The sequence below is a fragment of the Crotalus tigris genome, unplaced genomic scaffold (genome assembly GCF_016545835.1).
Source record: "Crotalus tigris isolate CLP2741 ecotype Arizona unplaced genomic scaffold, ASM1654583v1 scf7180000018048.2368360, whole genome shotgun sequence".
NCBI classification, from domain to species: domain Eukaryota; kingdom Metazoa; phylum Chordata; class Lepidosauria; order Squamata; family Viperidae; genus Crotalus; species Crotalus tigris.
This window is the reverse complement of record NW_024096794.1, coordinates 656226-712522: the sequence shown is the minus strand read 5'-3', so window position 1 is coordinate 712522 and position 56297 is coordinate 656226. Positions and strand designations below refer to the sequence as shown.

The window sequence follows — 56297 nt, the reverse complement described above, 5'->3', positions numbered from 1 at the left end:
CTTCATCTCTTCTAACAATCTGATAATTTACACTTTATGTTCAGTTATGCTTTACACTTTAGTATATTTGTGATACTACCAAATTGTGGGTTTTGTGCTGTGTTAACTATGGTTAACAACCCACAATATATGATATGTGAGTCCCATCAGTGCAATATACATAGTAACTGTATTATGAAGGGTACTACATTTCTCAAGTTCTCTGCTTCAACAAGGTCTGACATTTATTTTACAATAGCAATAGCAATAGCAATAGCAACAACAATAGTACTTTGACTTATATACTGCTCCATAGTATTTTACAGCACTTTCTGGGCAGTTTACAATGTCAGCGTATTGCCCCCAATAATCTGGGTTCTCATTTTATTGAACTTGGAAGGATGAAAAACTGAATCAACCGTTGAGCCAGTCAGGTTCAAATTGCTGGCAGTAGGCAGTATTAGCCTGCAATACTGCATTCTAACCACTGTGCCATCATGGCTCTTATTTAAGTTTTACAATACTTATATATTGCCCAGCTCACATAACCCCAAATGATAAGAATATAGAATATTGCATTTAGCAGATCTACAAATTCTTTGTGAAAAACAAATGTTGGGAACCACCTAAGATCAAAACTTGCCAAGCTATTTTCCCTCTTGTTTTGAAAAGATAAATGTCTTTTGGAGAGGAGATCTTCAAAACTTCTTAATAATTATTTTAGCAATGATTTCATGCAGCTTCACCTAATCGGTTAAAAAGCAAGTTAGGTAAGGTGATGAGAAACTAACTTTAGGAGAATAAACGATTGGGTAATAATTTTATTTGTAACAAAGAATAAAGCCTAGAAGATTCTTCTAGATTCTTTCAGCCTATGTGCCATTCTAAATCTTTCAGCATCAAAATATATCTGAGTTACAGGGTTGGTTATATTTAAGATTACACATATCTCATATACATGGATTATTTCCACCAGGTTTGAAAAATGCTTTCCACTAAATGTGTTGCCTCAATTGCCCATTTCCTTATATTTCAAATGGCCTTTTCTCCCCCCCCTTTTTTTTTTCTCAGCCCGTTCACTTGGGATTCCAACAGCTAACTCATTAACTCAAATATCATTGGGTCTTACCAAAAATGGGGGGGGACTGGGGAGCTCCTTGAACTTTAGAAGAGGCAAGCACTCAGATTCCCTTCCTTGGCTTGAGGATACTTTCTCCCTCACCTTACTTTGTAACCCTTCTCTCTGTCCCTGAGTTTATTTATACACTTCATCAATAATTGAGAGACTGCCTGCATGTGCATCTCTTGATGTGGTCCCTGACATTTCCCCCTCTTAAGATGCTTACTTGGGTTAGCAAAGCGTTTAATTTTCTCCCTTTGACTTGTAAGGAACATTGGAATCAACAGCCTGGAATAAATCAAGAAGTCATCCATAATTGTACTGGAAAGCAACTTATTCTCTGTGGCTCACTGACCCACCTTCCTCTGAACATTGAACAAACAGGTTAAAAGTTCAGCATTGTTTCCAGATCCTTGCTGCAGAAAAATATATTGTTATACTTTATTCCTCTCTGACTTAGCTGAGTACTTCCGATTCTATAAAATGAATCTAATACCAGCATATACCTGGCATGAAATCCATTTTATGGAATAACAGGTAAAGCTTTGAAATGGTTGACTGCAAGAAATGCTCCTGTATTCACTCCTTAGTAGCCATTCACAGGACATTTTCAGAAAACACTTGTAACAAATCTGTCTATCTCTTGATCTACTGGATACCATCTTTCTGCCAAAACACCCAAGGAAGTTTATTGGCCTAAAAGAAGCAACTGTTACAACGAAAGAATTTTCTCATAAACCTCCTCAGAAGCAGAGACATTGTTTCTGATCTTCTGACCATCTTCCATGAGAGCAACAAGCAGCGGCAACAAGGCTCCAGAGAGGTTGAAGCAAATAACAAGCCGGGTGATGATATCATAATAAGAACTTGCTCAGGGGAATGGAAAAGCAGTTCACTGAGCATTATGTGAATGATCAAAACAGCTTTGCAAATCCCTGGAAAAGGAAGGCTGAAGATGAGCTGAGACACTTGCTACCTCTTGTTTGCCTAAGGATTTAAGACTAAGGGGCAAGGGATGGGTGAATAATACTGATTTGCCTCTTTTGGGCTGCCCTCAGTATCTGGGCAGACTTTCTAAAGATTTTGAGTCCTTAACAAAGCACTCCAAGTTGCCTGTCAAGAAAAAAGGAGAAGGAAAGTAGGAACGATCCATAAAGCAAATATGCAGAATGTAGAAATATTAGATTTAAGTTCCTATAATCGGGTCAGGTGGGTATCATATGAGTCAAAGAACATTCAATTTGAGGGCATTAGATGGAATAACAGAATAACAGGGTTGGAAGGGACCTTAGAGGTCTTCTAGTCCAACTTTCTTACTCAAGCAGGAAACCCTATAACATTTCGGACAAATGGCTGTCCAGTCTCTTCTTAAAAACTTCCAGTGTTGGAGCACTCACAACTTCTGGAGGCAGGTTGTTCCACTGGTTAATTATTCTAACTGTCAGGAAATTTCTCCTTAGTTCTAGGTTGCTTCTCTCTTTGGTTAATTTCCATCCATTGCTTCTTGTCCTGCCTTCAGGTGCTTTGGAGAATAGCTTGACTCCCTCTTCTTTGTGGCAACCCCTGAAATGTTGGAACACTGCTATCATGTCGTCCCATGGAGAGATGAGACGACATGATAGCATGAATATAGTTGCCAAGTCAACTATATTCAGAGATAGAATTGTGAATCCTATGCTTTTTGCACCTGACATGCCCAAGCTAAACTCCATTCACATGTACAGTTGAATTTATTATCCAATACTTATCAAGAAGTGGATAATTTGTAATACCACAGTCCTGATTCTAGTTTTTTTTCCTTTCATTTTACCGGATCTCAGAAAGGAGATTATTTTTTTTTTCAGGTTTTATTTCCCTTGTTGGAGATTGCATCATTTCTCTGCACCTATAAGCTGTTTTAATCTTGGATCAAATGTCTAGTGAGACAGAAAAGGTCTTTACCTCTATCCCATATGAACTGTGGGGGCACAGTGGTTAGAATGCGGTATTGCAGGCTAATTCTGCTGATTGCCAGCAGTTCGATTCTCACCGGTTCATGGTTGACTCAGCCTTCCATCCTTCTGAGGTTGGTAAAATGAGGACCCAGCAATATGCTGATTCTGTAAACCACTTAGAGAGGGCTGTAAAAGCACTGTGAAGCGGTATATAAGTCTAAGTGCTAGTGTTATTTGCTATCCCTGGTCTGTTTCTCACCTGGTCTAAAATTGTTAGCTAAATGATTGCCTGTGTATAAGAGTCTCTCCCCCATCTCTGTCATTCTCTTTCTCATGCTTCTCTCTCTCCAAAAGATAGAAGCTATTTCTTAATATACCGATTTGGTCTAGTGGTTGGAATCAGGCTAAAAAGCAAGAAAACTGTGGGTTCTGGTCCCACATTAGCCATGAAAGCCAGTTGGGTGATCTTGGGCTAATCACTCTCAGCTGAACTCGCCTCACAGGGTTGTTGCTGTGAAGAAAATAGGAGAAGGAAAGTTTGTTGGATATGTTCGCCACCTTGAGCTATTCATAAAATTAATAAAGGCAGAGTAGAAATAAATACATAAATAAATTAAAATACATGCATTTTACTTCAGAATTCACTGATAGCTGAGATAAACCCGTGTTCTGCATCTAGGACAATTATAGCTATTTTTACTCTCCTTATGTTCTGGAGTATATCCTCTAATGAGGGCTTCTGCTGCATTCAAGCCTCCTACAACATTGCTAGTGTTAAAGCCTAACTGTTGGCTCTGCAAAGGGCAGAAGCTGAGATCAAGTTAAAACTGCTGCAGAAAATGAATCCATCAGAATGAGTCGCTTTGTCATGATAACGATGAGAGGTTGTAGGGATCATCATTCTTTGCTATTGATGACTATTATGGGTGAAAGAGCACCAAAGGACAGGTCAACCTAACAATCTTCTTTGAACAGATATACAGGCTGTTGTTTCCTATCTATTTCATAATTAGATCTGCTGATTGGGAAGTTCATGGACTGGAGCAAATATAGTTTGCAGAATGCAGAGGAAAATCCTTCTTTTTCCACAGAAAGTAGATGTCTGAAAATTAGTTATTTCTGAAACTCCAACTATAACTTGTTCCCACAGATATAGGAGAGATAATACCCATTTTTAATGTCCTTGAAAGGATATATCTCTAAATGATGTGCATATATATTTGGCATTGGAGAAGTCTTCTTTTTCCAAAGATGATGTCTAATGGATTTGAGACTTGGCATTTCTTTATCTGAGAAATGAATACTCTATGTTATATTGAGCTATATGTTATTGTTAGTCAATGAAGAAACAATCTCAAGAATATATTGCAATGCTACATTTTCCAACAGAGAATAAATTCAAGATATTACCCTAACTGTTCACCCATCTAAGTCAAGAAGATCCCATGGTACTGAGACATCTGATAGGCTATATTAACTTCTCTATCAGCTTGAAACACCAGAACAGACTGGAACTGAAACAAAATAAGATGAAAGAGGCATTGACATCCTTTCATATATTTTGCCTTGAAATAATATAATAGTAGGAAGGTAAATTGGATAATTATTTTTCCTTTACATTATTGTTGGAATAAATATTCAATCCCAGACAGAAGACTGTGTATTTTATCTGACAAATCAGACATTCTGTTTGGGAATAGGTACAGGATAGATTTTGGTAGGGCTGAATAAAACAACCCCAAAATGTATAATTCTCCTTTTGTTATAAATCCAGTGTATAAAATTGATGGATGCTGGAATGGAAGGGGCTTTCCAGGAGTGTGAGTGGATGTAGATCAGGATTGGTAACCCACTGTTAGTAGCAATAAATTTATGACAATTTATTAAGAGCATTATTGAGACAGGACAGGAAGGGGGTGAATGTAGGATCAGCCAGTAGGTATCATAGCTACCAACATCAATCTGGATCTTCTTAGTCTTCCTCTAACTTTCTAACCACTATAGTGCAATAACTCCATGCTTAACAGGAAAATCTTGGTACCATCTTCCTCTGTATATCTATTTGTAGAGGATATTGAACACCACTCTTTAGAGTAGAAATGGATGAAGGGGAAATGGAGGCAATTATTATTGCAGCTATATTAATTACACTGTAACTCATATCCATGTTGTGTTTTTCTTCTGGAAAACTCTTTCATTTTAGCTCTGCTACTTACCCGTAATGATTTCTCTTCAGACAGTTTCTGTTAAGTATATCTTCTAAACACTTCCCATCCCAGGCTTTTTTGTCCTGTGCCTAATATTCAAGTCAGCTTGTAGTCATTTCTCCATCTTCTCAGGCTTTCAGTAATATGAAACTGGATGAGCATGTGTTTAAAACTTCATTTAAAAAAATCAGCGTTTTGATCAGAGTATTTTTTTTCCAAGCCTGGTAATGAGGATTATTATCTCTAAATGTCTGAAATAACCATAGTAGTTTTGGAATAGATATTGTATGTTCTTAATTCTTTACACTTGTATGCATGTAATTTAGGCTGCAAGAAAGATATGGCCATGTTTGTTCAGACCATGTACTTTAACCAAACTGATATATAAGTAAACCATTCAAAGGGATTCATCATCTGGTAAGCATTTTGGGGGAGATGGATTCTACTTGTCAGAGTGATGGTGTACTTTTCTATTTTTTTCTTTTTAAACTGGAGGTGACTTGCTTTACAAGGGTGGCAATCCATTTATCCTTGCTCTTCTTGACCTCTCAGTGGCTTTTGATACCATCAATCATGGTATAATTTTGGCCAACATTTAGGGAGCTGGGGATCGGTGTCACAGTTCTGTGCTGGTTCACCTCCTTCATCTGAAGTTGGTCCCATTCGGTGTTGATAAGGAGCGAGAAGTCCAGCTCTCAGCCCCTGCTTTGTGGGGTGCCATAGGGCTTGGTGCTTTCTCTGCTCCTTTTTAACATCTACATGAAACTGCTGGGTGAGATGATCCATCATTATGAGATGAAGTATCACCAGAATGCTGATAGTACCCAGTTATACATTTCTATCCTGGGTGAACTAAGTGATGCTGTTGACATGGAGGATGGAGGAGAACAGACTTCAAATGAACCCTGGAGTGGCTGTGGGTAAGGGGCCCCTTTGCATCTGGAAGTTTATAATCTTTGGTCTTGGATGGGGTTGCACTGCCCTAGACAGACCCAGTACATAACCTGTGGATTCTTGTAAACTCACAATTCTTGGTTGAAGAGCAAAAGTGATAATCATGAATTTGCTCAACTTTGTGTTGTGCACCAATTAAGACCTTTCCTGGATGGGGCAGCTCTCCATTTGATTACTCGTGCTGTGGTCATTTCCTGTTTGAACTATTGCAATGTGCTCTATGTGGGGCTACCCTTGAAAAGTATCTGGAAGCTTCAGTTGGCACAAAATATGTAAACAATCTTGGGCACCCAAAGAATGGCACACATAAATCCTCTGCTGTATGAGTTGCATTTGGTGTCGGTCTGCTTCTGGGTCCAATTCAAGATATTACCAGTAGTTATGATCTTTAAAGCACTACATGTCATGGAGCCAGGTTATCTTCATCCTGTTACATCAGCCTGTCCCACCTGGGCAGACAGGGAAGGTCCTGTCCCAAAATTAGCAAAGGGAAGGTCCTGCCCCAAAATTAGCAAAGGCCAGGGTTTCTCCACCAAAGCCAATATCTTCCTTCCTGTCTTGGGTGGAGCTCTTCTCCCTCTGGGTCTACACTTCTTCCCTTCTTCCAAAGAAGCCACCCCTGGATCTTTCTTCACCCTTTTGGACCAGGTACTGATAAAACTGCTACACATACTTAACTTCTCTAGCCATTCTGTTCACCCTGTGCACAAACTTTTTCTCTCCTTTTCTTTCTCTCTCCAATTTCCAGTCAAACTGGTAGCATCTCTCCCAGCATCTAAGGAGGGGGGTATTGCCCACTAGACTCTAGTTGTTGGGTGTGAAAGACAAGGACCACATATGAAGTTCCAATTAAACTGCTTTATTACTACTCACACCTATGAACAGAAATCTACTCAAATAACAGTTAGCATTATTTTGGCACTAGATAAAGGTTGATGGAATTTAAGAGAGAATGGACTTAGTCCATTTGTGACTATGTAAAGACTTTAAACTGATTCTGTTGACTGCATCCACAGGTTCTACCACTCCTACACTAATTCCCAACACCCATAAACCAGGTAGGACCAATGGAATTGCAGTCTCAAAATGTCCCTGTTGCAGCCAGGTCAGTTCATCAGACCAGTTCATCAGACCAGAACTGAGCTGCTTTTTTCTTTTTACTCACTCCAATAACTGTTCCACACCAGAACAGCAGCCATATCACGTCACTAAAACCCATATGCCACACCACAAAGTTGCTCATACAAGATTCCAATGCTGATTATCACTTAAAAAAAAAACTTTCTGGATTCTAAGAGGTGTGTGAATTGGCACTGTGTGACTGCTACTTCCAAAGCTCATTCTTGCTGGTTTCTCTGCATTTCACCTCCTATTGCGGCTGAACATTGAAAGGGCACCTTGACACCTCCTCTGGTGTAATTAGAAGTGCCAGCAAGTGGTCCCAGTGAGCTAAACCCCATCCTGAGCTAGAAAGCTTTATTATGTATAAAACCATTATTGAAGGCAGAGGAAATGGTTTCTCTGCTGTCATCTCACTGCTTTGCTAAACAGACAGAGGGAGGTGGAACCAAGTCCAACCTAATTAAAGGTAATTGCTATTCATCCTCAGGAACTGTTAAGAGATTCTAGTTTCTTCTTCATTAATAGTCATCAGGTGACATACATACCCTGCTGGCATCTAAGCAGAGTGTAAAAGGCTTGACTGCATAAATGCCAAGACAGATTGGTGCCTGAGATGGCTTTTAGACAGTGCCAGGACAAGCTTCATCAGTTTAATCCATATTTTTGTCCTCCCAAGATCCAATTTGTTATTAAGCTTTTTTTTGGGGGGATGCTTGCTCTCTTTTACATAATATAATTATGCAGCTTCATTTTTTTTAAAAAAAGGGTAAATATAAATTCCCACAGCAATTCAGAAATTGTCACTAATGTCATTTACATTATTTTCAAAAGGAATGTTTAAAGCTGCCTATACATTTCAATACAGTACATAAAAATATTTTCTTAAAGGAGAGCTTATCAATCTGGCCAAAAATTATGCCTTTTATATTTTCCAAATGCTCTTTCTAGGATTTTTTTTTCAGAATTTCCATTTCTTTTCCTCTTTTGTAGCCTTTTTTAAATTGCATTGCATATCTGATTGAAACTGCTCTATTCACTTCCCTCAACCCCTTAAGTGGTAAAAGAAGTAAAGAAGCTCTGTTCGCTTAAGAAGAAACTGTGAATAATAAGTGCATTTATATGTGATGGAACTCAGACATGAAACTGTCAAGTTCTTGCTGAATTTAACTAGCCAATCATTTCATTCATAGAAATTAAGTCTCAGTGAGCCAAAGTTAAATGTGCATTTTGGATCCTTTCAGCAGACTGCATCATACAGGCCTGGTCTTCAACCAACTGTCCTCTACATACACTCACCCATAGTTCTCATCATCCTCAGCCAATATGAGGGACCGGGTTGGGAAAAAAAAAATGTAAACCTAAATATGCCAGTTAAGTGTGCTGAATCCTTATGTAAGCATGGTGAAATCTAGAATGTGACAACTTACCAGTGGGTCAGTCACTCATGTGACACAACATTTAAGCACATTTCCCCCCCCCCCCAAAAAAAAAGAACAGCCATGCCAATCTTGGATCTATCTTGCCCTTCCCACTCCGATAGGAAAAAAATGTAAAAGTGTATCTAGTTTATAAGGTGGATTATTGGACGGGAAAGTGCCATGACACTGGCTATAAAATGCATTGTAAAATGCATGTAAATGTTAGCTTGAAGGATACGGAGTAAAAAAAAAAAAAGCTGGGAGACGGGTACGTTATTCTGACAATCTCACTGGAAGAGATCGTCAACTCTCTAGTAAATTTAAGGAAGAATCAAACGAGCCACAAATAAGACAGAGATCCCCATATTCGACCCTCAGAACGTTGGTTCGATTGTGGGCAATGACTTCGTAAGTCCCGCCCCTTTTCTTCTGGGAAAAGGAGGCTCCTATCAGCCGAGAGGAACCCGAGATCAAATCCCGTCCCTCCGGACTGTTCGTTTGATCCCGTGGCAACGCTTCCTGTTATCCTAGCAACCGACTCGGCGGCCCTGCAGTCCAGTGAGCTGGTACAGCCGGAGGCATCTGGATCGGAACTGCTCGGAGAGAAGGAGCTTTGCGATTTGGGGGCCCTTGACGAGTGTTCGGTTGTAAGAAATCTTTGAAATTTAAGTCACCACCCATGAAAGGGAAATAGAGGCATATAACTGAATAGGACGCTAGAGGCAGCCAGAAGAAATTGGAAACGCTTTTTCGTTTTTATTATTAAGAATTTTGGCTGTTCTTTTTACAAATAGATCATAAGCAAGTAGATGTCACAGACAATTCCTTTATCCACACTCACAAGATCAAAACTTTGCACCCAATGGTATAGGGATACCCACCCCTGAATTTATTGAATTAACATCACGCTAGGAATTCTTACTTCCCCCATTAACTAACCACACACTTCAAGCAACATATTAAGCTAACATATGGCTGGCTACTTTGTGGTGCAGTGTCTCATAGCAACATTATCACCAGAAGTTTGGATAACAATCCTCAACTTCTGAAATAGTTTGTACTCACAATTATTACAGATTGAGTTCTTAATATGGAGGGATGATTTTATATATATGAATAGCAAACTGAAAGTGCCAGCTAATATTCTACTTCAGAATTACTTTTAGTTTGATGCTTTCTTGGTATATGAATTTAGTGCTGGAATTGTGGTTGAAACACCTGAAAGTCCCTACTAGATCCTTACTCTTTCCTTCTTATTCTACCCCTCCTTAGCTTAATTGAATGATGTTGACCCATTAGCTGTCATAAAACATAAACTTACCACTTTTATGTCAAATGTGACTTATATTTATTTTGTAGGGCAGCTTCTAAATAGTGATGTGTAGCATGAATAATTTTAAGAAATACAACGTGCAGTTATTGAGTGCAAGGGGCCTTGGAATTCATCTAGTCCACTGTTTTTCAAACTTGGCAACTATATGTTCTGTGGACTTCAATTCCCAGAATTCCCCAGCCAGCAGAATTCTGGAAGTTGAAATCCACACATCTTAAAGTTGTCAAGATTTAAAAACATTGATCTAGTCCAACATCCTGTCCAGTGCAGGAATTTATTGCTTAAAAATAAAATTTATTATCTTTCATTACACTTATGAAAACTATGACTTTGATGTTATTTCATAAGATAAATGAAATTTTTCAAAATATGTTGTGGATTAATTCTAGTGGATTTCTGGCTTCTTTTCAGAAATTCTCTCCTCTAAAGCTACTGGATTAAATTCTTCGGAAAATTGTCTTGACATGTAGAAGTTCAAAGTTTTTTTGCTAGTATAATTATTAAATAAATAGCCTATGAATGTATTTATCTCAGCATAATCATCTTGAGACCCTGAGTGTACTTATGCTAGGCCATTTATTAAATAGTAATATAATGTGGAGGGGGTTTAGCTGATTAGTAAGCTGGTCAACTCTATTACCCTTTGAAGATATGAGAATAATTTTTCTGCATTTCCATATCTGAATCTAAAGACTGGAACAACAGGGTTATTACTGTTATTACTTTTTCTACACTTTGGCAGGGTCATAGTCTATGTATGATGTGGAAGTCAGTACATTACTTTCTGTCTATTTATGAATGTAGATGAATTTGAGTCAAAGAAAAGTGCAAAAGTATTTACTTCCCTATTTAAACAATACGGAAACAAAAAAATAGAACTCCAGTGAGAATATATAATTGCCACATACTGAATTACTGTGAATTAGTTCAGTGTCATAAAATGATTCACCACAAAACTGGCACATTTCAGTTCCTCCAACATTTGATCATAGAATTGATTCAAGCACTTTGCTATGAAGCAACAGCAACTTTGTTCTGTTACATTTATGATCACACCGAATATTTTCTCAGGATAGAATGAGACATATGTGATTTCTAAAAACAAAAATACATTTTAGAACTCTGTGACCCTAAATTCCAATAGCTCTATCATTTTACCGTCTACTCAAATCATTGGTTCTCTGAACATTTTTAGTGACACTCGGCTATATTTTCTTTTAGTTTTAAATTTTAATGTAGCCACAGAAAGCCCATAAATTGTGAAAATGAATGCACAATATTTGTTTAATAGGATATTCTAGTAAGCTCCTTTAGAAATTCTGCTTTTTTGTCAGAACTGTATGCCCCTTGTGTACGCTCTACACCAGGGATGTTAAACTCAATTTCATTGAGGGCCGCATCAGCATTGCGGTTGCCCTCAGGGGGCTGGGTGGGTGTGGCCAGGGTGGATGCGGCCTACTGGGTGGGTGTGGATGGAGTGGGTGTGGCCTACTGGGTGGGCATGGCCAGCTCTACATCGTTCGTATCAAGGGTGCCTGTGGGGGCCTGGGCAGGAGTGGGATAGATCTGAGGGTCTCTGGCAGAAGGGGGTGGCACCGGGGCAAGTGCCCAGGCATGGTCCACTGGAGGAGCCTCACTGTTCCTCTCAGGCCATGCGGGGGGGTGGCTTATGGAGCTAAGACTGAATGCGTTTCAGCATAGATGGCCACCACAAAATTGTACATTGGCTCCCTCCTGGCCGGCCTGGGCCAAGGCCAAGGCAGCGGGGGCTGTTCTCTCACTGTTTCCCAGATGGCTTCGTGGGCCACATGAAACCAGCCCCCGGGCCTTGTGTTTGACATGCCTGCTCTACACAGTAGCAGTTCAAATATCCTGCTTTCCTATCTTTCAAACTCTGACACAAACTCAATTTGGCAGTAGTGTAAGAAAAAGTCCATACTTGCCTTTACCATGTCATCTTCCTGACAAGGACAAGATGCTCTCTTGCTGAAGCCTGTTATATTTTTATGACAACTGACTCTCGGCTATTCAAATTTATGTTGTGGAGCAGAAAATCCCAAGATTGGAAGGTATAATTAATTAAGTACAAGGAAGTTCTTCAATGCCTGTCTCAGATTGCCAGACTGGAGGGTGTCACAAAGAGAAAGCAGCAAAATTTGTGTTTATTTCACGAAATATACATGCCTTACTCTCTTTTGACTGATTATTCAGAAAATTAAGATACCTACAGATCAAATTGTTTCAGACCATTGAAGCAAGTGAATTTACAGTATTTTCTGTGTGGGGCTTTAATCTAATTTTAAAATTGATTTATTGATAGTTATTTGTTTTTTTAATTGATTCCAAGCAAATCAGCATTCTAGCACACTACTACTGTATATCTTTGTTGTTCTAATAGTCCTTTGAGTTAGCCTGACTCCTGGATTTTACATAGACAGGTTTTCTTGGCAATATTTTCAAAATGGTTCACCAATATCTTCTTAGGGACGAGAGAAAGAGATTATTTTCAAGTCATCCAATGGCCTTTGTGTTATAGGAAGAATAAAACTCTGGTATCCCTGTTCCTAATCCAGCACCTTTAACCACTACACCAGATTGCCTCAAATAGCTGGATATTATACTATTTGGATTGCATATTGAATTTTTTATTATTGATTCCGTTCTCACAGTTAATCTCTGCCCCCCACGCCTGATCCCACAGATTTCTGGAACTTAGAACCCAGCAATACTGTGTGTAGAAGGTCTTTGACAATATTGGACAAGGGTACATGCAGCATTATAGACAACTGTTATTTTTTTTTTTTAATTGAAAGTTTTATAAATTTTACAAAAAGAGAAAAACAATACAAAACAAAAGGCAACATATACAAAAAAGAAACTAAACATTACATATATATATATATATATATATAAAAAAAACCCATCCCCCACCCCTCACAAAAACCCTCCCTTCCCCCCCCTGAGCTTCCCAGAGCAGAATATAGGCTTAATTAAAAATTAAGAAATAAAAATAAAAAATTAAATTAAAAAATTTATATTTATATATATATATAAAAAATATCTCTATATATATATAAAAATAAAACTTATAAAAAAGCTATGTGATATTTTTGTATACCCAATCTAAATTGTATAAATTTTATCCATTTGTCCCAAACAGCAAGGAACTTCTCTTGCGTTTGTTGCTTTAAGAAAGCCGAAATCTTTGCCATTTCCGCCAGATAAGCTACTTTAAGAAACCATTCCTGCAATGTAGGCAAAGATTCCTTCTTCCAATATTGTCCTACTAACAGCCTAGCGGCTGTAATCAAATTTAACATCAATACAACCTCCTTTGTATCACAATCTGTAACAATGCCTAACAAAAATAATTGCGGAGTAAATTTTACCCTCCTTCTAAAAATTCTCTGGATATTCCACCATATTTTGATCCAAAATGCTTTTATCTCTCTGCATGACCACCAAATATGATAATAGGAAGCATCCTTATAACCACATCTCCAACATTTGGGTTGCACGTCAGGGTACATAAGAGACATTTTTTGTGGATCAAGGTGCCATCTATAAAACATTTTATAAAAATTCTCCCTAAGGTTCTGTGCTTGTGTAAATTTGACATTTCTCACCCAAATGGTTTCCCAAATGTCCAATGAGACTGGGACACCAAAATTCTGCGCCCATCTAATCATACAATCTTTAATTAATTCCGTTTCTGAGTCCATTTCAACTAATACCCCATAAATTCTCTTGATATGGGTTTGTCTTTGATCCTTGACTTGCTTAATAAGATTTCCATCTTCTCTAAGAAAACCCAATTTACAATCCACCTTCCATTTATCTACTAGTTGCCTATATTGAAACCAAGAATAAATAATATTTTCTTGCGCTAAATCTTCCCGTAATCTTAACTGCCAGTTTTGCCCATCCCATCTAAGTAACTGACTATAAGACACCATGTCCATTTTTACTCCTCTTTTTATTCCTTCTATCACATGCCAAGGTATAGCCCACAATGGAACTTTAAAATCACTTTTATAATATTTTCTCCAAATCCTAAGTAAAGAAATTCTTAAAATATGAGATTTAAAAACCCAGTCCATTTTTTTATTAAATATTAAATAGGCATGCCACCCATAAAGTAAATCCCATCCCTCTAAATGAAGTATCTCAGGATTTGTCAAATTTACCCAATCACTGATTAGTGTTAAGACCACCGCATCGTAATATAATTTCAAATTTGGTACCTTAAGTCCACCCCTCTCACGGAAGTCTTGCATAATTTTAAACTTAACCCTTGGCTTTTTCCCTGCCCAAATAAATTTATTAAGACCCTTCTGCCACTCACTTAAATTAATCTCATTTTTCAAAATCGGTAACATTTGAAACAAAAAAAGAAACTTGGGTAGAATATTCATTTTTATCACTGCAATTCTTCCCATGAGGGATAATTGCAACTTCTCCCAATTCTTCAAGTCCTTCTGTACCCTGACCCACAACCTTTCATAGTTATTTTTAAATAATTTTACATTAGAAACAGACAACATCACCCCCAAATATTTTACCTTATTAACAATCTCAAAACCCGTCAAGTTAGCCAAAATCTGCTTCTCCTGACTAGACATATTTTTAGGTAAGATTTTAGTCTTATTTACATTAATCTTGAAACCCGAAACCAAACCATAATGATGAATCAACTGTAATAAGTTTACTGCAGAATAATCAGGTTGCGACAAAGTAACAACCAAGTCATCCGCAAAAGCTCTCAACTTATATTCTTTTTTGTTAACTTCTATTCCTTTAATTTCCTGAGACTCTCGAATTTTGATCAATAATATTTCCAGTGTTAAAACAAACAACAATGGCGATAAAGGACACCCCTGTCTAGTACCTTTCTCTATTGTAAAAACCTCCGACAAACCTCCATTAACAATAAGTTGTGCCATTTGTTTTTGATATATTACCGTAAGAGCTTGTAATATCTTTTCGCCAAAATTCATTTCTTCCATTACTCTTAGCATAAAATGCCAATTCAATTGATCAAATGCTTTTTCAGCATCTAAAAATATGAGCCCTGCAGGAACTTGGTTGTTCTTGTCTAAATATTCTAATAGATTAATAATTTGTCTAACATTATTTTTCATATACCTTCCTGTTATAAACCCTGATTGATCTTTATGCACAAGATGATGCGCCACCCTCATAAGCCTATTTACCAAGATTTTTACAAATATCTTATAATCCACATTTAAAAGAGATATAGGCCTATAATTTTTTGGTAAAGTAAGATCTTGATCCTCCTTTGGAATCAATGATATAAAAGCACTACGCCATGAAGGAGGAATCTCTAAACCCTGTAAGATACCATTAAAAAGATCATTTAATGGTTGGATCATCTCCTCCATTAAAGCTTTATAATAAACAGCTGTTAACCCATCCGTACCCGGTGCTTTCCCTAGTTTCAATTGTTGAATTGCTGAGGCAATTTCCTCCTTAGTAATTAAGCCATTAATTTCATGTTTCTGATCCTCAGTCAGTTTAGGAAAACTTGCCTCAGCTAGATATTTATTTATATCTAGCAGTTGCACATTAGTAGATTTGTATAACTTTTGATAATAATCCAAAAAAGATTTTTTAATCAATTCCTTCTGAGAAACTAATTTACCCTTGTAATTTATTTTCTCTATTATTCTCTGTCTCTGTTTCTTTCTTAATTGATAAGCCAACCATCTCCCAGGCTTATTAGCATTACAAAATGTATTTTGTTTCATAAACAATAAATTGGTTGCCGCTTGATCTGCTATCAACATATTAAATTGTGACCTTAGTAACTTTACAGATTCTTTAATACTTTCATCAGAAGGATTTAGAATCAAGGCCCTTTCTTTTGATTTAATTTCATCTTCAAGTTCTCTACGTTTCTGAATCTGCTTCCGCTTATGACAATTATTCATTTTTATCAAAACACCACGCATAAATGCTTTACCTGCATCCCATACCATTGACATTGAAGTCCCCTTATACATGTTCAAAGCAAAATAGTCCTTTAAACACTCCTTTAACTTTTGAACATTCTTCTCTTGTCTGAACAAATTTTCATTAACTCTCCAGGATCTCCTTTCCTCTTTCTCTTGAGTCAGCTCCATCCAAACTGGGCTATGATCCGTCAGTGATCTAGGAAAAATCTTTACATTCTTTACTTTATTATACAAATCCGTAGTAATCAAAAAAAAGTCAATTCTTGAAAAAGATTGGTGTCTATCAGAAAAAAAAGTGAAATCTCTCTCCTCTTGATTACATTCCCGCCAATAATCCCTTAATTCCCAGTCTTCCTTCATATCAAAAAAAGCTTTAGGTAACCTTGCTTGTTTAAGAAAAGGAGAGGAACCTTTCTTGTCCCTTTGTATATCTAAGACACCATTCCAATCACCCATTAATACCACTGATCTATAGTCAAGCAATGTTATTTTTTGATGTAACTGCTTATAAAATTGTTCCTGTTGTTGATTTGGAGCATAAAGTCCCACTATAAGTACTTTCTTACCATATATACCAAGTTCAATCATCACATATCTCCCCTGGGGATCTGATTCTACCAGACAAGCTGGTAGGTTTTGTTTAACATATATAACAACTCCCCCTTTCTTCCCAGGAGCAGAAGATATAAAATGAGATCCCAAACGAGCATTGACTAAATATTTCTGATCTTTAAGTAAAATATGAGTTTCCTGTAAGCAAATAACATCATTGGTATGTTGCTTCAAATAATAAAAGATTTTTTTCCGTTTCTGAGGAGAATTCAATCCATTAACATTCCAGGTCAAAAACTTTGCCATCTCCCTTGGCACGCAGCCTGGAGAAGACACCATCAAGATCTGAAAGAGCTGCATGTGTTGCATAACTCTTGGGTCTTGCTCCTCCCACCGGCGGTGATGCACTTCCAGAAGAATTCTCTTTAGGCTCTTTTTTACGTTGCTCCTTCTCTTTACGCTTATAAGCTGCACGAGTCATCCTCTGCTCTTTAACCTCCATCTGGCGTTGCCTTTCAGCTTGTATCATCCCAGCGGAAACCAAACCTAATGCCTCAGATTGCTGCTCGACTTCCTTGCCACTCGGAGATTTCTGACCAGATGGAGTTGAGCCTGCACCCAGGACCGAAGTATAAAACTCTCTAGCTTTGTCAACTGTATTCAATCTGTAGCGTGTCCCCGCATGGCTCAAAACAATACCCATCGGAATTTCCCATCTAAATGGCATCAATCTAGCTTTGAGCTCATTGGTTAAAAAAACGAAGTCTTTCCTGCTTCTTAAAATTTTGGATGGGATTTCCTTTAGAATGATAACATCTTGGGCAGCAATCTGAAATCTTTTATTGTAAAAGGCTTGTATAATCTCATTCCGCAGGGACTTCTTTGTAAAATAAATCACCACATCTCTAGGCAAATTCTTCTGCTTAGCAATCCAGGAGTTAAGTCTATAAATTTTTTCCACTTCTCTATGTAATTCTCCTTTATCCATATCCAAGGCCACTGCCAGATCAGTAAGGACCACCTCCACCAAATCTTGATTCATATCTTCCTTGAGGCCTCTAATCCTCAGGGCATACTCCATCTGTCTGTACTGAAACATCAAAATATCTTCTTGTGAGGACTCCACCTTCCTTTCCACATCTTGAATTTTATCATCAAAGGAATCAACTTTGTTTTCCACTTCCTCAAGCCTTGCATCGAGCTTAACCACCACAGTAGCCAAGCCTGAAACTGCTGCAAGTATATCTTGTCGTAAATCATTATTATTTTCTTGCAATTTAGTCTTTATCCCCGTTATCTCTTCTTTAAGATCAGATTTAATTTCTGATTTAATCTGTGAGGCAAATTGCTTCATTTCCTCTCTCATTTGAACTACAATCTCTCCCATTATGCCTCTGACCTCTTGTGCTGAAAGTCCAGGCAGAGGGGGGGAGGGTGGTGGCTGAGCCGGTGGTACATGTTTAGATTGTTGTTGTAATTGTGCAGTGGAAGTTATAGGAGAAGAAACAACCTTAGGTATTGAAGCAGGCTGCTGTCTCTTTGAAGCCATTTTAAAAAGCGCAGTTCTCACTTCCCTTTCCCCTCCACACAAGAAGGGAGGAGGAAAGAAAAAGAAAAAGAATTTAAAAAGAGACAAACTATAGTCCTTGAAAATCCAGAGAAAATCCAAAGAATAAAAGATAAAAGAGCAAACAATTCAAAAGAAAAAATTCTAAACCAAAAGCAAAAGCAAAAGCCAGTCCTTAGAAAGGGAAAGTAAAACAAAAGGGAAAGGAAAAGAAAACTCCGACACTTTCAAAACGCCATCTTAAATCCTTTCACTAATATAACAAAGAAAAGGAGGAAAAATAGTAAAAATCAAATAATAAAAAAAATAAACACCTAAAGTATATAACAAAAATCCTTTAAACTGCTCCGTCCGTTTAAAAATTACTCACCAAAATACTATAAACACGGAGATAGAAGCGGCGGTTTCTTTTGCTTCCTAGGAAGCAAAAACAGCTGGGAGGCGGAGATCAGCAGGAGCTCCGAGGGAACACTCCTTTCACCCCCTCTAGAAATAAATCCAGAGGGGGTTTAGGGGTTCTACCTCTATTCCTGCGTTCTCTGTCCCTTCCGAGCCGCGGGCCAGCTGATGCGCGCTGTGCTCCGCGGCTCCGACACTTCCCCAGCTGGACGGCTAAAAGATAGCCGCCATCACCGTCGCCTCGTACCGGAAGCTCGACAACTGTTATTGAAATAGCTTTGTATCTCAACAATAATGAAATGCCTGCAAGCAAACAACCAAGCTCAGAGAACACAAAGGACTCCACAATTGTAATTATATTTAAATTCATTTGTAACCCGTCCATGACAACAGCAAGTTATTAGGTGAAATACTAGAGACATTTGTTTTCCACTGATAAGGTTCTGCTGGAATTTTGCAAGAATTACTTCTATTTTCAAAGGCTGTCAATATGTGTTGGGAAGGAGAAAGAGGTTATAAAATTGCAGAATGAATAGAGTTTATAATTACAGCATATGTTGCAAATTGTGTACAGTGATATATATGAGTGTGTGTGTGTGTGTGTGTGTAGCTCCCACTGCAAGACTGGAGGTTACTTTAAAATTCAGAGGAAATCATTGAATCAGAAATTTAAAATGACACATTAATTAGTATGATGGATTACATCCCAGAGTTCTGAAGGAGCTGGCAGATGTTATCTCAGAACCATTGTACCATATTTTTAAAAAATCCTAGAACACCGGGAAACTGCCAGAGGATTGGAAAAGAGCTGATATAGTTCCCATCTTCAAAAAAAGGGGGAAAAAAAACAGCCGCAGGAAACTACAGATCGATCAGCCTAACATCAATACCTGAGAAAATACTGGGAAAAGATAATCAAAAAATAGATCTGTGAACATTTAGAAACAAAGCTATAATTAGTAGTCAGCAGGGGTTTGTTAAAAACAGATTATGCCAAGCCAATCTTATTTCATTGTTTGACAGAGTGACTAAATTAGTAGACCAGTGAAATGCTGTGGACACAGTGTAGTTAGACTTCAGCAAAGTATTCAATGAAGTAGACCACAATCTACTTCGTGAACTAGAAAAATGTGGAATAGACAGCATCGCCACCAGATGGATTTGTAACTGGCTGACAAACCATACTCAGTGAGTATTCCTTAGTGGTAGTACATCTACATGGAGGGAAGTAAGCAGTGGGGTACCACAAGTTCTGTCTTAGGCCCAGTACTTTTCAATATTTTCATAAGTGACATAGATGAGGGAATAGAAGGGTAACTCATCACATTTGCAGATGACAGTAAGCTGGCAGGAATAGCCAATACACCAGAAGACAAGCTCAGGATCCAAAAAGATCTTGACAGACTTGAGCAATGGGCCCTATCCAACAACATGAAATTTAATGTGGAGAAAAGCAAGGTTTTACACCTAGATTGGAAAAACCAAAGGTATAAGTACAGATTATATGAAAGTGAGCTCAAAAACAGTAACTGTGAAAGGGACCTTGGAGTCCTAGTGGACAATCACTTAAACATGAGCCAGCAGTGTGCAGCAGCAGCCAAGAAAGCTAATATCATCCTTGGTTGTATAAACAGAAGCATAGAATCAGAATCATGTGAATTATTAGAATCGTTTTATAAATCCTTAGTAAGACCACACCTGGAATACTGCATCCAGTTTTGGTCACCACATTACAAAAAAGATGTTGAGACTTTTAAAAAAAAAAGTGCAAAGAAGAGCAACTAAGATGATGAAAGGCCTAGAGACAAAAGCATATAAAGAATGGTTACAGGAATTGGATAAGACCAGTCTAAAGAAAAGAAGGACTAGGGGTGACATGATAGCAGCATTCAAGTATTTGAAAGGCTGCCACAAAGAAGAAGGGGTCAACTTATTTTCCAAAGCACCAGAAGGCAAGGCAAGAAACAGTGAATAGAAAGTAATCAAGGAGAGAAGCAACCTGGAATTAAGAGAAACTTCCTAACGGTGAGAACAATTAACCAGTGGAACAGCTTGCCTTCAGAGGTTGTAGGTGCTTCAGCAATGGAGGTTTTTAAGAAAAGACTGGACAGCCACTTATCCAGTGGTATAGGCCTGCTTGAGCTTGGTCTAGACTCTAGAAGATCTCCAAAATCCCTTTCAGCTCTATTCTGACTGATTTATAGTATGCATGGAAATGTTTTTCAACTTAAAGGATTCAGGACTGCACCATAGCCATTAACTACAACTAGCTTTTAAAGAAATAATGAAGCATTTCTATGATAGTTCCATTTGTTAATTATTAAGGCAAGGTTCTTGCTCTATAAACTCTACAGAAAAGTCATTGAAGGCTATTTTCATACATTATATATATATCATGAAAAACTGACTGATGGAGAAGTGCATCAATGTTTTCTTATAAAATAATTCTGTATACTATACTATATGGAACCTTTCCATCATAAACTTATGTTGTTGCATTGTTCATGGTGTTTTAATTTATAAATAATTGAATGATTTAATTTTAATTTAAATAATTTCTATATGCTTACCTTTCATAAACTGCTAGCAGATAGTGGGTTTTTTCTATCTTATCTAGTAATTTGCAGGGATTTTGCTTCTCAAATCTTTACATGATAAGTAGTAGCTCTTCTGGACTTATGTGTCCATCCATATCAATGAAATTAGTGCAACAAAATGTCATTAATGTAGTGTTGATCATAGTGGCCATATAAGTGGAAGCAATAAAAATGTCTACTTGAGGAGTTAGATTGTAGGGGTTAGAGGTTTTCAAAAAGTCAATATGGCAATTGCAGCAATGGTATTGAAACCATTACTGTTTGTATACTATATATTGATATTCTAAGCATGTGGGTCAGAGTTTAAATTGTGATGTCATGACTACCATCATGATTTTTGTGACATGTCCTCCCAGATGCCCTCAATTACCATTGTATATCATTACTTTGCTACAGCACCTACTGTATGCTAGAAATGTGATCAAGGAAGTTATCAGTAGTGAAGCAGAAATCATTTATTGTTATTTCTTGCAGGGGGGAATGGGTAGCATTTTTTAGATTTCCATTCTTCAGATTTATTTTTGTTTTCGTTTATTTCTTTGGTGCCTTCTAGTTAGTGTTGACTCTTAGTGACTGCCAGTACTAGCTCAAGGCAAGATTTCATCTAGCCAGGAAAAACCAAAGGTACAAGTATAAATTAGGTGAAACCTGGCTCAAAAACAGTAACTGTGAGAGGGACCTTGGAGTCCTAGTGGACGATCACTTAAACATGAGCCAGCAGTGTGTGGCAGCAGCCAAAAAAGCTAATACAGTCCTTGGTTTTATAAACAGCGACATAGAACCAAAATCACGTGAATTGCCCTCTTCCTAGGGCTGAGAAAAAGTGACTGGCTCAAGGTCACCTAGTGGGCTTTATTTATATCCGTCATGGTATCCCCATTTCTAGCTTTGTGCTTTAACTATTGGTTCTCCTTCTTCAGATTAAACATGGAAATACAACAGCCAATCATGCTTGAGGTGTGGAGTGTAGCTATACGGATAGGGAAACTGAACATATCTCTTTGGGTGCATGAGAGGGGCCGTGTTCAGGCAATCAGAATTCAGGAAAATTCTGGCTCATTTGCTTCAGATAGGGAACAGGCTGGAGAACTGGTTTCAGAAATGGTGATTGTATTCTTTGAAAATCCTGGAGAGGGGGTAGAGTGACTGGAAAGGAGCAAATATAGTCATAATGTGAAAGAAAGGGAAGGGGTGACAGAAAATTACAGAGCAGTTAGTTTACTATCTCCTGAATAAGTGTTAGAACAGATGGTTGGGTGAAATGTTTGTGACTAGTTAGAAAAGAATCTCTGACATTACCAGGGTCAGCATAAGTATGTCAAAAAGAAGTCTTTTTATGACAGTAACTAGTTGAATATATCAAGGGAATAATAAGGTTATAGTAAAAATTGATCTTAGTGAAATATTTGTCAAAATCTCTCATGATATTCTTGTGGACAGGATGAATAAATATGATGTAGAAAGTACTGCATTTTAATAGGTTTGCAGCTAGTTGAACGACTGCACTAAAGGATGTTAATAATTGGTTCTGCACTGATCTAGAGAAAAGTATAGAGTGGAATCTCCCAAAGCTCTATATTTGGTTTTGTTATTTGCTATCTTTACAAGTGACCTAAAGCAGAGGTCCCCAATCTTTTGGGCACCAGGGACTGGTTTCATGGAGAAAAGTTTTTCCACGGATCGGAGAGTGTGTGGTTTTGTGTGCTGCCTGTGTCCCACAGATGGGGCTTTGCTTGTTTGTGCGGACCAGTTGCTGGCATGCCGTGGCCCGGTACTGGTCCACGGCCCGGGGGTTGGGGACCGCTGACCTAAAGAATGAAATAAAAGGGATTGGCTAACACAACCAAAGGGGATTGGCTAACACAACCAATTATTCAAAATGGTTAGGAAAAAAACAATACATGAGAGAAAAGAATTTAGAGCTGCTAGTGAACTAACAGCTGGACATCAAACAAGTACAGTCATGCAGCAGCTAAAAATGACAGTAAAACCTGGGGCTACATTAATAGAAGCATTCTGTTCAGTTTTGTCTGGACAATTTTTACTATATCCTTATCTTCCGTATCATTTGCATTTTCAGATATCAGAGAAGTGTCCTCCACATGTACAGGTTATTGATGTTTCTTCCTCCAATTTTAATACCACATTTCTCTTTTTCCACTCCAGCTTCCTTCTATATATATATAGAATTCAGCACATAAGTAGAATAAATAGGAGAAGTCAAAGTCTAAGGCAGTGGTTCTCAACCTTTCTAATGCCGCGACACCATAATACAGTTCCCCATGTTGTGGTGACCCCGAACCACTTATACATCACCGGGTGCCAGGGGCGTGGCCAAAGAAAAGGGGAAAAAATGGCAGACAGCCTTGTTTGGCGATTCCCGTGAAATGGTCGTTCGACCCCAAATGGGGTCCCGACCCACAGGTTGAGAACCACTGGTCTAAGGAGAGTGTATATAGCCTTGTCTTACTCTTAGGCTAGCCTGGATCTAGTCTGCCATTTCCCATTGACTTTCCTGTCAGAAATCTGTTGGGAAGATTGCAAATGGCAAGCATGTGACCACAGAATACAACCATCATAAATGCACAATGTTTGCCAAGTGCATGAATTTATTTATTTAAGAAATATATATGGCCACCCACTCATTCTCAGTGACTCTGGGCAGCTTACAAAAATCAAAACAACAGTAATAAAAAAGCAATAACCCTCCAATCATAATCATGTGACCCGGGGGAACTTCCTAAGTGTGAGGTCCCTTTTCTCAGCACCTTCGTAACGTCAGTCACTAAACAAATGATTATAAAACAAAGACTGTATTGTTCCTCAGCATTTTCTAAAACCAACTTGAATACCGGTATTGACACCAAAGTTGTGAGTTGGGTGGCATACAATTGTAATACATTATGATTGGGTACTATGCAGTTGGATTCAAGATCTGAGACTGATGGAAATTTAATAATTTAAGTTATAACTAAGGACCTAAGAATTATTAAGGTAGCATCTAAGAATATAAGCAGTTCCAAGCAGGATGGTTTTATTGTTATGGTTCATCACATAGTCAATCAGATATTTAGACTGGATTTGGCATTTTTATCTGCCTATCAAGTACTTCCCAAGGACTTTCCAGATGTTATTCTTTGATGATATTAAAGGTATTGTTTCAGGAGCTGCCTGCAAGTAAAACTGCTTTTTGCAATGAGTGGTGGTGATTTTGTCAATGTCGAAGGTGATGGTGCTCCAGATGTTTTGGAATTGCATTTAAGGTGTCTATTACGATTGCTACTATCTTTGCTTTCTTTTAGCACAGTTGTTCTATTTCTATTTGCAGGTTTTTGTATTTTGTGATTTTCTCTGGTTCTTTCTCTTCTATTATGTTATTTCCAGGTATTATCACATCCACTATTAAGACTTTTTTTGTCTTTCTTATTGACAATTGTTGAGTCTGGGGTGCTTATCTGTTCTATTATTATTGGTGAAATGGAATTGGACTCATTTTTTTAAAAAAAGTGGATTAGAACCCCTAAATGTTTCATACACACACACACACACACACAGAGGTTTGCAGTATCAATGCCTGCATCGATGGAGCTAATTATTGCCTGTACCATACTAAAGGTTTAAATAAATGCAGCTATAAAAGATTTCCCCAACTTCCTTTTTTTGTGATCTGCACCAAATATTTTATTAGTACTAGATAAAATTTTGATTTTTGGTTCTTTTTGTAAATATTTCTTCAATGAGTGGTAGCTGTAGAACTTTAGTGACTATTCAGTTTGCACCAAACTTTCTTCCATTCTAATTAGGGGACAGAGAAACATTACAGCAGCACAGCAGGATGCAGGAAAATGTACCTACAGAGGTCAGTGCAGTTCCTCCTCCAAGTCATGTAACAGTAAGAAATCCTGCCGCTAATCCCCGACGAATGCGACGACTTATTGCTGAAGATCCTGAATGGAATCTAGCCATAGTTCCACAGCTCACAGAGCTCTGCATCCAGCACATAATCAACAATTTTGAAAGTAAGTCACACAGCTTTCCTATATAAACTTGCTTGCTGAAGAAATATCATTTAATACAGTTTGGAAATATCTGTTAGTGAGGGTCACCTTGCTGAAGAAATATCATTTAATACAGTTTGGAAATATCTGTTAGTGAGGGTCACCTGAGGAAAAAGGAAATTAAATGGGATGACTTTTTAAAATCTGTTAAAACAGTTGTACCACAGACTAGATTTCTGCTAACATTGCTGGTCAAATCATTTAATTCATAATTTTGCCTAATTTGAATAATTGCCATCTCTACTGTAGCACAGTATATGAATTCTAAAGGTAGCCTGAAATTGATTTACAGTAAATTATTCCCTTTGCCTGAGAATGGCCGTTTTGTGAAGACAACTAAATATTCTTAATAATGTTCTCATCATACTCACCAAACTGGGAAGATTTTTTTTTAATGGAAGACATATTAAAACAGCATATATGCCTACTCTAAGTGACATATAGATAAATTGGTGAATAGCTCTCTATAATCCCTTGTAATCCCAATTTCTTTCCAACCAGAGAATCCTATCTTGGAAAGGCTACTTCGTGATCACCAAAAGAAAGTGCTAGAAAAGATTTCCACAAGCCTACCCCTTACTGTGACTGCAAATTTGATCAGTGATGAAGGCTACTGGAAACGGTGCTGTACTGGAAGATGGACAGTTTGTGATGTATCTGCCTATGGAAACAGTTGGAAACGGATGTTTTTTGAACGTCATTTGGAAAACATTTTAAAGTTTTACATTCCAGATACTACTAGTCCCAACGAAGTTCTGGATCTCATTCCACTCTGCAAGGAATATGTGAAAAAACTAGAGATTGACCAGTTCCTTCCACCAGTGAAGCTGGATCAAAAGAAGGAAGATGAAGATGTCTCTGATACTGAAAGTGATGCTGGACTAGATGAACCTTCTATGGACCATTTTGATTTGAGCCTGCTTGTTCCTGCACTCCCTCATCTTGAGGAGCTTCATCTTTCATATGGTGTTAAAGACTGTGGCATGAATTTTGAATGGAATCTTTTTGAATTCACTTATCGGGATTGTTGCTCACTGGCCAGTGCTATTAAGAAATGCCCAACTTTAAAAGTAATTTTTTAAATACAGTATTATAGTCTTCTGTAATCTTAAATATCAAATGAGAAGTCCTCAAAATTGTAAACTAGCCCGAATCATGGTGTGACACAGTTCTTCCATGGTATAAAGGAATTTAGTGCTGAAGTTGGGAAACTTATGAAAAAACCATTAAAAGGGGGAAGGAGGAAACAGGCCATTAAAGAGGCTGTTGGAGGAGCAATTATACAGTCCAGAGACTGAAGCAAGCATGAGAGAGAAACTCAGAATAATCTCACTTCATTCTGTTTAGTATGGGGGGGAGGGGAGCAGAGAAAAAGTTAGTTTTTCAAAAGCCTGCTGTTATACACCTTTCTCAGGCTTTCTCAATAGGGCTTCCATAGTTCTGCAAGAGGTTGCTGGGGTTCCACAAGAAATTGTGATTTAAATATATATATATATATATATATATTGATCTTCACGTGCTGTGCAATGCTAGCATTCATACTGGTGGGAATATTTATACATTGTGATTTAGGTGCCAGCCTGTTCTTTCGCAGTTTTAAATGTTGCAAAATGTGGATTGTATAGATTAGACGTAATTTGTTTTGTGAAGTTCTCATATATACATATTTTGTGTTTGATTTTTATGCATTGGCTTCCCAAGATGGACAATTATTTTGAAGATTCCTCCAGGGTAAAAATGTTAAGAAAGTCTGCCCTGCAACAATATAGCAGTATTCTTAGAATATCTGCAGTGTCTATTTCTTGAGCATTTTACCTCAAAGGGTTGACATTGATCTTGAAAGCCTCTCCTAAATTTATCTTCAGTCTTTCTTACATTAAACAAATTCAAGACAAGTTTATTTTATTTTTTATGCTTGTTTTAATCTCTGGATATCCAAGTCTCTCCCTAATAGCTCCTTCCTTCCTTCACCTGTTAACAGATCTTTTATATCTTTCTCAAGGTCAGCTTTAAATTTCTTTACATGCGTCCCAATCTGTTAAGGATCATGAGAGAAGGATCTGGACCTTTTGATTCTGCTATGATGAATTCATGGCTTTTACATCATACAGTTGCCAATGGTATTTATTTCCAAATAAAAGTCAGATAAAATAAAAGCCTAGGACAGTGCAATGGCTCAGTGGTTAAGATGCTGGGCTTGTCGGTTGGAAAGCCTACAGCCCAGGTTTGAGACCTGAGCATCGTGCAATGGGGTGTGTTCCAGACCTAGCCCCAGCTCCTGCCAACCTAGCAATTCAAAAGCATGCAAATGCAAGTACATAAATATGTACCACTTCGGTGAGACGATAACAGCGCTCTGTGATGTCATGCTGGTCATGTGACTACAGAAACATCTTCGGACAGTGCTGACTCTATGGTCCTTGAAACAGAGATGAGCACCGCCCCCTATAGTCGGCAACAACTAGCAGAATAAAATCCTAAGATGAAAACTTAGGATTCCTAAAATTGCCTCAGGGTTGCTCAGGGCTGGCACAGGGCAACTTCTACTGTTTACTTTACTTGTGTTATCATAAATATTCCAAATAAAATCTAGATTAAATTGCAGAAAAGAAAGTTTAAAACTTCTCTTCCATTAGCATGCCACTTCAATCCAGTTTATGGACCAATACAACTTTTGAATAAAAAATTAAAACCATAAGGAAATGATAAATTCAAACACTGATCTTAAAGGCTTCTTCTAAGGCAGTGGTTCTCAACCTTTTTAATGCCGCGACCCCCAACCGGTCATAAGTCGAGGACTAAACCGGTCATAAGTCGAGGACTTTCCCTTTTTTTGCACACGGCAGCGGAGGCCTAAAGCGAAAAGCTTTTATAAAACCCAGCTGAGGGCCTAGGACTGGGGTGACGATGCGCATGCCCACAGAGAGGTCTCTGAGTGCCGCCTCTGGCACCCATGCCATAGGTTCGCCACCACTGATCTAAGGCACAACCACATTTACTGTTTTATTGGTTATTTAAATGCCAATATAAACCCTACTGTTCTGATGCTGCTGCACAACTGATAATGTGATTTGCCTCCTCCCATAAAATGTAGCTAAGGGAATGAAATAGAAACAAATAATTTTCTAGGGCAGGATAGACTCCATCAGACTCAAAACTCTATATGATTCAAATCCACATTTTGCGGCCCAGAGCCACCCCTTGAACCATAATTCTTTAATATTCCATGGTTTCTCACCAGTTTTGCCACTTTATAAATAAGCATATCACAGGGGGGGGGGAGGAATCCATTCTCTTCTCCTCCCAATTCACCCCTGTTCACCCCTGTACTTGGCCTGGTCCTCAACTGTTCCAAAAATCTTACGTTTTGCCCTTAGCCACCAAGCACCCTGCCCACCTTGTTTTAGGCATCTAGAGTGAAAAAAGTGTCTTATTGGAAATACGTTAACATCTTTATAAATGCATGTGACCTTATTGTGTTTGTGTAGGTGTTCAAGCTGACCCGGAGCAAAGTGGATGATGACAAAGCCAGGATACTGATCCAACACCTATTAGACCACCCTTCACTGGTAGAATTAAACTTATCCCACAATTTGATTGCAGACAGAGGAGCACGAGCTATTGGCAAGCTAATTAATCGCAGTAAGATGGTAACCCTTAACATCTGTGATAACAGGATTCGGGCACAAGGAGCCCAAGCTATAGCTCATGCACTGTCCAAGAATTCTATTTTGATGTCACTCAATTGCCGCCTCAACTGCATTGAGGATGAGGGAGGCCAAGCCATTTGCCATGCTCTGCTGCTTAACAGCACACTGACCACTCTCCACTTGGGTGGCAATGAATTGTCAGAACCAACAGCCACTCTTTTCTCTCAAGTCTTGGCTCAGAACACTACTTTGTCTCATATCAACCTCTCCTGCAACCACATTGGACTAGTAGGTAACCTTTCTGAAATGGGAGTATATGTTTCTTACACAGTGCTTAGATTTTTGGAAGTATTGTCGTACAATCTTGTCAGGAAATTAGATATGAAGGATAAAGCTGGGACATTGGTTGGGAAGAAAATTGGTCTGGTCTACACATTCAGGAGAATTCCTAGATATAAAAGGCATCACAGAGACAAGTTCTTAGCAGAAAGCAGTTGACTTTTCTTCTTGCAGAAAGCAAGTCCAACTGATAAAATTTTACCTTCTCAATTTTTGGCTATTTTTTTAAAAAAAATTGCAGTTGAAAACCCTGACAAATAAGAATACTGATGAAGTTTATGCTGATAAAGAAGAAAGAAACATACTTTTTTTTTTTTTTTTCTGGAGTCCTTGAGTACTTCTTGGCAAGAATCTCTAAAACATCCTTTTCTACATTAGGCAGTTATTTGCTAAGGTGCCTCAAGTCCAAAATAGGTAGCAAAGCAGAAAATGCCTCTGTGCTGGATGCCACTTCCTATAACACTTGTGTAGGAAGCAGAGCAGATAACTGGTCAACCAGCAATGTGAGGAGAAGCTGGGTGAACCAGCATCAATGCTCTCATTTAAGAACTGGGTAAACTGTAACACAATGAGGAGGAGTCTTTTTGATCTAGTGTTGGCTTTTGTTTTTAGAAAGTTCAATTTGCAATTGTATCTGCAGATTGAAATCCTATAATACAATATATTTTTTCACTTCAGATGTAGTCAAATATCTCATTTTTTTTATCATTCTGTGGCAGATTAAATGTTGAACGAGACAGCAAGTTTGGTGTAATAGTGAAGGCATTAGGCTCAAAACCAGGTGACCTGATTCTACTCCCAACCTGGGCACAATGCCAATGGGGTGACTTTGGGCTGGTCACTTTCTCTCGGTCCTAGAAAGGAGGCAATGGCAAACCACTTCTGAAAAACCTTGCCAAGAAAACTGTGGGGACTTTCCCAAGGAATCTCTGAGAACCAGAAATGATAAGAAAAAAGTGTTGACCTGGGTAGTTTCAGGCTTATTGGCTAAACTTATAGTACTGCAGAAGTTATCTTTGTTGCAGGAATCAACTTAGTGAACAAATCAGTCTGGTTTACTTCTGTAAATACATAGCTTGCAATTCAGCATTAGACACCATTTTACTTAGATTAAAAGATGTAACTTCCTTATTTCCATAATGTTAATAATTGTAACATTAAGTTACGGGCATTTGCCAAGCTTGGCTTTTCAATAGAAGCATTTTGTTGCTTGCCTTGGATTTCAGACATTGCTTGATTCTCAGTAGATGTCTCTTCCCTATTTTGGCAGTCAAACCAGTATTTAGACTATCAGCATCCAAATAGCTTATATTACCAAATACGTAATGCTCACATTCATTATAACATTAATATAATTTCAGAATACAACTAAAATATCAATAAGAAACCTTCTTTATGGCTATGCAATTAAATAAGTTTTCAAGAAATGACAATATATCTTTTGATAGCTGAAAAGATTTAATGTAAAAATACAAATACAAATACAAAAGAGAGGTATTCTCAATTTCCAGATGACTATTATATGTAATCATTAATCTAACTTTGTGATTAATTTCTTTATTTTAAAAAGTATAGAATTCAGAACAGGGAATTAATGAAGACACGTTAGCTCATGTCAAAGGATCACCAGCTTGATTTCATTCCTCAGTTTCAATATTATTCCTGACTACTTTGTCACTGCCTTTAAAATCTATCTAGTAGCACATGTGTCATGGTGTCATTTGATAATTCTCATTATGCCAATATTGTTCTTAATAGACTGCATAGGTGCATCAGCATTAAAGGAGTTAATGGATTTTTTTACTCTTTCTTCTTGCATGTCAACGCTTTGAAGGATTGCCTACCACATCCACCTAGTATTTTCTAAGTAAATCCTTTATTATCTCCTGACAACATAATGAAGCAATAGGCATATCTCACTGTCATTGCATCTTCACAACTGAGAGCATAATCCATAATCCATTATGTGAGCAGTTATCTTTAAATTGCAGAAGGTTAGCAAAAGTGCAGCATCATGGACAGATTTGGGATCACAGTAACTCAGAATAAAAAATATCCAAACTATCCTTTACTCTGTTCTTTTTAAGCTTAAAAACTACTGGTATTCATTGCAGCTGAGTCTGCCCTGAGAAATATTCTAGGCTGCTCTGATTCTCCACACAACAAAGTTGAAAGCCCAATCATCCCAGAGGAAGGGTATAATTTCAGTCTAGGTTTTGGGAAAGAATTTAAGTGCCCTGAAAGTTCAGAGAAATACTGGAAATGAGCTAGAATGAAGCCAGCCCATTTTTTTTCAGCATGACATACCAGGAAAAGTGTTCAGTTATAAAAACGTCTTAGAGGTATTTGGTGAAAATGAGTTATGGATTGGGGGGAAATATGTGCACATTTTACAATAGCTCGAAAGGAATTTCAAGAAAAATGTTCTTCAGGCTACTTTTGTACATTTTAAAGTAATATTTAGGTTGTGAAAGCCTATTTGGTCTTCATCCTAAGTCTCTTTATTGATTTCAGGATGGAGGGAAGCAATTGTTGGAAGGCATGTCAGATAACAAGACAGTAGTGGAATTTGACCTCAGACTGGCGGAAGTGGGACAAGAGAGTGAATATCTTATTAATCAGACTATAAAGGCCAATCAGGAATTAGCTCGTCTCAGAAACCGGCACCATTCCACCACATAACATGGACCACAAACTACTGAGGAAAAACAGCCTACGTAGTATAGTTTTAACGTTGCCTCTACACTTAACATTTGTTTAAGCATCTGTTTTTAGATAATCGTTGTAGTCAAAGCTATTTGTTCTCAGCTTATGACTGAATGGATGTAACTCCATATTCTTCTACTAGTTTGGTGAAATTTTTGCACCTCTCTTGGATTCATGCTCTTGGATAATTAAGTCTGTAACTATGCCAAGAATGTAACTGAAATAACCATATGCTGCATCCCTATTTAGATTTGCTTCTTTGTTTTTTTTTTATTCCTCTGTTATTTTTCTTTGGTCAATAATTAAATGGTAAATTATTCATAATGTATAAAGCACAGAGGGAATATTATTTATAATTTAACCATTCATTTTAAATAGTTTAGCTTGCCTTTCTGGAAACGGAACTTTATACACTAAATATGTAACAACTATTGTTGTTAAACAATAAGAAAGAATTCCAGGTCTAATACTTCTTATCAATTATTGGATTTTATTTAAAAAAAAAATTTGATAGAACTTAACTGTTTTTCTGTTCTTCATTTACTTCCTATCTCGCTTTTACTCCATTATTTCTCTTCTATCCTTTTTATTCAAAATATTTTCTACTAAATTAGAATATGATAAAGTAAGCAGTAAGGTAGATTTTAAAAAATAAGTTAAAAGATTCAGCTTTTCCTAGGCTTTATTTTAAATCACATCACCTTCTAAGGAATTGATAGCACAAGGCTCAGTCCAGGTGCTATTCTACTATTTTCAGTCTCCTTTCAGTCTTAATGAATATCAGCATTAATGCAAGGAAAGCTTCAATTTGAGCCACAATGAACGATGCTTAATGTGAGAATTAGAAATTGCAAGATCAGAAGCTAAGGGCCTAAATCTAAATTGGTCTGTTATAAATACAATACATGGCCCTCAGCATGTAAGTAGGAAGAAGCGGCATAAGATTTGAATCTTGACTTACTAGATCTGACATTATTGGTGTGAATCATGGAGTTGGTTTACTTGATAGTAATATTTATTAGTATCTATAATAAAACTATCTTATCAAAAACTATGTCCTTGAATATCTGCCTCTGAACTTTCTAGTTCTGTATCAGTCTATGTACAGCCTAAAATTTAATCCTACAAGTGACCTTGAATTACAGAATTACATAATATACAAACATGTATCAGCTTTAGCTAGTGACAACAAATTTTTATTTTTACTCAATTAAACTTGGGCCGAGACGTGTATTGTATTTCTTCTTCTTCTTCTTCTTCTTCTTCTTCTTCTTCTTCTTCTTCTTCTTCTTCTTCTTCTTCTTCTTCTTCTTCTTCTTCTTCTTCTTCTTCTTCTTCTTCTTCTTCTTCTTCTTCTTCTTCTTCTTCTTCTTCTTCTTCTTCTTCTTCTTCTTCTTCTTCTTCTTCTTCTGCCATATCCATTATCAGATGTTGGCGATCATGTTGGTGATCCTGCTGCTGAGTTTTGTCCAAACCAGTCCCTTAGATTTTGAAGTCACGATGTTCTTCTTCTGCCTGGACCTCATTTGCCTTCAATCTTTCCCTGGAGGATTAAATGGAGTATGCCATATTTTTCTGGGTGTCACATCATATGTCCGAAATATTCTAATTTTTGTTTTTTAATTGTTTTGATGATTTCCCTTGGCTTTCCCAGGCGGCTTATCACCTCCTCATTTCTGATCTTGCCAACCCAGCTTATATGTAACAGCTGCCTGTAAATCCACATTTCAAATGCTTCTAGTCTCTTCAGGTGACCTTCTGTCAGAGACCAACTCTCTAATCCAGTGGTGGCGAACCTATGGCACGGGTGCCAGAGGCGGCACTCAGAGCCCTATCTGTGGGCATGCACACCGTTGCCCCAGTCTTAGGCCTTCAGCTGGGTTTTATAAAACCTTTTCGCTTTAAGCCAAAAAAAAAAAGATTCAGTCACTCAGTCAATTTCAACTTCTCGCGGGAAAAAAAAAGATCTTGCAAAGTTGGAATTGATTGATTGAACTTTTTAGTCCCATCCAGTCTGCCATTACCACCGCAGCTATGCCCACCCAATGGGCCACACCCCCCAAATTGACTACACCCAGCCAATAGTCCACACCCACCCAGCACCCGACGATGCATAAGTGGGTTTTGGGTCGCAGTTTGGGCACTTGGTCTCTAAAAGGTTCGCCATCACTGCTCTACTCCATAGAGCAGGATAGAAAAAATATAGCATCATTGTACACATGATGATATACTTCTTAATCTGCCTGAAAACATTTTAGCACATATCTGAAGCCAGTACAACCTTTTAGCAGTTTAAATAAGAATTGGAGCAGCAAATAGTCAATTTCAGCTTTTGAGATACAATAAAGTACCAGATCAGAAAAAGGACTACTCCAGAAACTGACATAAGAGAGATAATCAGACAAAAGAGCAAGGCCAGTAGATTACAATGGCTGCCAGAAGTATGAGAAGTGGAAGATATTCTACATTACTGGAGCACAAAAACAGTTTTCAGATCCACACAGAAGAAACCAATCTTGAGCCTTCAGTAAAAGAAAAAAGAGACACTGAAGAGCTGAAGAGGGAATACAGCTGCAAGGAGATAATTGTGGGAGTTACTGATACATTACCAAGTGGAACTGAAATACACTGCAATTGGATCTATCAGCTTACAGAAGATGCTGTATGCCAAGCATAAACACTATGGACGTGATAAAATGTTCTAAGGCTTATGAAATTGATTAATAATTATCTTGTTAATCCAAAGGAGAGAAGTGTCACATAAAGAATGGCTACAACTGTATTCTGATGCAATTTGACATCTTGGAAGTTCAAGATCCTGAGGCTCAGGCAATATTTTAGTCCATCCTTGCAGTTCAGGGAAGCAGAGCAAAAAGTGAAGAAGAGTATTTCAGGTGACTAGCTGCAGAAATAATGTTGAAGAGAAAAATTGGTGTCAGGGATTATCATATTTAAATGATGGACTGCTAGCATTAAATAGGTCATACTTCAAAAGAACCAGTAAAAATATGTTTGGCTGAAGTGTGACAAAAATTATTAGGAGAGCTTTAGACCAGTGGTTCTCAACCTTTTTAATGCTGTGACCCCCAACCGGTCGTAAGTCGAGGACTACCCAACCGGTCGTAAGTCGAGGACTTTCCCTGCCCGGGAGCACCGCGCATGCATGGTGCCGCCCCCTGCACCGGCCGAGGCGTAGCTGGCAAGCGGCAGAGACGGCGCAGGCCGACCACCGGCCGGGCCACCAGCTGGCCCAGCCCAAGGGAAGTAAGGCATCCGCCGGGCCCACGCGCACCAGCAACCCTCCCTGCGCCCGCCGGCCTGCCACTTCCCACTCCTGGCCCTCTTTTACTTACATTTTTAGTAGTTGCTCAGCAGGGAGGGGTGGAAACTTCCAGACAGCATGCCTTCGCTGCAGACAACTTGCAGCACCGTTTGCAGAATGGGACTTTTGGCGGGCTCAGCAGGGCAAAGACAGCCTGGACAATTCCTGTTGGCTTTCGAAAGCCAATAGAATTAGACTCTATTCAAAAGAGTCTATTCTATTGGCTTTCAAAAGCCAATAGAATAAAAGGGAGTAGCACAGCTAAGGAAAAGGGGAAAAAATGGCGGACTGCATTGTTTGGCGACCCCCGTGAAATGGTCGTTTGACCCCAAATGGGGTCCCGACCCACAGGTTGAGAACCACTGCTTTAGACTGAATTTTTTGGGAGTTCCTAAATGAAAATCCTAAAAGTGATACAGATACAAATGTATACTGGAAGATTATATTATTGTACTGTAGTCCATGAAAGAAAGCAATCAAAAATTACAACACTGACTTATAGAGTTGTGACCTTTGTTTCTCAAAATGCAAAATTAACAAGGTGCATTTACTATTTCAAGTAGGGAAAGGGGGAATAGTGAATCATTTTCATCTATGGGGTCAAATATTGAAAATGTACTATTGTGACAGAAGCTCTGAATCTTTTGTACGTATTGTGAAGTCACATGAATGAAAAGGATTTTCATTGTTGCAATATGATACTGCTTTGGTCATTTTGACAAAATATCAGATCCTACAGAGATCTTTGGATTTAAAAGGAACAACACACTGCTGTAATGACTCCCATGATTAAAATATAACAACTAAAGCAGATAATGTGTTCAAAAGATAGAACATAGAATCATAGGGCTGGAAAGGACCTTGGAGGCTTCTAGTCCAACCCCCCTTATCCAAGGCAGGATTCCTTATATCATCCTGGACACATGGAATGTCCAATACTTTCTTGATAACTTTCAGCAATGAGCACCTATAGCTGCTTGAAGTAAGCTGTTCCATGGGTTAATTGCTCTCACTGTCAGGAAATTTCTCCTTAGTTCCAGGTAAGTAAAGCATATTTATTCAGAAATCTGAGTAAATAAATTTGGAAATATTGTAAAGGACATCTAGGTTAAAATGTGAAGTAATTAATAAAAGCAATAATATCATTGGTGTCCACTATCAGCCATTCAATGAGAGGGTGTGGATGCTGCCTTTCAAAGGAAACTCTGGATCCTTCAAAGAGCCATGAATTTGGGAAAACTTTAATTGCTGAAACATCATGGAATGACTAACATAGGGCTTTTCAACCTTTTCACCCATTGTACCATTTTTAGGATATGGCAATATCCGAGTACCACCAGTCGCCTAGCAACTTGACCCAAAAAAAAAGGAAAAAAGTGATAAAGTACAGGTAGTCCTCGACTTAGTGATTGTTCGAAGTTACAATGGCACTGAAAAAAGTGCCCCCCAAGCCACAGCCAAGCAAGACACCTGTCTGCCAAACATCTAAATGTAAATCACAAGACCCTGGAGATGCTGCAACATTCCAGCTGATCTTCTTCTGGGCTCAGCAGAAGCACCAGGATCAGTGCTGCTTTCCAACTGATTGTGGTTCTGGGCTCAGCAGAAGCACTAGGATCAGCGCCGAGCTCCAGCTGGAACCTGGCGCTGATCCTGGTGCTTCCACTGAGCCCTGTCAGCCCCGAAGGAGCGCAAATCAATTGGAAAGTGGCACTGATCCTGGTGCTTTCGCTGAGCCCTGACAGCCCTGCAGCTCCAGCCATCTCTTGCTCAGGTTTGTGCGGTGCTGTCACCGGTTCAGCTCACTCCTCTCCCCCGCTACTTTTCTAGGATGGTCGTGTACCACCTGCCAGGTGCCAATGTACCACAGGTGGTACCTGTACCACTGGGTGAAAAGCCCTGGACTAACAGACCTTGGAAACATAGAGGAAGGAACAAATCATTGGAGGAGAGAGTTAGGGGCGGGGATTGAGGGACAGAATGTAAATACCGTTCCTTACATCAACTAGGTAAAGTGAATTTAGAGAATTGCTTTGATTGGCTTTCAAGTATCTGTTATATTTGGTCTGCTAGCAATAAAATTCATTCTAGTAATCCAAGTGATTCTTGGTTTTTGGATTTCCCAGCCTTGAAGAACTTGATTCAGTTTGGAAAGCTTTCATACTCGCTCATCAGAGAGGCATCAGATCAGACATTCTGGATCTAAACCATGGCTACTGATCTTGAGGTACCTCACTGTCAGCAGAGCAAGTTGTGGAGGCATCATTACATACAGAGATCATCTGCTTGTGCTCTGTTATGATGCAGAGACCATAGCATTTGGATCAACATTTACCTCAGCCTGGAGCAATCCCACAGGTTGCTTTCCTGCTGGTGATATTTCATTGCCCTGGCTGACTGCCAGGGAAGTTCAGGGGGCTCAGGATACATTCCTAAGCTTCAGTATTCAGTAATGAATACATTTTTTTTCACAACAGATCAACAGAGCTTTTTTACAGATCAGGCCAAAGTGGGATACATTCTTAGCCTTTTGAAAGAGAGGCCAGATAGGATGATGGGACAATGCCATCCTAGAAAACTATTAAGATTTTAAGTAATTTAGAGCCTTGGTGATTACCCAGAACTGCTAACTGGGAGATTTATAAGTTGTGTGCTAGGGATGTGTGCTGGAATGATTTTGCCTTGATCAACCAGTTTTGGGACGGTCTTTCTGGTTACTATGATCAGTTAACATGACAAGACACATCAAGAAGCTTAGAAGAATTATTTCAATGTTGTGATTAATGGTGATTGATGGCAAGCTAGAAGAACAGAGGCATGGAAGACAGAGAGACTTCACAGCCTTTCTTTTTTGGGGAAGAAGAAGCTAGCTACTGTTCGCCTCTCATTAGGTATGAAACTGCACTATCAACTTGCTTTTTGCAGGGCAGATCACAGTTACAGTAGATGACAAAATCCCTTGTCCACTTAAGAGTTAACAGCTTTAAAGAAGTTTCTGAACAGTCTGAAGAAAGGACTCATTCCCTCATCATCTCCTGCATCTGTATTGCTATTTTTATAGAAAAGAAAAATAAGTCTTGAGACTAGTCCACGATGATAGATTTCTCAATTTGTGACCATTAGAAATCACTACTCACTGCTTCTTCTTTCACATCTGGACCATCATCAGAAGGCATGTATTTTCAGTCAATTTGACTTGAGAGGAACTTACCATTTGATTTGGATAAAGAATGATCACAAGCACTTAACAGCTTTTGACATTTGAATGGCAAGTTTCAATACACTGTAGTACTCTGTGGTCCATTGTCCAGCAGTCTCTTTTAAATTAATGAATGAGAGATTCATAAATATTCTGAACAAATATAAGGTAGTTATCTCTGGATGTTTTGATTTTTTTTCCCAGAAATTGTTTTTCTGCATTCTACTCAGGTCAGAAATGTGTTATTGCATCTCTGCAAATACAGGTTGAATTGTAAGTGGTAAAAGTATTTAACTTTCAAATCTTGCACTGTTTAGATTATTTGATTTCTAGAGAAAGAGGTTAAATGGATTCTGCAAAGGTTCAATCCATTCTTGCATGACAGGCACTTAGAATTATTAAATATATCCAGTGTTTTGGGGGGAATTTTCCAATTTTTGCAGGCACTTCATTCTTGATTTTGTCAAGTGCTAAAGTTTACCAGCTCAACTCCTGGAAAAAAAAAATAGCACCAATTTAAGTGGTCTCTGGTCAACAACAAGCTGCCTCTGAGGACGTGAAACATCTTCTCCTTTCAGTCTCTGCTTCATCAACTGAATCCTTAGCATCCTGGCCCCTCCCCCAACATGGTGTGTTGAACAAACAGGAGATTCTTTTTCTCCTACCAACAAATAGCTGATTTTGCCACCACAGCTAATTATTTGGTAGCTTTGCTCCCCATTTTTTGAATGGGCGACTAGAAAGGACCAAAGATGACCTTCAGGTGATCATGCACAGGCAGAAAGAGGGGGCTGGATGCCCATAATTCTCTGTAAGGAATGATTGGAAGTTCTGATCTCTTGACACCTTTTCCCTTCAGCTGCTCATTTTTCTTAAGAACGCTTGGATTTTAATTGCACCTTTTGATGCTTTACAGTCTCTTGATATATAATTAGGTGACTTCTGAACTATTTTATGACCCCTTGCTGGACTTTTACAAGTTTTTTTCCCTGCTTTTTCATTTAAAGTTTACCATTAAATTCAAAATTATTTTTTAACTGTAAAGAAGTTGTGATGGTACCTACATCTATACAGAATTATATTATAAATTGTGCTCTTTGCAACTTTTTATTTTTAAAAAAGAGCTTTGATAATTATCTCTTAATTTTTAATGGGAAATTTTCCCTTTCTTTAACCCAGGGAAAGATTTTCCTGTGGAAGCTGTTACTTATCTGCTTCTCTTGACCTTGAAGAGAGAAGAAAAAGTGTTTCACATGCCTTCAAAAAGACATAAACTATTTTGTGAGATAATTGAAAAAAAGAATGCTCTCCAACTTACAGGTTTTGTTACAAAATATATAAAAAAAATTGATGGCTCTATAATGGAACCCAAGATGATATCCAAAAGCAGGAAATAACAATTGGATCTTATTTGCCATTTGAGGAATTGGAATTTGATTTGTCACTGTCAGATGTGAAGAAAAAAATATTTGGTTCACCAAAAAAGATTGAAAAGATTACACATATAAGAATGCTGTGTTGTCAAAAAGAATTATTCAACAATGGATATTGCAGAGATATTTACAAAGGAGACTTACACAGTTTGGAAATGAGATGCAATTGTTCCCAACTAAAAACCTAAGGAAAGACTTCCGGTTTGCCATTGCAGCCCCCATAGATGCTGGAAGGTGAGCTCCGTCTTCCGCATTCGGTTTCCCTCTGCTGGGGGACACTGGAAAGGACCCTATAAGAGCGACAAGCAAGGAGGGGAGCCCCGTTTGATTGCGGGAGGGCATCAGCCCTTCCGCTTGATCCAGGGTAGCCCTCCGAACCAGCAGAGGAAAGACTGGTCATAGTAATATGGCCCATCACGAGGCTGCAGACAGCCAAAGTCAAACTTACCACCAAGCACTTTGAAAGCAACACAGATGAAACTGGGTGAGATCTGATCTTCTCTTTACCCTAAGTACTTTCTTTTCCTGTAAAAGCTGCCTGAAGTATCTTTCCCCCCTGTGAGGAGAGAGGGAAGGGAATTTCTATTCCACCCTCTAAGAATAGCGACGACTGACTACCCCAGGGAATTAAAGCACTAAAAGACCAAGTTTAATCTAATTGGATTTATATGTTCCTGAAACTTGGGGATCAAAATTTTTTCTATTTTATTGGAGGCTTTTGCTGTTATTTACAAAAAAGAAATAAAATTGGAAAAAGGATTATAAAAATTTTGACTTAAAAAACCTTAAATGGTATCAGTGGTGAAGTTTGGTATTACAACTTGTTATTTCCTAAAAGAGACTTGGCTCAAAGCCCAGACCTTAGATAAGACTCTTCTGACCTTGGCACCACCTGTGAGAAACTTAGCTGTAAGAGAACAACTGGTCAGCATAACTGGCCCACTTGAACTGTGAATGTAAACCTTTACTGACTTTCAGAGTTATATGTAGGGAATAGTTTTCTTATCTCTTTATTTGAGGAATATTGGTTACTATATGAGACAATGAAATACCTTGCTTGACAAAATACCTTGCTTGATAAAATCTTGCTTGACAAATGATTTCTACTGTAAAGACTATTTATAAACACATGAAACAGATGGATGAAGACCAGAAAAAGATCCTTTTCATGTTGAAAGCAATACATGAAACCATTCTTTCAGCTTATGATAAAATAAGACCTAACATAAAAGATCAAGACGCCAGTTTAGATACACAAACCCAAACTTTCACTTCAACCAAAGAACTAACAACGTAGAAGATAACAAAAGAAGTGGAACAATCAAATATTAAGACAGGACTCAACTGACAACAAATAGAGTTAATGGAAAATCTAGAAAAGGGAGTGACAACACTGAAAATGGAAAAGACTTTCTATAGAAAGCAGAAGAAATTTGAGAAAGAAGAACAGATTGAATGGAAGATAAACATATTAGGGCAATCATGGGGAATTGGAATAATGAAACAACTTAATGAATACAAATGAGCTAGTCCTTCCAAAAAATGGCAATTAAATGGTCTCCTTTATTTCAAATAATATATATAATAATAGAGGGAGATCTATTTGATGATCTAAAAGCACTAATATGGAAGCCTAGTTGGCAAAGGAAGAAAGTCAGAATAAGGCTGAAGAAAATTGGGGTTTTGATTTATTAGAGGGGATTTCATATTATTAATTAGAGGGTTAAAGGGAGAAGTTGAGATAAGGGAAATTTTGGTCATTAGATTTAAAATATTTGGAAATTAGTTGAAAATAAGGATTTTATCTGTTTAATATTTAAAAATTAAACCTAAAGGGAAAAAATAATTTGTATGAATATGTTTGATTTATTGATTAAGCAAGGTAATATAATGGTTTTGATTTATTAAAGGGAATATTGTATTATTAAGTAGATGATTTAATATGGTGGGAAATAGATATTTTGGATATTAGATTCTGTTATGAATTGAGATAAGGAAAATCTTGGTTACCTAAAGCCTGAAAAGTATAAATATCAAAGGAAAACTAAAAACTGGGGAAAATTAATAACAGGATATGGATTGTTTATGAAGACTGAATGTAAAAAAAATTATTAAGATACATATAAGCTAAAAATTTATTGATAAATGTAATAATGATGTTTTTACTGAGTTGATATAATAAGAACTGTATTAGCTTAAATACCAGACAGTAAATGTTAAGGGAAAATGAGAGGAAATATTTGATGTTGTAACTTGAAATTTGTACTAAAGATTTTGTTATCGAACTATTGATTAACCCAGTCACCATGTTGCTTTTTAAATTCTTAAATGTAAAATTGGAAAATTAATAAAATATTATTTTAAAAAAACCTAGGGAAAGGTTTTATCATTAAGAACCCAATGAGGGTATTTGACCCTGGACTCAGAAAGAATGATCAGAGTGATTTCTAATAAATAAGAAACCATGTAGATTTTCTAAGAGTAAATTACAATAGCAGAGTGTTAAAAGAGTGCTTTGAATTTGAATTTTGTTGTTGATTAACCTGCTAACTATTTTTTCTTTCACATATGTAATGTATAACAAGTCAATTGGGTTGCAAATAGATGTACAAACATATAAATTTTGGACCTGCTCAGCAAGTGGGGAAACTATTATTGTTGCAATAAATTTTTCAGTGTTCAAATATGGAGAATAATACGTGTGTTTATCCTTTTTTAATCCATTTTTTCAATGTTTTTTGTTTAGTTTTATTTTATCTCTGTTCAGTTGGGGGAGGGGGTGTTGGATTTTAATCTTTTGAATAAAATTGTAAAACTGAAACAACAACAAAAAAAGAATCCCAGCATTCCTTTATGGTGCAAACTGATATCTTGAGATCTCCATTAGACACTGTTCTTCAGGCTTCAGAAGAGGAAGGAGAGGATATGTTGCCTTGCACATTTCATTCTAGACTCCTGGCTGAGTCTACTTGATTTTTTTTCAATGAAGAATTGCCAGCAATTAAAGCAACATTTCAATAAAAGAGACATTTCTAAGACTTAGGTTTCCTAGCAGGTGTGGGCAAATCACAGGAATTTGGAACACATGCATAAGGTTCAGAATATCATCCAATGTCAGATCAAATGGCCATAATTTTAATCTCTACATTACTTATGTTCCTAGCTCACATAATAAGGTCAGATGCTCTCTCTCACAGACACAATAATGATATTCCACATCTGCTCTCTCTTGCCACAAACATGAAACTTGGCAATTCCCTGCCCCCTCTCCATGTCAAAGAGATACTTCCAAGATATTAGGGATATGAAAACAGTGAAACTGTTGGATTGGATTTACCTACAATTACAGGACCGTATCCTGTAATTGTCAGACAAATGACAGGCAGGGGGACCTGGAGATTCTTTTTTTTTTTTTCCATATCCAGAGAACACCTTTTAAACACAATGTGATTTTCAGTCCTTTCAATCAGTCTTATAAGGAAGGTATTTATTTTTTATAAAAATTTATATAGCTGCACGTATCACCTAGTGGCTCTAGGTAGCTCACAACAAAAATATTTTTAAAAATCATATTATAGCGTAAGAGTGTGTGATGGAATATCTAACAATCCCTGGGAACATGCAGGCTGGAGGAAGACCATTATAAGAGGGAGTTAGACCACTGGAAGAAAAAAATCCTTAATCCAGGGTAAGGAAAACATAAGGAATGGACTCAGAGAAATTTTACCCAAAACAAAATATATATCAGTTAATCCAGACAATTGCTTTTGGAGGCCTTCAAAATTTTGTATACAACCTTGATAGCAATAAACATCATTCCAGAAATCCAAATGAGTGTTTTTTTCCCCAAGTCTGTCAGCCTCAAATGATTCTTTCAAGAAATAATAATAACAACACCAATAATAATAGTTGGAAGGAACCTTGGAGGTTATTTAGTCCAACCCCCTGCTCAGGCAGGAAACCCTATACCATTTCAGACAAATGGCTGAATGAGGATGGAAGTAATAATGATGGAACATTTTAGAATTATATAAGGAGCCATCTAGAATTCAGGATTCCAAATTAAAGCGTTTGAGACCCATGATAATCTAGTTTCCAACTGAACACATCCAATAAGGGAAGCCCACCATCTTTCTGTGTAATTGATTCTGCTGTCCAACAGCTTTTGTTAGCAAGTTTGTTTTAACATTCATTCAAAATCTATCCTCCTCTAATTTAAATCCATTATTCAGCTCTACCTTCTGCAAAAAGAGATAAATAGATCTTCTGGTATTTCCTCTTACCTTGCCAATTGTCTTGCCTCAAGGCTAAACATACAAAGTTGCTTCAAACTTCTCCTCATAAGACTTAATTTCTAGTCCTCAGCTCATTCCTGTTACCCTTCTCTGGACTTGTTCAATTTCTCTGAAACTTGAAAGTGTGGTATCCAAAACATTAGATCACATTATTACAATATTACAATTTTAACAGTATCTTATTATTGATATAATTTGGATTTAACACGGAATAAATGAAATAGAACATTTCTATTCATAGAATTGATTCTCCTGGTAGAATGGTTGTTGTTTTTTCTTCCTACTGTTACCCTTGTGTCTTGAAATGTGCTTTGACAGTTCCTGAACCCACCTACCCACCCCAAGTAGAATTTGGTAATGCATGGAAGTTGAAGAAAGAAGAAAGAAGAGGTCCTTTTGCACAAGTAAAAATCTACTTGCATAATACTTCCTGGATGCAGCTGACTATAAGCAGAAACAAATTCTGATCATGGGATATATTGGAATTTATTTTCTGTAACTCTTGTTAGATTACATGTTTAAACATTGAATGTTTAAATGTGGCTTAAATAATACTAAGGCCTAACAAAATTGTTGATAAAACAACTTTCAACACATTCATCCAAGAAAGATAAGCTAAAAATAGCCATAGGAAACTCAGATTTACTCTTCATGAATTTTTGAATAAACAAATAGCAAATCTAAGAAATAAGATTGTCTTTTTACAATTAACATTTGTATCAGATCCATGTAGACCAGTGGTTCTCAATCTGTGGGTCGGGACCCCATTTGGGGTCGAACGACCATTTCACGGGGGTCGCCAAACAATGCAGTCTGCCATTTTTTTCCCCCTTTTCCTTAGCTGTGCTACTCCCTTTTATTCTATTGGCTTTTGAAAGCCAATAGAATAGACTCTCTTGAATAGAATCTAATTCTATTGGCTTTCAGAAGCCAATAGGAATTGTCCAGGCTGTCTCTGCCCTGTTGAGTCCGCCAAAAGTCCCATTCTGCAAACGGTGCTGCATCAGTTGAGTAGTCCTTGACTTACGACCGGTTGAGTAGTCCTCGACTTACGACCGGTTGGGGGTCACGGCATTAAAAAAGTTGAGAACCACTGATGTAGACTATTATTACTATTGTTGTTTAAAAGAATAATTTTGAAAGTTTAACTGAATCAAGATCTGGAAATACAAACAGAAAGCAAAATTCAATGCATTTTTCCACCTTCATGACACATTAGGTTTAACGTGACCATTACCCACTCCCCAGGTGCAGGAAGAAAGTCTTCCTTTTAAATTATTTCCCCATCTCTTGATTTTCAAAAGGTACATGTCTGCATCATTTATTTAAAAAGTGACACACACACACATTAGACACTGGAATCATCTGGAATTTTTATTACATTAATTTGGTTTACAATCTTTGTATTTTGATATTTCCAACAAAAAGGCAGCATTGTGATATACTGTTTGTACATACAGAGAAACAGACAGGCTAGGTCATACCAACATACTGACAAAGAATGGCAGTTCTCAGTGCTCACAGATAAAGTTTTGTCATAATTGAATACATATCCTGTTACTTCTCTCTCTGGGATTAATACCAGTCTCTAACCATTGTTTGTCTGTCTACATGTTTCTTGGTCTATGGGGCTTTTAATGGCTTGATGTGGTAGCCATTAACAGATGAGAAAGGATACTTTATGAGGTTATCTCAAGTACATCAGCGGTTGTATTAGAATTGTTAAGAACACAACCCTATAGTCCTCAAAATCCCTTTCTAACTCACATCTGAACACCCCAGTGAACCAAACTACAGGGGTTACATTAAAATAAGAAAGATGCCAATAGCAGCAAGTACAAAATATCCCCCTGAGACACATCTACAACATTAGGTATTCACCATCAACAACTTATTTTTTAATGCTGAGGCAGGCTGGCTTATTGAAAATGTAAAATTATTTATTACTTAAATTATACACCTGACTAGGAAACCCAATTAGTCCTTCAAAAAAAGGTCCAAGACTACAAACCACTCAGGCAGGATAAGTGTAACTCCTCACAATGTGGATGTGATTTAATAGTTTGGGAGTTTATCTGAGAATATCTAAATAAAAAAAAACCCACAAAGCAATCTACTTGTGAAGAGTGAAGAGTACAGATATGTGTTGAGTAAATACAGCCTTGTTTGTCCATATGATAGTAAGATTTGAGCTAGGTAAGATTTCAAGCCCAAAATGGTTTGTGTGTCTATGTTTTTACATGATATTCTTTAAAGGCAATAAACCAAAATAGATTGCTTACATTTCTCTTCCATACCACATCTGTGTATCAAAATGGCAGATCAGTATTAGTTGCAGGAGAAAATTTATTTGGACTTTTTCCTGTAATAAGTATATGCATTGATTTCTTTTTTTAAAAAAAGATCAATTTTTTTAGTTACAATTGCAATACGGTTTTGTGCTTCTGTGTTCAAATTCATACTTGGGAACAGCCACTTACTAAAATTATCTGTCTAAGATGCTCCATTTGTAATAGTAAGATTTACTTCCCAGGACACTTATTTACTTACAAGTTAGCTTACTTGAAGATACTAATTATCAATTTAAAAATTTAAAAATCCCATTAGAGAAAATTCAATGTGTCATTCAATAAACAAAGTTATCTCTTACTTTATGATTACAAACACCAATAGTAATCATTTAATTCTTAATTTATGTTAGGATAGTCCTAACTGTTGAAAAGTAGTTTAAGTAGATAACACTTAAATGAGACCCTCAGTATTAAAGTATGGTCAATCTTCATATCAATCTTAACGTAGACGCTATAGATCAGGGGTCTTCAAAGTTGGCCCTTTATGACGTGGACTTCAACTCCCAGAATTCCTCAGCCAGGCATACTGGCTGAGGAATTCTGGGAGTTGAAGTCCACAAGTCATAAAAGGGCCAAGTTTGAAGACCCCTGTTATAGATTAATATGTTGAAATTATTGATTGCCATATAAGCAATTATTTGCTTATTATACTGCTTCTGATAATAGGTGTTCTATAATAACTGTAGGAAAACTGTTTAAAGCTATAAAATCTAGCTGATAATTCAGATTTTTTTTCTAGTCATTTTATGATGCAGAAGAGTTTTCAGCCATGAATAGATGCTGATAATGTAGATCAACTGGCCATGTACAATTATCAAACTAAGAAAAAATACCTATCAATTGCGAATTGGAATAGTGTATCTCTTTTGTTTTTCCAGAACACTTAGCTTTTTATTAGCCAAGGTTTGCTAGTAATATTATTCCTTCTTTACAAAATAGATGTTTGAACTCTGAAGAGGAAAAGATAGAAAATACAAGAGTTATTTTCATTCTGATAAAAAGATTCTGGTAAACTGCAAATGGATTTTTTCAATTTATTGAATAGCACAAGAGCCATTTTCTGTGTAACAGCTATTTGAGCCTTAGTTTTTCTAATAAACTCTCACTGACTTGGGAGGTACAAGGATAAAAAAAGCTTTTGCACGCATTTGGGGGGGGGTGTTTTCCCTCCAGTTTCCACATGGGCCAATTGATTCTGTTTCCATAAAATATTAGAGGTAGATTATAACTTTCTTCAAACATTTAATGCTTTCAGACAATTGTTCAAGAGTAGGACCCAATTCAAATTAATAAACCAAAAAAAGGGGGCAGTGTGACTATATTAGGAAGAACTTCTCAATATTTCAAGTTGTTGAAAAGGAAGAAAAAATGCCTTGAAAACTGAGCAATTTACACAGAGGTAGCTTGTTAGTTTTTTACAGCAAAAATCCTAAAACTCTTGTAGTATCTTAAAAGACTCACTCGTTTATCATTGCATAAGCTTACGTTTAATAATAAATTAGCCAGCCTAAAAGGTAACACAAGTCTCTTAGCTGCTTCTGAAAACCTATAGACCAGATAGTTACCATATGAGTATGGTATGACTGAATTAGTAAGGGGATTCAATAACTTCAGTAACCCTAAAATTATTGTTTGACTGATTTTATTCCTACCACTTCAGAAAGATTACTGATAGTTTACAATATCCATCAATACAAAAGCTATGCCATCAGGAAGAAAGAATCTGGAAAAGAGTAATAGCAAACCCTTTCTGTTTTGTTGGTAAGAAAACTATAGTTTGAGGAAATGAAGCATATTAAATTGGACGTTTAAGGAATAAGTGAACAGAACTAAACCAGAATTGCCACTTCAAATCAGATATGAATCTTTATACATAATATAATTCAAGGCATGAGATCATATGAAGGAGTGCAGTGGCAATGATACTTAAAAAGGCATTGTTAAGTAAGTGCTCAGTATAATTCAGTGAATGACAGGATCATATCTATCAGAAGTAATAAGCATCCTGTGAACATCAATGTTATGCAACTATATGTCCGTACTACTATAGGTGCTATGGTAGAAGGCATTGAAAAATCCCATTGCAAATTACAAGACGTGCCAAATGCAACATCTAGAAAAGACATAGTTCTACTAATAAATGATCCAGGAGTGCTAGAAAAATTAAATCGGTTCTGGCCCAAATAAAATCTGATTGCTGTCTAGAGGCAATTATTAGCAGACGTAAATGTGAATATTCTGATACTTTGATGGGAAATGATGGAAAAGAGAAGACATTGGATAAGATGAACAGGATCAAAATCACTTGACCACCTTGAAAGAACTACAGATGATAAAGATAGAAGTAAAGAATGAGAGAAGCAACCTAGAACTAAAGAGAAATTTCCTGACAATTAGAACAATTAACCAGTGGAACGGCTTGTCTCCAGAAGTTGTGGATGCTCTATCACTGGAGTTTTAAAGAAGAGATTGGACAGCCATTTGTCTGAAATGGTATAGAGTCTCCTGCTCGAGTAAGGGGTTGGACTAGCAGACCTCCAAGGTCTCTTTCAACGCTGTTATTCTGTAATATGAAGGGCACCTATCTGAGCCCAACTCAGGGACACTTAAGTACTAGGCAACATTTAGCAATTGGACTAAATGATCTTCACATTCATTCCAGTTCCAAGATGTTCCAATTAAGAGATAATATATAACAGAATTACAAGTCTAGACAGATTAAGTTGTTTTAATTGAATGCTGAATATCATTTTTCAGAAAGCAGGCTCAAGTTAGGAAGCTCTGCACATACCTTATTATGTCTGCCGGTGATCTTATTCTGGACTGAATAAAGGCATCTGTTTCCTTTACAACCAGAAGGCGCATAAGAAAACATAATTCTGCTATGTATTGACCCACCTTTTTGTTTGCAAGAAGGTGACACATAATAACAATCACAAGAAAGCAAAGAAGACAAGTACCTTGTCATGCTTGCCTGCACATTTTCAGGCATCAAACCTCTGTCATTCGTTTTCTCACTAAGAAAATTAAGTAAAGCTGCTGCTGTATTTAAATGATTAGTGAAAACATGACATGCTAATAAAATGAACAACACAATTATTTTTAAATAAGATTTTGTATCTATGTGACATTTTCCTGTTCCTCTCAGACCAGATTTCTCCCTTTTTAGTAGAGCACTTCTTCCATCAATACTGATTTTCTGTCTGCAACTTTTCAGAGCCATTTGTATAGATTTTGTATGCATTAGACCTAAGGCAGAGGTCCCCAACCTTTTGGGCACCAGGGACCAGTTCCGTGGAGAAAGGTTTTTCCGTGGACCGGAGAGTGCGTGGTTTTGTGTGCTGCCTGCATCCCACAGATAGGGATTTGCTTTTTTGTGTGGACCGGTTGCTGGCATGCCATAAACTGGTACTGGTCCACAGACCAGGGCTGGGGACCCCTGAACTAAGGAGTACCGTAAAAAAGGCCTATGATTCTACCACTGATGCTTAACTATACTATCACTTTGGGAGACATCCTGTAAAATGGTATATTATTCAATAACCTTAACAGCTATCTACAATCATCAAATGATTATCATTCTTAGAAGATGTCCTCTTGCTCTTATTTACTGCTGTTTCTTTATAGGAATGATCACTGATTATTTATATGGCATACATGCTGCTATGGTAACAGTCCTCCAAATCCATCAAGCAGCAGTAAAGGAAAATGAGAAGCATTGTTTAGCCTTGCAAGGATTGAAGGATATTCTTCATATACTTGAACAGATTTTATGCTACAAGAAGGCATAGTCCAAATGAATGTTAGAAAAAGATGCCGAATAGAGGAAACAATATGAAAGTGGTTAAAGTTATTCAGAGGAGTGGTGGGTTCCTTTCCACTAGATTATTGAAGCAGAGGCAAGATAGCCATCAAAAATGATTATACCAGTACTAGGATTTCTGTGCTAAGCAAGGAGTTGGACTCAATGTCCCCTTTCAATGCTATGGTTTTATGTATGATCATTCGGTAGTTCTTGTACGGCTTGCTTACTGATATTGTATCAAATGGACAAACAATATTCACAAAATAAATGTCCATTTGGAGTCTAATTAATTAATTAATGCATACTGCATTCTGCTACAAAAATTCCAAATCACTTTATAAGTAATACTAATGTGGCAAAAACAAGGAATCAGAGGAATAGAAAATATAGGAATTAAAGCTTGGAACTACAGTGGCAATGAATATTGAATAGAAGCTATGTAAGACACTGCAGTTCTTCTTCAAATTCTTGGTACCTTGTGAGCATATACTCATTTTGTCTTCTTAAAAGGGCAACGATAAATATATTTGCATGTTCAAAAGACAGCAAAATGCTTATTTGACAATGCGTGTCTCCATACATACAATTAATGTATAGACACACATTCCACATTGTTTTTCACTTCAGGACTATGACCCTGAAACAGATACTAAAATGTGTCATGTTATAAAATAAAAACAATGCCAAACTGAAATGAAACTAATCAAAGAGAGAAGCAACCTAGAATTAAGGAGAAATTTCCTGACAGTTAGAACAATTAATCAGTGGAACGACTTGCCTCCAGAAGTTGTGGGTGCTCCAGCATTGGAATTTTTAAGAAGAAACTGGACATCCATTTGTCTGAAATGGTATAGGAAGCAGGGAGTTGGACTAGAAGACCTCCAAGGTCCCTTCCAATTCTGCTATTCTGTTAGGTGTTAAGCAATATATTTTGCATCTTTTCCAACTGTAAGTGACTTCAAAATTCCTTTATATGCTATGCAGACTACCGGCTATATAACATAGATTGTAAATCAGTACTATCCAGTTTTACACCAATGCATCAGGATTGTGGAACATCTTTTGCCAAGCCACAAATGCTTAAACTGAAAACTCAGTCTATATCTAGAATCTAAGATCCACCTCTGTAGGCTGAAACAGGATAGCAATGGTAAAAATAATTTGCTTTCATGTTCAATGAATCTATCGTCTAAATCAATGACAAATCTTTCAGCTTCACTGATCAGCTATAGTATTATAGGAATGATTAATACTGGTACATCTCGAATTATGACCATAACTGAGCCCAGAATTTCTGTTGCTAAACAAGACAGTTGTTAAGTGAGTTTTGCCCTATTTTACAACCTTTCTTGCCACAATTATTAAGTGAATCATTGTTGTTAATAACACATGTGAATCTGACTTCCCCATTGACTTGGCTTGTCAGAAGGTCACAAAAAGTGATCCCATGACTCTGGGAAACTGCAACCGTCATAAGTATGAACCAGTTGCCAAACTTCTGAATTTTGAACACGTCAGCATGGGGATGCTGCAACAGTCGTATGTGTGAAAAAGTCATAAGTCACTTTTTTTCAATGCCATTGTAACTTTGAGCAGTCACTAAACAAATGGTTGTAAGTCAAGGACTACCTTTCTCACTAGCAACTGCCATTTCATTATTGTTGCTAGTGATGCTACCTGAGCCAGCAGGTGAGCATATAAAGACATCTCTACTCAAATCAAGTATTAGGAAGAGGGGTACAACCTGTAAGGGAAGTACAAGAGCACCACAGATCCATACAACACTGACCTTCTCACCTAGGTAGTTTATGATCTGTCTAGTGGAAGCTCTCCTTCAACACTGAAAAGATTTTTTTCAGACTAAAATGTCAGGTCTTCCCAGTGATTGGGGATGACATTGTGGATGTGAATCCATCTCCTAAGTGAACTGTGCAAATGAGATTCTTTACCTATAATTCACTGAATCTGTTCCTCAAAGCTGCAAAGCAGCTGGCAATCTCAGATTAGACCCTTCAGGCAAAGAACACTTCTGCCAGGAAAGGAGAAGCACCTCAAATGATCTGCAGAGACCTACATTTCTACTCTCTTTTCTGGATGTCCATGAACTAGTAGTGTGAACTAGATCAAATGATCCTGACAATTTAATCAGCCTTTTCTCAAATGCCATTTATAACTATATGCTGAACTTTCCCATAACATTGTTGGGAAGGATCTCTAATTTGCAGTTCAGGAAAATGTTTTGCAGAGAGCACTATATGAATCAGTAAGCCGACTTGTTAAAGTCACCTTCTTATAAGACCCAACACAGAGATGCAAAAGCAAATTTAAAGGAAAAACATGATTTGTTTTTCAAGCAAAATTACATGTAGGGGAAAATAGAAACATTAAATATTTAGACAACTTTTCGTTACTTAACGTTATAAAATGCATTATGAAATTTGCTTTGTTCATAAAAATACATTTGGTACATCATGTTTGAAAAGTACAGTTTATTGCTCGATATTTGCATAAAGGCTCTCATAATATGTATCAGATCAGAATTTGTGAAATATGAAACTCAGTTTTTGTAGCGATGCCCATGATTACATTTTAATCTTGATTCATAAATTCAGTTGTGGCTTTTTAAATTTCTTCTGGTCAAGTGTTTAAACACAAATCAGTCCTAAATACATTCCAATATAGTGTATTGGGGCAGAAATAATTTATGCTTTACTTTTAAATTTTGTCTATATAGATATATAAATTATTTAATTAAACTGTGGGGGGACAGAAGGGATAAAGAATTAGGAACCATCCCAAATTTAGGAATGGCTAGCTATAGCACCAGTCCTCAGTACTAAAAGGACATTATGTATGAGAAGAGAAAATAATTTTTATTTTTTAAAAAATATCTGCACAAAATCCTCACAATATGTAAGAACACTGAGGTGTTTTAATGAATAGCTGCCATTAAATTATCTCAGAAAATATTAATATTTGCTTCAATCAAAACATTATAAACATCTGTGAAAACTAACTTGACAATTATTTTTCTTCCCCGGTGTTTATCTTGCATCACTTTGGGTTATATAGTATATCACATATGAATCCTTGCTATTTTTCCATAAATTCAAGGCTGCAGGCATGAGATTATTCGAGTCTTGGTTCTTAAAGACTTTATAGCTGAATAGGAATTATCAAAATCCTTCTTACAGGAGGCAATATAACTATATTTGGTTCATTAATGTAGCTTCTAGAATTATGTTCTTTTTCTTTCATCTGATTAATCATTTATCAGTTGCATTAATACACACTAAGCCATGGCTTGCTTAACAAATCACAATTGGCTGGAATCACACAATATCCAGTTAAACCAAATACTATATTCTAGTTCAGCATATGAACCAGGTCACTGATTGGACATGTCTGGATTTATAAAAAGCAGTGTTGATCATCTCTATATAGCATTTTAAAAATCACTTTTCTATTTAAAACTTTTCACTTTTCTGTTTAAAACTGAAAACTAACCTATGAAATTAAGAAAACTTGCCTGCTATCATCCCTCCTGCCATCCTCAGAACTTCCACAGAACAGATGAGAGATTGGGCAAAATATGCCGGTTGGCAAGGTGATCTGTAAATTAGAAATCCTATCTTGCACAGGATTGTGATGTGCTTGGAGAGCCTCTCATCTCAGTGTTTAACAGGGACAAACTCCTCATGAAGGCCATGTCTGCAATGTGAGGCTGTCCTGGACTAATAGATTCAATTCCAGCATCAGTTAAAAGCTGTGACCAGAGCAGCCTTTGCCAAGCTTTGGCCCTGCACCAGTTTTGGTCCTTTCTGATAAGGAGGCAATGGTAACTCACACCCTTATCATTATGTGATTAGACTACTGTAACCCTACTTGGTATTACTTTTGATGATAACTCTGGCCCAGCCATTTAGCAGCATAGTATTAGAAGTATGTTTGCTATATTGATCATTGATAGCTTTGGAAACCAGTTCAAAATCACTGTTAAATCTTAATTAAGTCTTAAGTCTTGTCTTAAATATCCAAGAACTTCATGTCAGTTCCTGGATACTTTTAGTATTTTCTATTCCCAATTGATCCAGTTGGGGATAAAAAGGCAGGAACTAGAGTACAAAGCTTTCTATTACTGTCCTGATCATGTGAAACACTTTATCTCCCAAGGTGAGATGGGCCTCAATGGAACCCTTCCAGAATCCCAGGAAACGCATTTCATTTAGATGGGCATTTGATCACTAACACAAACAGAGAGTACCTACTTGTTGATCCTTACAATGTTTTAACTGTTTATGAATTAAGATTGCTATCTTGTTTAGGGTTGTTAAATTTTGTGATTTCAAATTTTTCTCATTTAATAATAAATGAGAAATAAATAAATCTTTTGAAATCAAGATGGTATGTAAGCAATTTTAATAATTAACCAAATCAACAACTTCAGTGGCACTTTTAACATACTGACCAAAAGCACCCAAACTGACTAGTACTGCCCTTATCATGAGCATGGACTATTGCATGTGGTATAACTAAGTTTTCATAATATCTGTCATTAAAAAGTATTAGTGAAAGTCATAGATCACCAAATTGGTGATAAGTGAAAGAGATCAATATATATGGGCCCATCTGGTGACAACAGCTTATGAAAGATTGTAACTTGGAATGTAAGAATACTAAATGATAAAAGAGTAAGATTTAACCAGTGAAGTGAAAAGAAAATTGCATGTTACATTCCAGGGAATATGGGGGAAAATAGAGGTAGGTTCTAAGGAAATTGTGTAATATTCTGAATAAATACAACCCAAGGGAGTAATTATTCTGCTAGGTGACATAAGGAAACAAGATGTGAAAGCTGCTTGGAACAATAAAAATCATTTCACATTTTTATCCTATTGCAATCAAAAAATTCTTGGCAGCTTAATTACAGAGCGCTACAGAGATGTGTGGAGTTACACTAATGAGAAGTATAAAAAAAGATGCTTGATAAAATGATCAACTGAAAAGAGAGAGGCTGTGGCTGAGGGGGGAAAAAGCATGTACGGTAAAAGAATGGGAATGAGAAAAAAAATATAGCACAATGTATATATTTTAGTCAAAAGCCAGTTGGTGATTTAAGTACCAGGTTAGAAACCAGGAGTCCACAAGTTCAAGTCCTGTCTTAAACATGAAAGCTGGCTGGGTGATTTTGGGCTATTCACTCACTCTCAATCCATAAATTCAGGTTTGAGCAACAATCCAGCCAGTCAATTCCTGTCACAACCAATGAATCAATACCCAGTTGATCTGGGGGAAAAAATGACCCTGCACTTAAGGAAAAATGCTAGGAAAAAGAAAGAACAATTAAGAGAAAATGCAAAGCAATTTTGATGGACATATGATTGTTTTGAAAATGGGTAAAAAGGCAAAACAAGGAGCTTCCTCAAGAGTAACAGAACTAAAAGCAAAAGTGGTAAAAATGACATTGAATGAAACTAAAGGGGAGGAATGCTGGAAGGAATATTTCAGAGTATTTGGACAATATGGAATCATAATATATCAGAAATACAAATCTACATATGTAGATAACTTAAAACAAATTGAAGATAAGGAATGATAATGCTATAAGAGTGCTGAAAAATGTAGAGATGGAAGTGAAACATGGAGATGGTTTGCTTACAGAGGAATTGTGCAACTTGTTTAATATGCAACTCTGTGTACAGAAGATTGTTATAAGCATGTCATTATTGTTTCCCTTTACAAAAAGCAAAGTAGCAAGAATGAATGTAAAAAGTATTAAAATATTGGTGATTAAATGTACCACAGAAGATCTTTTATAAAATAATCAAAGGGATACAAGAGATGACAATATCCTAAAATTAATAAATTCAATGCAGCCTTATGCTGGGCAAAGAATGTACAAATGTTTTTACTCTTCAGCAAGTCACTGAGAAATGTTACATGACTATGACACTGATTATTGGTTGCTGATTACAATAACAG

General features: G+C 37.2%; 1 protein-coding gene across 3 annotated transcripts; it reads left to right on the top strand.

Annotated features, from left to right (window-relative positions):
* Nucleotides 1-9225: 9225 nt before the first annotated feature.
* On the top strand, nt 9226-32961 carry TCTE1 (t-complex-associated-testis-expressed 1). 3 transcript variants are annotated; one of them, XM_039347039.1, is made up of 5 exons: nt 9230-9381; nt 24961-25176; nt 25717-26285; nt 28704-29153; nt 31719-32961. In XM_039347039.1, the coding sequence occupies exons 2-5, from the start codon at nt 24993-24995 to the stop codon at nt 31884-31886; spliced, it is 1371 nt and encodes a 456-aa protein (XP_039202973.1). In that variant the 5' UTR covers nt 9230-9381; nt 24961-24992; the 3' UTR covers nt 31887-32961. The 3 variants fall into 3 exon arrangements, with proteins under 3 accessions (XP_039202972.1, XP_039202973.1, XP_039202974.1); XM_039347040.1 differs by having other exon boundaries at nt 28704-29157; nt 31719-31898; XM_039347038.1 differs by lacking the exon at nt 31719-32961 and having other exon boundaries at nt 9226-9381; nt 28704-30556.
* Nucleotides 32962-56297: the final 23336 nt, after the last annotated feature.

What these genes read in the sequence shown, in the direction of transcription:
- TCTE1 (XM_039347038.1), top strand. Translation starts at nt 24,993, where the DNA reads ATGCAGGAAAATGTACCTACAGAGGTCAGTGCAGTTCCTCCTCCAAGT. An exon ending in CATAATCAACAATTTTGAAA is followed by an intron (nt 25,177 to 25,716) that starts GTAAGTCACACA and finishes CTTTCCAACCAG; the next exon opens with AGAATCCTATCTTGGAAAGG. An exon ending in AGAAATGCCCAACTTTAAAA is followed by an intron (nt 26,286 to 28,703) that starts GTAATTTTTTAA and finishes GTGTTTGTGTAG; the next exon opens with GTGTTCAAGCTGACCCGGAG.